The 72,089-nt window shown below is 42.7% G+C and overlaps 2 protein-coding genes across 3 annotated transcripts; both read left to right on the top strand.

Annotated features, from left to right (window-relative positions):
• Window positions 1–12,972: 12,972 nt before the first annotated feature.
• On the top strand, window positions 12,973–16,776 carry mycn (MYCN proto-oncogene, bHLH transcription factor). Of its 2 annotated transcripts, none has more exons than XM_015947386.3 (3): window positions 12,973–13,105; window positions 13,438–14,084; window positions 15,851–16,776. In XM_015947386.3, the coding sequence occupies exons 2-3, from the start codon at window positions 13,460–13,462 to the stop codon at window positions 16,594–16,596; spliced, it is 1,371 nt and encodes a 456-aa protein (XP_015802872.1). In that variant the 5' UTR covers window positions 12,973–13,105; window positions 13,438–13,459; the 3' UTR covers window positions 16,597–16,776. The 2 variants fall into 2 exon arrangements, with proteins under 2 accessions (XP_015802872.1, XP_015802871.1); XM_015947385.3 differs by having other exon boundaries at window positions 15,848–16,776.
• A 34,344-nt stretch (window positions 16,777–51,120) lies between these two features.
• On the top strand, window positions 51,121–53,179 carry LOC129165444 (piggyBac transposable element-derived protein 4). Its single transcript, XM_054748624.2, has 2 exons — window positions 51,121–52,281; window positions 52,424–53,179. Exons 1-2 carry the CDS (start codon window positions 51,136–51,138, stop codon window positions 52,985–52,987), a joined length of 1,710 nt encoding a protein of 569 aa, XP_054604599.2. The 5' UTR covers window positions 51,121–51,135; the 3' UTR covers window positions 52,988–53,179.
• The last annotated feature ends 18,910 nt before the right edge of the window (window positions 53,180–72,089 follow it).

Here is a 72,089-nt window from a genome sequence, read left to right as displayed (position 1 = left end):
AGGCGACTCTTGAAGACTGGCAGAGATGGGGACAGCCTAACTGAGGGTGGCAACTGGTTCCATAGTGACGGTGCTAGGAGTGAGAAAGCCCGGTCCCCGCGAGTACGACATCTAGAACGAGGGACAAGAATGTTACTTGTTACTTTGCTAAAGTTTGCAAACTTTAGCAAAGTAACAAGCACATCAGATTCGCTTTCATCAGGAGCAACGCGTGACGAGGTAAATGTGTAAAGCAACATTTAAGAATGCTGAAAGTTTTGTAACCATTTGTTACAAATCACTAAATGCATTTTGTCCTCACGGGCTCCCATAGAGGAAATATGGCATCTAATATGGCGTCGCCCTGAGACTTAGACCCACTCGCATGTATTTTAGACCTGAATTTTTATGGTTATATGTTATGAAGCCGCCAATATTTTTCAAAACCTGTGCTTCTTTTAAATCATTTTCAACAACGTTTTGATGAATGTCTCTTTAAGCTCATACTGCGTTGTTTGTTTGTTTGTTTGAAGGAGGTCAAATTAGTTCTTTTCACCTTCTGGTTGTTTTTCCTAATTACCACCTGTAAGATGCTGCAGCCGGTTCATGCTTGACGCATTCACTTTCCGCTTGGTGATGCAGCTCGCGGATGGAATGCGCTTCACAACTTGCAGCGTTTATGGTTCATGTGGCTTGTCTCTGCGGTGAGCCAATATTCTCCCAAACTGTAGGGGGCAGCATGGAGCTCTACGGCAAGCATCCAACACTACACCATAGTAGAAGTAAAAATTACTGTTGTTTACAACATGGCATTCCAGCATTTTTTAACAGCATCCTCGTCTTTTCCGACAGTGCGAGCTATTTCTCTCCAAGAATTATTTACAACATGTTGATCACGGTGATCTCTGAGAGCTGAATCATACAAATGTCTGTATTTACGAACCTCTGCCATACTAGTTCTTGCCGGTCCGCCATGTTTTTCCGTGACCGACCATCCGCGTGGTTAGAAAATTTCCTAGGTGTGCGGTGCGGAAAGTCTGGGCCGTGCGGAGGCGCGGTGGAGGGGCGTGGTTGTTAAAATGACGCAATTTTGCTGCGCGGAGCCGTGCGAACCTCGCGGACGCGTCAAGCATAAACAAAGCTTTACTCATGTTCTCATGCTCTTGCTTTTAGCTCTTTTATGGGCTTTTTGCATATCAAGTTGTCCACTCTTCAAAATTCTTCATTAAAGGTTGAACATGGAACACGACATCTAGTGTGTGGTGGCTGTAGTTGCATCAACAGAACAAGGTTTCCAGATATCGCGATCCCAGGTTTTCTGCCGATGATGTGAAACTTTTTTTTGTGTGTCCATCTGTTTTATGCTTCATCTAAACTCTGTTTTAAGATCTTTAATGGTCGCTCCTCTTCTGAAAAGGATAACAACATCTCCTGGGCTCAGAAGCAGCTGCTTCACTTGCTGAGTCCGCCATCTTTCCACAGTGCCAGCCTAAATCCCTTCCAGTCCTTGTCAAAATAAATAATTGATTATTTTTTAACTAGAATAGAGCTTTTAAATGAAACGCTGTACTGTCATTCTGCACACCTCTAAACAAAAACATGGCTATTAAGTAAAAAGTTCCATATTCAACCCCTGTGTGTGTATACATTTTGACAGAATAAATGGACGTGATGAAATGTTTTGCAAAAAGATTAACGTTTTGTCATTTTGGAAAACACCAAGATGTCTTAGGAATAAATTAGCAATAAATACATTCCAGTCAGCTAATTTTTCTACATGTCAGACACTTAGCTTAATGTATTTATAATTTTTTACATTTTATAATTTTTTAGGCTTGAATGATTACAGATTTTTAGAATTTGACAAACTGGGAAACCAGAATCTGGGATTATTCCAAAATTATTCAACAATTAAACATCAAAAATGTTTTGTGACATCTATAATATTTAAAGGACCCCTCCCCCCCTCCACTTTCATTACAGTGGCAGATTTGTCCTGCAGCTTTCCAACAACAGTGTGTTTATGTGGCAAGTTGATGCAGTTTAGACCACATAAAGCCTCGTTTTTAACCAGAAACTGATTATTACAGCTGTGGTTCCAACAGACTGGGAAGGAAGCAGCTAGAGACAAAAATCCAAGCTTGTTAATGAAATACTGCATGTTGGTGCTGGAAGGGGAGGGGGGGGGGGGGGGGGGGGCAGACATTTTGGCATGAAGAGGAAGAGGGAGGAGGCAGCAGTCATTGAAGAAAGAGCGCCCCGGAGGAAACGTTAGCATGACCGCACACTGCAGGAATGTAAGATGGGCTTTAATTGATCAGAGGACGGCATGATGGAGGTCTCGAGAGAAGATGGACATTTTTCTTAGCGAGGGGCGGGGGAAGAAGTGTTGACCTTGTGTAGGGCAGGCCAGGGACCTGTGGGCTCCTGCTGCCTATCAGGAATTGATCCTAGAAGATGATACGTCCGCATTAACTGACAACTGGCCGACGGTGGCTGGAGGAATAAAATGCTACAGAGCAGTGAGCGTTCCTCTGACTTGTTCTAATTTTAATGTCTTTGCTGTTTATTGTTTTATTTTTCATTGTTTGCATGTTTATGAATGACAGATTAACCAAACCAATCCTTTGAATATGAAATAAAGGATCTGCACAAGTGTTTTTAAATTTCAAACCACAAGGAGTCGATTTTTCTCGCCTCGCAATGCAGGCGGTTTGGTTTTGTGATGGAAAGCTGAAGGCTGCCACATGCCTGTCAATACCCCCGTCACAACTGATCCTCCAGAGATAGTCGTGATGGGAGGTGAGAGGGGGGTGCCAAGGGAGCATCACCATGACAACCCCTAGACCCCTAAACTCAGCACTTCAAAGGTGGAGAGGTGTCCCGCAGAGACGGAGGGAGACCACCTCCTGCAGTCATTTACATCTCATTAGGATGAACTGCCTTTTAACAACCTGCACACAAAAGCACACGCCCACGTTGTCCCCAACAGGCTTCTGTAGTTTCTGCTGCTGCTTATTTTTATTTTTACACAACAGACTTGTTAACTGCGGCCACCGTGGACGCAGCTTTGTTATTAAGAGTTTAAATTTTGAACATCAACTCAACACTTTATCCTGGTTTTATTTTGCATTTGAGTCAATGGTGAATTTTCTCTGATATAATTAAATGGGAATGAAAAGTCAAGGAGTGCCAGCTTAAATCAGCACAATTTAACATGAAGGTGGAGGTTTTTTTGTTGGTTCTAGTTGGTTTTGGTAACACTTTAAAGGACCCCTTTATTAATGTTTCTTAGTGCATTATTAAGCATTAATAAACAAAGGGTCCCTTTATTACCATTACCATTATTGTTAAGTGTCCTTAAAGCTTGGTTTATGCTTGACGCATTCACTTTCTGCGCGGTGATGTGGCTCGCGGATGGAACGCGCTTCACAACTTGCAGCGTTTATGGTTCATGCGGCTTGTCTCTGCGGTGAGCCAATATTCTCCCAAACTGTAGGGGGCAGCATGGAGCTCTACGGCATGCATCCAACACTACACCATAGTAGAAGTAGAAATGACTGTTTACAACATGGCATTTCAGCATTTTTAACAGCGTTCTCGTCTCTTCCGACAGTGCGAGCTATTTCTCTCCAAGAATTATTAACAACATGTTGATCACGGTGATCTTTGAGAGCTGAATCATACAAATGTCTGTATTTACGAACCTCTGCCGTACTAATTCTTGCCGGTCCGCCATGTTTTTTCGCGTCCGTCCGCGTGGTTAGAAATTTTCCGAGGTGCGCGTTGTGGAAATTCTGGGCCGTGCGGAGGCGCGATGGAGGGGCGTGGTTGTTAAAATGACGCAAAATGACGCAACTTTTCCGCGCGGAGCCGTGCGGACCTCGCGGACGCATCAAGCATAAACCAACCTTGAGGGGGGCGAGTGTCTGCATAATATGGTTAAGCAGTAAATACTTTATGTAACAGTTTATTAATGCCTATTAATGCACTAAGTAATGTTAAAGGTGTGGGAAATTCTTTTAATCGATACATTTTCAGTGGTCTCTGGTAGGAATTAATGCCTTGCAAGCCGTACTCGGGGCATAAAAAACTCAGAAACGCCTACTTCAGCATGGATGAGTCAGAGCTTAACACAGCCGGATTTGGAGTCATGTTTCCCGATATTAGGATATCTCGCCTCGGACTGGATAACAGCAACGCGACTCTACCGCTGACTCTGTTTGCTCTGCGACATTGAAGGTTTCATCTCCACAAATGACACAAGCCTGGAGGAGCTTCTGCCGTGTGGCACAATTGCTACTGCTAGCCAAAACATTCTCTGCCTTTTCTGGATGCTAAAACGACAACAGCCTTCCCCGTCATGAATCAATATCTGTGAGTCTATGCGACCACTTGACGTGGATCTGTCAGGCTTTTCAAATCCTAGCGTTTCACCGTCAGAAGTTTACGCAGGAAGCGGGTGTCTTAATTTTGGTAACTTTGGTGTTTACATGGTTATAGAGCATAATATTCTGTGACTCCAAAAACAGTAAAAATGCTCAAAAACGCTGGCATTCAGGAGCTTTCTTGAGTAAAAAATTACCCTAATTGTAAAGTGTTATCTTGGTTTTTGTGTTCCTTGACTGCTGTTGTTTGTCACCGAACTACTGCGACTGCTGAGCTGTACTTGCGGCTCCTTTGGGTTCCACCACGCTGATATCAACACGTTCTCACCCCCGAAGCGTCGAAAAATGACGCAGGGTGACCGAGTGTTTGTTTCCGACGTGTTGGCCGTCCAGGGAGTCGCTTTCGAAACTCTGTTTCTAGTTTTAACGTCTCCAACACGGTTAACGGGAAGTTTAGAACGAGCAAAAGAGTTAAGGTTGGGATGGGGGTGAGGGGAAGGGAAAAGGTCAGAATTCGGTGAATTCTCCGTTTTATCCCGGGCAGTTGGAAAACAACACTCTGGCACGCTCCTGACGCGTTGGAAACCAACACTTGGTCACACCGCGTCACTTTTCGATGCTTCGGGTGTGAGAAAGTGATGCTTAAACCAACTGCTGCTGTCCAAGCTACATGTTTCTGTAATTACTCTTAAATCCAGAACCTCACCGAGCAATAGATGTTTGAAAAAAATCTGAGTTCTGGTGCCACTTTTACCAACTTTTTAACGTTTATGTTCGAACTTCAGCTGCAACAGACGTTTCCTATTCCTGCAGTAGAGATACAACACACACTTACAACAACTATCCAGGTCATGTATGTTGAGTTGGCATACGTGAAAACTAGAATTATGAGCTCTGAACACCACATGAGGGTCCGGCACAGGAGGAAAAAATCACTCATCGCAAAGACAAATGGATCCTTTTTCCAACTGATAGCCAAACGCTGTTAGGGCGGCCATTTTTCTGGAACAGCGACTTCCTGTTTAAGCCAGAGTTCAACAAATCACCAGTGCTATCATTAAAACAGCGCTAACTACCCCACTTCCCGTCAACACAAACATTCACCTAAAATTTATGACATTGGTTTCCTTCGTCTGGCTTTACAAGCAAATAATCATTCTCCTTTCTTCTTCTTCTCTTCTTCTTCTTCTTCTTCTTCTTCTTCTTCTTCTTCTTCTTTCTTCTTTCTTCTTTCTTCTTCTTTCTTCTTCTTCTTCTTCTTCTTCTTCTTCTTCTTCTTCTTCTTTCTTCTTCTTCTTCTTCTTCTTCTTCTTCTTCTTCTTCTTCTTCTTCTTCTTCTTCTTCTTTCTTCTTTCTTCTTCTCCTCAACTCCTTCTCATTTCTCATAAATCACGCTAATCTGACTGGAGCAGACTGACAGGACCGAGCATGTTTGCAGGAAGTTAAATGTTCCTTTTTTTTCTGTTTTGCAAACTGCACATTGATGATCTCAGGGTTGATATATTGACCAGGAGGCTGGGAACCAAACCCTGGAGGAGGAATGCATTTACACACACACACACACACACACACACACACACACACACACACACACACACACACACACACACACATGCACGTGTGCGAACACACAAGAAGGCCTCTCCTGCCAGAGGTGTTGAAATGCTTGTAAGTCTTGAAATGCCAGTTGAGACGTGGAGCTTTCTTTTCACACACTGTGCAGCCTCAGAGACAGGCGAGCTGACAAATGGATGCGTTGAAACATATTAACCATCTCCTTTTGTGCACGGACAAACATTTAGTCTGGCTAATGACCCCTGAGGATCAAAACAAATGCAAAGAGATAAAGACGGGCGGAGGGAGGAGGAGGGGGCGAGCTAAAAAGAGCTCATTGACCTCCACAAGGGCTAAACAGGGTTCACCAGGGCCAGCGGCTTGTTTGGTTTGGTGGGTTATCTGTATATGAAGTCATACGAAGAGGAAGTGAAAGAATACCAGTTCTGAGGCTCATGAGGGCACTGCGGAGGATCAGCGCACAGTGAGGTGAAGACAAATCCAAACAAGGACTTTGAGTATCACCGTCGCCATCAGTGTTCATCAATAAACAAGTCACTTAGTGTACGCTATCTTGTTCCTTTTTGGCCCCCGCAAACCAACATTCACTGTTTATATCAAGCCCCGTGATCGCGATTGTGCTGTTATGATACACAACACGAAGCTTACGTCAGCTGTTATCAGCCGTGCTATCAAAGCGCTCCGACAGCTGCACTCAGCAACACCATGAATGAAGCCGTTACTTATCAGCAGATCATCTATTTACATGGTTTGTGTTGAACTACTCTGCAGCACAGAGGTGGGCGGCTTTTATTACTGATGGAAAAACCAGAAACTTTTGCTTTAAAGAAGGAAAATCAAGCATTAATTTGCATGGATTCATCTGTATAAGAGTCAAAACAGCCTTTATTAATATAACTGAGCCTGTGATTATTCCTCCTAATGAACCAATAGTGCCGTTGCACCTAAATAAATACTCTTCTGAGAAATCTCTGTTTTAAGCTTTTTTTAGGAGCTAATTATAGCTTGATTGAGAATAAAATTGTTAATTACCAAAAAAAAAAGTCTAAATATCTAAAAGAAGAACATTTGCACAAAAAAGTGAGAAATAAACCTGTAGTGGAATTTGCTTTTATAAAAATCCTTCTTTCACATAAAAGCATTGATGATATTAAAGGTGTGGGACACTGAAAGTCACTGTGAGTTTTTCATGCATGCTGAACATGAGAATAGTCTCTTACACATATCTCCTACATTAGCTTCTTATTGAAAATAGACGTGAAACTCTAGGATTTGAAAATCCTGACAGATCTACGTCACACTGTCACTTAACAATCATGGATTCACCGATCTTGACCCATGACGGGGAAGGCTGGTTTTGTTTTACCAACCAGGAAACACAGAACGTCTTGGCTGGTAGAAGCTAACCGTTAGCGTTAGCAACTCCACCACACAGCAGAACTCCTTAATGCAAGTGTTATTTGTGGAGATGAAACATCGGTGCTGCGAAGCAAACAGAGTCATTGGTAGAGTTGCGTTTCTGTTGTCCAATCCGAGGCGAGATGTTCAAATATCAGGAAGTAAGACTTAAACTCCTGCCATGTTAAGCTTCCTGATGCATCATCATCCAATTAGTTGCTGACAACTGCAGCTGATTGACATAAGACAATTTAGCATTGTGCAGTTTTACTTATGTATATTAAGTACACTTTCATATTAGTGTTAAGGCATACTCATGATAAATAGAATTTTAAGTTTAGGACTTGAGCTTGTAAAAAAATCAGTTTTATTTTTTGTACCAACAAAAATCTCAGTGCTGTAGATGTAAAGCTGCAGTGACAACTTGTTACTGAAAACACTAACAGCTTCCTGTCCTGAAATGTCTCTATGGAAAGCAAATTGTGTTTAAATAGCACATTTGTTGCCATCAGGTGACAGCTTGCTCTACATCCTGGTATTTCAACATGTATTTTCAGGCACTGGAATCTTTAAAGTGTATTTAGTGCAGCCAAACCTTTAACTGCATCAAAGTGTGGGAAAATCCATAACTAAATCCAACGATGTCTTACATGGCCCATATACGGACCTGCAGGATTCAGGCTGTGCAAACCCCAAACTTCTTTAATCATGTCGAGTCAGATTCAACCGTGGCAGCTTCTCCTCAAACAAAGCGGCTCCGTGAAGGGGCCGTGTTTGCCCACGATCCACACCATTACATCTCGGCTGCAGGGAAACCCTCCACCCTTCGGGCCACGCCCGGCAAAAACCCACCTCACCTTCATCTCACCCCAAACTTAGCAGAGCATCGCTTTTATCCCTAAAGCCCCCCATTAGTCCTCTAGTCAAGCATGAGCTTTGATGCTGCTTTAAAGGAGTTTTTGGGACGTTTCTCGTGTATTTTTCTTTGTATAAACTCATAAACCGCAACTCTTCCATTTTACCTGATGTGGGAATCGTTTATGTCCAACAGCACTGATAAGCTAACGGCTAGTCAAGGCAAATTCAAGACCAAAGCTGCTGATCATGAATTTTATAGAATTTAACTCGACCCTGTTTTAACGCACATTTAGACAGCTGTGAGTTTTATATTCATGGTAATCACATAGTGTTTAATGAATAATAAGTCACCTATCCGAATGATTTGAATGGACCCAACTGATTGCAACCCTGGGGGTGTGCACACCACACTTAGGGAATCCCAGGCATAAACCACTCTGACATCTTGGACAGAGGAGACAGAGGAGACAGAGTAGAAGACAGCAGTAACTGCAACAAAGATGTAGGAGATAAGCCATTTCTCCTAACTGAGGCTGTTCAGTAGCAATTCTTTAGAACGTTTCCACAGAAAAACGCAAAAACAAATTTCCATAAGTAGACTTTCTGTCTGGGGAACATTACTGTGACGTTTTAAAGCTTTTAAAGGTGTCACTTACAAAAATCAAACCAGCCTTACATCCCAGGCGATGAGTCAGCAAAAAAACAGCTCTTATAATTATCACTGATACCAGATCTGACTTAATCGGAATTTGCAACAGATCGAGAAAGAGAGAGAGAGAGAGAGAGAGAGAGAGAGAGAGAGAGAGAGAGAGAGAGAGAGAGAGAGAGAGGAAGAGAGAGAGAGAGAGAGAGAGAGAGAGAGAGAGAGCAAGTTGCAACAAAGCCCTGAGGAATGAGCTCTCTAGCAATTCCTTGATGATTTGATATTAAAGAAAATTATAACAAAACTAGCTCATATCTTTTTTTATCTGCACGTTTTCTCATGTTTCTTTCAAATAATTTTCCCATTAAGCTTATTATGACTTGGGTTTTTCAGATTTGGGATTTTCGGAGAGGCAGAAGCGTGCCTGCGAGAAGAAAGGAGCCATCTTGTTAGATCTTGCCCTCAAACAGTTTCTAGTTCTACCTGTACAATTTAGGAGCCACATAAGATGATTAATGGAGCACATAAACATCACTTTTTCCACTTGAGCAACGCTTTGGTATACGATTGCCAGCTTTACGTGTCCGTGCTTCATCACAATACCCAGATGAACATTCTCATAAAATGTAAATTCCTCCCCCCTGGGAATGCTTTGGATTGGAATTTGTTGCAGTTGCTCGGAAGGAGAAGCTGTTGTGCCACCCTTAGATTACATCTGCTGTGAATTTGTTTGGCTGATTTTAATAATAATAATAATAAACTGTTGAAGGAAGTGCAGCACACTTACAGTAAGGGCTGCTTTTACATAAGAATGCATTCAGAGACTCCATGCAAATGATAACCAGGAATCCATCCGGTGGGGGTGCTTCATTAGAGATAAATAAGGTTTGCTTACATTTATGCAAAAGTGAAAGAGCTTATTTTTATTCATTTTTTTAATTTATTGATGATTTTACGCCCTGAGCAGCTCCCAGCAGAGCGTGAAGTCAGATGTAATCGTGCATCCCTGTTGCTGTATGGATCACATTACAGGTTCTGGATGTGAGTCATTACCATTTGTCGATAAGCTCGGCCCTGAAGGTGAGTATGATTAAAAGGCCTTACGGTTATCCGAAAAATCAATGATCGGGTTTGATCCGATCGTCCCGTTTCACAGCGAAGCAGAAAATCTCCTCTGTCATTGATCCTCAGCAGGCTGGACGCCGTCGTCATGGAAAACGTGCTCCGCTTCAGCCATTTTTCTTTCTTTTCTTTCTGACAGCCTCTCCAGACTTGTCCTGGGAGAAACGTTTGGATGTATAAAGTGTTTAAAGCGTAAATCCAGTTTTGGCTTGACAGCTTTATGGGTTCATTGTTGCTCTTTGGAAAAAGGAAGAAGAAGGAGAAAAGAGACGCTTTGGTGAATTTGTTGAGATGTGAAACAAGAGAAGGAAGCATTTCTAACTGATGATGTTTGCGTCACTAACACAGGACCAAAGGCTGCTAGACAAGCCAGATGAGATGTTTTTATACATTAAAGGATGACATAAAAACAGTCTTACTCTGCTGTTCATCTCAGCAACATCAATTGCATCAATGTGTTGTAACTTATTAAAAAATACTAAAAAAACACGTTTTATGATTTATTTCAATTATTTTAACCTTTAAATCATTATTTGAATAAAAACATTGTTATTTCTCAAATTATATTCTACTGTTTGCTTTGTTTTAAATGGTCTGATGCTTTTTTCCTCTTTGATTTCATTGTTTTGCTTACTGTTTTACATCTGCTGAACTTTTTTTTCATCATAGCCTAAGTTTATTTTAACCTACTGCATTCTACTTTTGTATTGACATTTATGTTGAGTTACTGGAAAATGTGAATATTTATATATTAGAGAAGAAATAATGGATTTTACTAAGCACATCTCTAGATAAAAACCATGAGGCACATCGCAAGAACAAAAAAAAACCATTTTTTTTAAATATACTAATTATCTTGAAATTTTGATAATAAAAAATGGCGGAAATGGAAAAATATAAATAAAAAATTAGAAGGAAGAAAGAAAACAAATAAGAAAAGGTACTACAAGATCCCGAGAAAGGCAGAATTGGTAGAAAGGCATTAAAAACATTTCAGATTAAGATTTAAAACACAAGAATAAAAGTTTTGGTGACACGTCTAATAAAAAGGTTAAAGCTGATTATTTAAACCAACCTCTTCCTTTAACCACCATGTCAGTGAACTGGCAAGCGTTGATGCTTCTGCACCACTCTGCACATCCAGGATCTCAGACCCAACTCGCTGTATGACCGAACCCAGACGGTCACCGCTGCAGATTTCACTCATGTTTGCACTGCGACTTATGAATCTTTTATCAAAACTGACCTAATTGCTTAACCATCCATGTCCAGATCCAGAGGTTGGGCATGACTTTCCCAAAAACAACACGGACAGAGGCCGGCACACATCTCTGTGGACTTGGCTCTTTGTAATTAGCCAAATGTAAAGGAAAGTGAATTGAAAGATGGGGATTTATAACAAAACCACCAAACATGAGGGGAGTATTGGTCTATTTCAACATGTTCTCAGATGTTTTTGGAACAAAAAGAGCAATTTAGGGCATCCAGTTTCCTGTGCAAACCAGATTTTCTGTGAACAGAAACAAAAAAACAACTTTCCCTTGTGTTCTCACTCCCACTCTCTGCCTGGTTTCACAGCTGAGGAAGCTGCTGCTGTAGCTGAAGGGTCAGAGTTAAACCAGTTTGTGAACCAGTAAAAGAAGCGAACATGCAAGAGCCTGTGGGGAGTTTCTGACTCCACTTCTCATCCCTTCCTGGGAGCTGCCTCCAAAGAAAGTCCGAGGAAAATCCCTATTATCCCAAACAGCTGCAGATTCTCACTTTGAAAAAAAAAAACTCAAATTCCAATTTCAAACATTCTGTAGTGTCCAACCTAATTTATTTTTGCTACATTGAGTCATATTTTCTGTTCTTTTCTTTAAAATGATGTTTTATTATCTTCTATTGTTTGCCAGAAAATAGCTGGAAGCTGTCACTCTTCCTGCTCCCAGCTGGCGCTCTGCAGAAGTCCGTTTTGTTTTCACTGAATGAGCCAATATCAGAACTGTGTGCACGCTTGTGCGTAATTACAGATGCGAGGTTCCTCCTAAAGCTCTCATTAGAAAAAGGGAATGGGAATAACTCCAGGCTACAACCACCAGCGCTCGCGGTTACGTAACACGCTCTCCACGGTTCGTGCCTGCAAAGCCCGTTTCTTTCCTTTTCATGAAGCCTGTTCCTTACAGCACAGCAGATGCTCTTTTTTTATTCCTGCGCCTTTTGTCTCACACTATAAAAAAAACGAAAAAAAATCTCTTTATATTCTGGTCTTTGTGTGACGCGCGCTGCTCCAGAGGTGGTCAGTTTTTGCTTTGTCCGTCAGAGGGCGCAGCTGAGCCCTAATTCTTTCATCCTGAGATGCTGGTGGTCCTCAGACAAAAGAGAGAAGTAGAGATCTGAGGAGAGAGAGAGAGAGAGAGAGAGAGAGAGAGAGAGAGAGAGAGAGAGAGAGAGAGAGAGAGAGAGAGAGAGAGAGAGAGAGAGAGAGAGAGAGAGGAGGAATGCCTATAAACACGAGTTTAAATACATGCCTAACTTAAATAAATGACTTAAGTGAATGTTTATTATAAGAAAATGTATTCTGCATTTTATTTTTTATTTATTTATAAACTTTCTTCATGGGTCATAAATTACACCTGCCAGTATTTCTATGTAATATTTCACGATAGATGATTAAGAACAACTTTTGTTAGCGCATAAGTTTGCTGTAGTGTCCTTTAGCAATTTGAAAAAATCCAGATATTCCACTAATTTCCTTTGATAAAGCTAAACTGATTAGCTAAATAAATGATTTTTAAAGAACGCTCGTATCTCCTTCAAACCGCGACTCTTCTTCAGTCTTAAAAAACACTTTCTCACTTTTCCTCTTGCTTTTCATTTTTATGCTTCTTTCAGCTTGAAAGAAAAGATCCCAGCCAGATTGTCTCCCGCGCCGAATCAAGTCCGTCTATAGGTACGCCCCCCCCCCCCCCCCAGCCCTGATGGGAGGAGCCTGCTTTCTTCCCTCAAAACTAAGAGTGTATAACACTTCGCAGCTAGCCACAATGTGTGTCAGAGGACCGTCTGTGCTCCCGAAGTAGATGACTGCTCCAAATCTGGTGTCTGAATCAGTGACTGAGAGATAGGAGGAGAAATTGGTTCAGAGGTTATCATCCAGGACGAGGTGAGCATCCTCTCATTTCAGCACTCCTCTTGTTGTCTCACGTCCTCTTCACTTAACGTGACTATGTGTTTGGTGTAATTATGTCATTGTGAGGGTTTTTTTTTCCTGAAAAAAATTGCATTTGTGTCGGGTTTGAAGAAAGACGCGGCTGTGGTTAGTGTTGCGCCTCTTGTGCGTCACGGACACTTTTACGCACACGCTGCTGTAAGGTGTGTGTGAGTTTTAAACGCCACAAAGGAAGGAGTTTGGGTTGCAGTGTGTCGAGGGGTGTGTGGGCGCAGTTTGAAGGTGAGACTGTGGACACTGGTGTGATGGATGCTGTCTCTTCACAGGATTGTCTGATTGTTGGGGAGAATGCCGGCGATTTTAAGTAAAAACTCCGATTTGGAGTTTGACTCCGTGCAGCCGTGTTTTTATCCAGATGAGGACGACTTCTACTTCTGTGGTCCCGACTCTGCGCCACCGGGGGAGGACATCTGGAAGAAATTCGAGTTGTTACCCACTCCGCCCCTCTCTCCAAGCCGCGCTGCGCTACCAGGAGAGCCGACGACTGTCTCCCCGGAGGTAGATCTCCTTGGCTTCGGCTTGGGAGACCCGATGGACTGGGCTTCCGAGCTGCTGCTCCTGCCCGAGGACGATATTTGGGGAGCGTCCGACGATGGCGACCTGTTCGGTTCCGCTTTGGATACAAACCCCGACAGCATCATTATACACGACTGCATGTGGAGCAGCTTCTCCGCCAGGGAAAAGCTGGAACGGGCCGTAACGGAGAAACTTGGCAAGGCCATTTCTACGGCCACGACCAGCGGCAGGAGCACGTATGTGAAAGCGCCGGAGGTGGTGAGCCGCAGCTCGGTGTCAGAGTGCGTGGACCCCACGGTGGTGTTCCCCTTCCCGGTGAACAAGAAGAGCGTCAGCACGGAAGCGTCCGGGACCGCTGACGCACCGGCTGCTCACGAGAGTGCAGCCAGTGATTCAGGTGAGAATTTCATTTAGGAATATAATAATAACAACAATAATAATAATAATAATAATAATAATAATAATAATAATAATAAACTTTAGTAAATCTTGATTAAGGACAGAAAATCTCTTTAGACTTTTATTTTAAGATCTGCGTCTATGATTGGCTCAGAATCGGATTACACGCACGCACGCACACGCACGCACACACACACGCACGCACGCACGCACACACACACACACACACACACACACACACACACACACAGTAGTGACACAGTGAACTGTGGGTTTATGTAATCAGCAGGCTTTTCATCCGGCAGATGGCAGTAAAATAGGGAATTGTATGCCTTAGTGAACTCGGTTGGCATCCACGCCAAAAAAAAAATAAAAAATACAGAGACACACACCGACCAGGTTGTAGGGGGAGGAGATGAAAGGGTGTTCAATAATGCGATGAACTGATAAAGTGTCCAGTTCACGGTGCCGTGGAGGCTTTCATTACGCATGGATTAGAGGCCAATTTACGCACAGCGGGTGAGAAATTGGCACTCGTTTTAGACAGCCTGTCCTGAACTGAGCTTATATTTCAAGACATAAAAGAATCTAGAACTACTCATATCACACTGGAACACGGAGCAGACCTATACTAGTTCCCATTTTTATAAGGTAATCGTGCGATTCCATTGGAAAATGACCTTGTTCTGAGTCATCATTTGCCACATTACTGCCCACGAGTTCTCAAACAAATACAAGTCCTTATCAGTGTGTTTTCACTGTGAAACGGTGCAAAGACCTTCAACAGCGAGGCAAAGAGGGAGAGTCCTGACTTCTTTTCCCCTTCTTTGTGTGTGTGTGCGGGGGTGGAAGGCTTGTCAAAGGGTGACAGCCTTGAGCAAGCACTCCATCTCGACAGCTGTCTTCCTGGCGCCGCTCCAGTTTTGGGGGGCTTAAATCACGGTGATCCGATCGCCTGAGTCCTGCGCACTTTGCCCTCCAGTGCGCTTCCGCTGCCTGCAGCAGCAGCGTCCAGACGCGCCGCGTTTGGTGTCGCAAGAACCGTTTCTTCAGACAGATGTGCTGACAATCCAAAAAAAAAGAGATCCAAATCCAAGCCTCACATGTGGCGGCCACGCCCCCTCTCCCTCCCCTCCTGCAGCCAGCTGTGACCAGCTTTGTTTTGATGTCAGCAGCAGACTATGTGTGATCAGCGTGTGTGTGTGTGCGTGTGTGCATGTGTGTGTGTTGAGGCAGCATCCTGTCTGAAGTGGGTTCCCATAAGCTGTAAAATGCCACACTCTTCAGCTTCTCCTGAGCTGATAATGAGAGCCATTATCACAAAGGCATTTTAACTGTGCCTCACACTCTCTCATGCCTCCTAACTTCCTCTCACCCCTTTAAAAAAACAACTCTCAGCAAATGATAAGACTCGAGTTCGGGTATTTTGATGAGATTTAATACAATCTTCAAAGAGTTAACAAAAAAATTAATTAAAGCTGCAGACTAACTGAAAAGCATCAAACTGAAGATTAGAAGACATTTGAAGGAGGGCGTCAGAATAAAACGCATAAATCCAGCCTGTCTGCTGTCTGAGAACGAACATGCCAATGCCTGCAGAGTAGATTAGCTGAGAAGTGACTGACACCAAACTTCTCTTGCAAACGGCGTTGAGCAACATTCTCTCCCACACACTCATTTCTGTACCTGTCAGCGGCTGTCCCACAGACAGATCATGACAGGAGTTTTATCCCAGTCCTAAATGTGTTTTTTTTCTTCCAGAAGAAGATGATGAGGATGAAGAAGAGGAAGATGAGGAGGAAGATGAGGAGGAGGAAGAAGAGGAGGAAGAGGAGGAGGAGGAGATTGATGTGGTCACGGTAGAGAAGAGGCGCTCCACAGTCAGCAAGACGTTGCCCATGGTTGCTGGCCTCTGTACATCTGTACATCCCAAGAGCCAGGATGTAAAAGGAAGTGTGTCGGGATGCGGAGTGATGAGCCGGTTCATCAGCCGCGCCCCTCAGGAGCTCATCCTGAAGAGGAGCTCGGTCCACCAGCAGCAACACAACTACGCAGCTCCTTCACCGTACGCCTCAGATGACGACCTGATCCCACCTCCAAAGAAGCAGAAGACAGCAGACGCACCACGCCCTCCCACCAGAACCATCTCTTCATCCTCTTCCTCCTCGTCCTGCATCTCGGTCGCTGGGACACGCAGCAAGCGCAGCACCAGCGGGGACAGCAGCCCGCGCGGCAGCTCAGACTCCGAGGACAGCGAGCGCAGACGCAACCACAACATCCTGGAGCGCCAGCGCCGCAACGACCTGCGCTCCAGCTTCCTGATGCTGCGTGACCACGTACCAGAACTGGCACACAACGAGAAGGCGGCGAAGGTCCTAATCCTGAAGAAAGCAACTGATTACGTGAGCTCGCTGGAAGCAGAGGAGATGAGGCTCCAGCAGGAGAAGGACCGGCTCCAGGCTCGCAGGCATCAGCTGATGCGCAGGCTGGAGCATGCTAGGACTCGCTAACAGACAACTGCTACAACACAGAAACCCTCATAGTACCCTGGATGACCCTGCCGCCCCCAAACCCTCTGGCTGAACTCGCTCTGAGACACCGTGAGCTGCACGCACGGGCCTAGACGCTTAAGCACAGGCACATGAAGCCTGCATCTCGGATCAGGTTTATCCTCAGACACACTCCTGGAGACGAGGACAAGGGTGGGCTGAGAGGGGGGGCTTCCTGGATGGACGCTTGGACTTTCACTGCCGCCACTTTTTTTGCACATTTGTTGACGTTAAGAATGTTTAGGGTTTACTTTTTCAATCCAGTCACAACTGAGGAAAGTTAAAAAGAGAACGAAAGAGGATGGAGATGGGAGACTGTTTTTTATATATATAAATATATATACACATATATATATATATTTTGGTCTACAATTCCTCTCTTTTTTATATCATTTCTATCTGTATAACGTTATTTGTATTTTTTAAATTTGTACTCACTGTGACACCAGCCTGGAATCCGCCGATTCTTCACAGGGACCGGTGTTGGAGGGCACTTTGCTTGGAGAGCTCACACACGTACTTTTTTTTGCCTTCACCACTGCAGAACCGATTCAAGAACAGACTGATGACTGAAGGTTGGTTTAAGGATGGTTTATGCTTGACGCGTCCGCGAGGTCCGCACGGCTCCATGCGGAAAAGTTGCGTCATTTTAACAACCTCCACCGAGTCTCCGCACGGCCCAAAATTTCCGCAACGCGCACCTAGGAGATTTTGTAACCACGCGGACGGTTGGGCGCGGAAAAACATGGTGGACTGGCAAGAACTAGTATGGCAGAGGTTCGTAAATACAGACATTTGTATGATTCAGCTCTCAGAGATCACCGTGATCAACATTTTGTTAATAATTCTTGGAGATAAATAGCTCGCACTGTCGGAAAAGACGAGGAAGCTGTTAAAAATGCTGGAATGCCATGTTGTAAACAGTCATTTTTACTTCTACTATGGTGTAGTGTTAGATGCATGCCGTACAGCTCCATGCTGCCCCCTACAGTTTGGGAGAATATTGGCTCACCGCAGAGACAAGCCGCATGAACCATAAACGCTGCAAGTTGTGAAGCGCGTTCCATCCGCGAGCCGCATCACCAAGCGGAAAGTAAATGCGTCAAGCATAAACCAAGCTTTAGGCGTGATGGGTCACATAAACAAAGCCACTACAGGTTCACTTTCCTCTCACACTGGTGATCAAACCAAGTCAGTGGACGTATATCTGTGCACCTTGCTGGGCGACACTTTTGTATATAACACAAGTGTACAGACAAAATACACTCAGATCTGCCTTGTTTTGTAAAACTTTGTCGTTGTTTTATACATGAGTCAGGAAGCTGCCAACAACTAGACTGGAAGTTTATAGACATTTTTTTAAAGTACTGTAACGGCCTCAGTTTATGAGAGTCATAATACTTTGTAACATGACAAAATATTGTTTTTCTCTACTTTTTCTTTGTTTTGTATCCTATTACTAATTCTCCACTCTTTTTTTTGCTTTTAGTGTGATACATACTAAATTTAATACTTATATTTTCGTATGAAAATGAGTTCTCAGTAGATATCACTTTATGTCACTGGTTTTCTCTTCTATCTCAATTAAAATGGTTTTGTACAGAAAATATGTCCTATCCACACGTACCTGGTTGTTTTTTTTCTTTTGTTTATATTTTATCGGGTGCATAGAATTGGGTAAACCGATGTTTGTTTCTTTAATTTTCTTTTTTTATGTACATTTAGTGCTGCAACTCATAGCACTTTGAAATACCTCATTTTGAAAAAATAAATAGACGTAAAATCCTGATTTTCTTTCTCTCTGGAGCTTTTGTTGCATACTTCTTTTGGAATATTATCTCTTTCAATGCTTCCATTTTTTTTCCTTATTTGTTTTTGCTCCGGTAAAAAGACTCATCCTGACAAAGAAGAGAGTCTTCTGGATCCTGTGTCTAAGCGCCCTGCGGTAGCCTCCCCCTCACTAGCCTCTCACACCCTCCCACACACACACCTACACACTTCCAAGTGCACACATTTCCACATCCCCTCTATTTCCCTCTCAAACCAGAACAGCTCTTCCCGCTACATTGTTCAGGCTGTTGCCATGGAAACTGGAGCAGCTGCTGAGTGGCAGACACGAGAGTGAGTCTTTTATTTGTCTGTTGGTAGAGAGTGTGTATTCCTGTCCGTGTGTGTGTGTGTGTGAGGTTATGAATGCAAATGTCTACTCTGTGTGTCTACCTTTTGTCGCCGTCTGTGTGTGGCCCGGGTGCCTGATATCTCTCCGGCGTTGTGCACAGCCTGCCACGACGCCAGGACAAGGCTGGATACTGTTTACCAACATCAGCCACATGGCTCAGCCCTACCTCCCTCCCTCCCTCCTCCCAGCCTCCCCATGCCTCCCTTCTCTGCTCCATCACCTCCCCCTGTGACTTCAGCGCTGGGCCTCAGCTCAAATATGTGTCTTTCGCCTAGCGAGGCGTTCTCTGGAGATGGCTGAAAGAGAAATCTGTTGCTGAGGTCTGTGCGGCCATTCAGCGTGTGTTCACAGAAGGAAAGAGAGTCAGAAACACGGGGAGAGGGAATTAACGCGGCATCAAACATACCTCGCTGGTGATGGGGAATGCCTTTTTTTAAATCCGATCTTCTTTGTTCTGAGCAGAAATAAAATAAAAGACTTTAACTGAATTTGGAGTGGCTGCCATGTGAGGATCAAACTCCTCTCATGAAGACCGATGATTTTGTTTTTCTAGCTGAGTCGGCCCGAGATTGAGCCTCTCGGAGGGGGGAGAGGAGCTGGTGGATTACATAACAGGGGTCTGGTGTCTTTGTGCACACTTACAGTGCGTGTGCACGTATAGAGCAGGAGGCTGGTGTCTTTATCTGTGTGTGAGTGCATGTTGCGTCCTCTCATGGGACTTCCCCTCACCATCTGCCTAATGGCTTATCCCGCTTGGTTACAGAAGAAAACAAGTTGGACAATAACACTGAGGAGGAGGGAAAACAATGGCGGTTTTCATATTAACACTAAATAAATATAGTTAAACGTGTCAGATATCACGCTTTTTTGTCCCTCTGGGCTACAAAACATAAAGTTGTTTACTTTTCAACTGTAGCGTCTTCATTCTCTCCTCAACGAGCCTAATTGGTTTAGGATGGAGCTGATGCTGTAGAGGGGTTGTCTCCTACGTTCATCAGACATATGGCCCAAGCTTTTCTTTCTGCTCAGTGACCACCAGGCAGGCTGGAGCTGCTCACACACACACACACACACACACACACACACACACACACACACACACACACACACACACACACACACACACGACACAGATCTAATGGGCTTACACCCCACCGAAGAGAAGGGCATTAAAGCTGCACACAAGACAATGTGGTGTGTTTGTGTTGTTCGAGTGTGTCGGCGCCATCCCTTTGGAGATCTTCATTACCGTTGAGATTAATCAACAAACACTTGTCACAACATTTCTATTGTCAGATCTGGATTCGGCGTGTTAACCTTCCCGTGTGGAGGGAAACAAAGCTTCCTGTGTGTGCCCAACCTCTGCACAATGACATCACCCATGTTCCACACTGGGCTCTGTTTGCCAAGAGCTCGGCCATCTGAAGGTTGGGGGTGTCACGGGTGTGTGTCAGGGGTGGGTCACCATCTGTTGTGGAGTCTAGCACCGTCGCAGGTGCTCAGAAACTGTGTGTGTTAAGGTTACGGTAGGTAGAAGGGCGAAGATGTTTGCAGGGAGGATACTGGGGCAGAAAACGATTATGTGTGGAAGAACGGGGCAATTCCTCCAGGGAGCACCTCATCCCCGTCGCCTTGTTGAGTAACATGCAGCCGTAACAAAGAGCTGCGGTTCTACTGTAATTGCAGAACACATGGGGGACAGTGAAGCAGGCGAGGATGGGAGGGAGGGAGCGCAGGGAGAGAAAAGGAGGCCGGAGTGTTTGATCAAAGTTTACCAAAGTCGGAGCAAATTTGCATACAGATGGTACTGTAGCACAGCCCCCGTATACCTTTCCTTGTCTTTACTTTTCTTTATTCGTCTCTCTTTCATTTCCACACGCACACGCTCGCATGCAAATGTAATCGGGTTTTATTGAAAAATCAATGAATGGCCTTTCAGGAGTGCATTCTTTGGAAGAAACAGCCTTGGCTCCACAACACAGCACCTAGAAAAGAGAAGCAAAAACGGAGGAAAAACTCAGAAAGAAGGGATTAAAAAAGGAAGATAGATAAAAAGGAAGAAAGGCATTGACTGAGACAGAAGATTAGAGGAGAAAAAGGAGTAATAGTGGGAAGAAATTAAGAGGAAAAACCTCCCCGCAGCACTAATTAAAATTATTTCGAGCACTCCTTACTTTTTCGGAGTCGTGAAAGGCCTTAACAATGAATCTGATAGGCCAAAGCCGGAGTTCCTTCTTCACACAACGTGATATCTAACTGTGAAAACCACGGGCACGTCCTAAACTGGCCTGAACCTGCTGGCAGCAGCTGGCAGCAAAGAAATACATCAGTTTCTGAGATCACGTTTGAAAATCAGGAGCTCACCGTGTTACACAACACAAGTTTAGAGGCCCTCATCTGTCAGTGAACAATTACAGACACGCTTTCAAAAGCAGGATCTAAAGGTGTTTTACAGTAGCAGGAGAAGAAGTACGAGAAGTGATGAAACAGAAAAACAAACCACAAATACAGCCGTTAAAGGAAAATGGTGTCTAAGGTCAACTTCAATTTAAAAAGTAGATTTTTGTTTTTGTCACTGACTGGATTTAGCACTAATAATGCATAATAATCTAAATGTAGTTTTAGATGCAGTAATGGATGGAGAGGCATGGCGACATATCAAACAAAGGTCTAATAGTATATTAATATGTATACAATATATACAATATATTGTTTACTGAGATTACACGGACTCACTCAAACTGAGTTTGAAATGTTTATTGAACAAATTGGAAAAATGGACATTTTAGTTGTACTTCATAGTTTCTAATAAAGTAAAGCAGGCATTTTTTGCTCTCACACATATTGAGATAACTGGATGGCTGGATAGATGGATGGATGGATGGATGGGTACAGAGAAAGATGAAAGGATGGATGGATGAATGGATAGAGGGATAAAGGGATAATGGGATGGATGGATGAAATAATAGAGACAGAGATTGATCGATGGTATAGATGGATGGACGGACGAACAAATGGCTGATGGATGGATGGATGAACAAATGGCTGAAGGATGGATGGATGGATGAACAAATGGCTGAAGGATGGATGGATGGATGGATGAACAAATGGCTGAAGGATGGATGGATTGATGGATGAACAAATGGCTGAAGGATGGATGGATGGATGGATGAAGAAATGGCTGAAGGATGGATGGATTGATGGATGAACAAATGGCTGAAGGATGGATGGATGGATGAACAAATGGCTGAAGGATGGATGGATGGATGGATGGATGGATGGATGGATGGATGGGCGAACAAATGGTTGAAGAGATGGATGGACAAATGAATACAGAGATAAATGGAAACCAAAATCAGAGATAAATGGATGAAGGGATGGATGGATAAAAGAAAGGATGGATGAATGGATACAGAGATGGATGGATGGATGAAGGGATGAATGGATACAGAGATGGATGGATGGATGGACGAATTGATACAGAGATGGATGGATGGATGGATGGATGGACGAATGGATACAGAGATGGATGGATGGATGAAGGGATGAATGGATAGAAGAACAAATGGATGATGGATGGATGCATGGATGGAGATAGATAGATGGATGAATGGATACAGAGATGAATGGATGGATGAAGGGATGGATGATGGATGGACGAATGGAAAGAGACATGGATGGAAGGATGAATGGATGGAAATTTAGACAAATAGATGGATAGACAAGTGGATGAAGGGTTGTATGTATAGATCAGGGGTGTCAAATATGCAGCCTGCGGGCCGGATCCGGCCCGCAACCAGATTAAATCCGGCCCGCGAGATGGTTGTGTAAACTTTATTTTAATACTTTACAATGTAGAGTGAAAATAAACTTATCATTGTGAGCAAGTTTTCTCTGTAATGAGTATAAATAAAACAAAGCTGCGCTCAAGGCTCACACAAGAACTTGAATCACATCCTGAAGTTGGCCGCCACTCAGGATGTGACTTCTGATGTTGATGTGCTGGTGAAAGCTAAAAGATGTAAAGTAAAATGAGTCAAATATACTTTAAGTGCTGCATAAAACTGATCTTGCCATGTGATCTGTAAGCTCTGAATCACTAAGGAATGTTTTTTTTATTTGTTAATTTTTTTAATTGTTTTCAAATTTTCAAGTACACTTCAGGTGTTGTACTTGTACTACACTGTCCTCAGGCTCCAGCCTTGCTTTATATTGAAAGTATTAAAACAAAGAAAACAATCTGAAGGTTTGTTTTTTTTAATTTACCGGTCCAGCCCACTTGGGACTAGATTTCCCTCAATGTGGCCCCTGAGCTAAAATGAGTTTGACACCCCTGGTATAGATGGATGAAGGGATGGTTGAAGGGATGAATGGGTAAAGGAATGGATGGATGGATGGATGGATGGATACATTAATTACTCCTTTACTGAGTATAACGTCACCTTCTCATCCACATGTTTTGTATTAGATGTGTGTATGAGTGTGTGTACTCCTTTTCCATTCTGTATCACTGGGAAGCTACTGCGTTTGTTGGATTGTACCCACATTTATTCATGACTGCTCCTCAGTGGAAATAATTAACAAAAGGTTTTCTGGACCAATAAACACAGTCTGCTTGTACACCAAGTTATACTGAAGTAGACATTTATTTGCATGCATCATCATCATCAGCAGCAGCAGCAGAGGGCTGAACTGAGAGCCAATTGGGTAACCATCCCACACTGAGGTAAAACTGAGAGACTAAAATGATTCAGGGCAAGTTGAGGAATGGCAGTGCCACCTCAGAGCTGGGAAGACCATCTGGACACCCCAGTGGTTTATGGGACCAGTCAGTCAATTTGTCTTTCACCAAGAACATTGTTGGCAACTGTGGTGTCAGAAAACCCCACAACAAGGACTCCTACTGAGATAGCTGTCTAGACTAAAATTCAAAAAGGCAACCTCAATTAGAAAATCAATTAATCTGAAAATGGATTATTGAAATACATTCAACAGTAATTCTCAACATAATCTGGCTATATACACTCAACAAAAATTAAAATGCAACACCTTTGTTTCTGCTCCGGTTTTTCATGAGATGGACTTAAAGATCTAAAATTCATTCCAAATACACAATATTACCATTTCTCTCAAACATTGTTGACAAATCAGTCTACTTGTGTGATAGTGAGCACCTGTGCTTTGCTGAGATGATCCATCCCACCTCACAAGTGTGCCACATCAAGATGCTGATCTGACATCATGAGTAGTGCACAGATGTACCTTATACTGCCCACAATAAAAGGCCACCCTGGAATGTGCAGCTTTTTTACTTTATTGGGGGTCTGGGGACTCAGAACCAGTCAGTATCTGGTGTGACCACCATTTGGCTCATGCAGTGCAACACATCTTCTTCGCACAGTTTATCTGATTGTCAATTGTGGCCTGTGGAATGTTGGTCCACTCCTCTTCAATGGCTGTGCGAAGTTCTTGGATATTAGTGGAAACTGGTACACACTGTCATATACGCCGGTCAAGCACATCCCAAACATGCTCAATGGGTGACATGTCCGGTGAGTATGCTGGCCATGCAAGAACTGGGACATTTTAAGCTTCCAAGAATTGTGTACAGATCCTTGCAACATGGGGTCGTGCATTATCTTGCTGAAACATGAGGTGATGTTCATGGATGTACGGCACAACAATGGGCCTCAGGATCTCATCACGGTATCTCTGTGCATTCAAAATGCCATCAATAAAATGCACCAGTGTTCTTTGTCCATAACAGATGCGTGCCCATACCATAACCCCACCACCATGGGCCACTCGATCCACAACATTGACATCAGCAAAGCACTCACCCACATGACGCCACACACACTGTCTGCCATCTGCCCTGAACGATGTAAACCGAGATTCATCTGTGAAGAGAACACCTCTCTAACATGCCAGACGCCATCGAATGTGAGCATTTGCCCACTCAAGTCTGTTACGGCGACAAGCTGGAGTCAGGTCAAGACCCCGATGAGGACGACAAGCATGCAGTTGAGCTTCCCTGAGACAGTTTCTGACAGTTTGTGCAGAAATTGTTTGGTTATGCAAACCAATTGTTTCAGCAGCTGTCTGAGTGGCAGGTCTCAGATGATCTTGGAGGTGAACTTGCTGGATGTGGAGGTCCTGGGTTGGTGTGGTTACACATCGTCTGTGGTTGTGAGACCGGTTGGATGTACTGCCATATTCTCTGAAATGCCTTTAGAGACGGCTTATGGTGGAGAAATGAATATTCAATGCACGAGAAACAGATCTGGTTGACATTCCTGCTGTCAGCATGCCAATTGCACTCTCCCTCAATGCTTGTGGCGTCTGTGGCATTTTGCTGTGAGACAAAACTGCACATTCCAGGGTGGCCTTTTATTGTGGGCAGTATAAGGTACACCTGTGCACTACTCATGATGTTGGATCAGCATCTTGATGTGGCACACCTGTGAGGTAGGATGGATTGTAACGTGATGAAGGAGCTGTTCCTCTAAGGTATTTAACCTTTATCCACAGTTGCCTCTGACACGGCACCAGAGTGCATGAAACAGCCTCAAGGTCATGCATATTGCTTCTCAACTGTTTACTTTCCAGCAATGAAGACAGAAGATGAAGAGACTCTTTTCTTTTATTAAATCAAAGAACTATATTTTCAATAAAGCTAATCAAAACAACTGTTAGTCAATAATACAATGTGACCGATCTGTGAAATCACAATATTATGATTAATATTTTTCAATAAGTAATATGACTTAATCTAGTTCAGTAGACACACTGACACACTAAGGTAAATAGTCACATGACACATTGCTGTACTGATCCAATCAGAACCGTCCTAGTCTGGCATGGCAGAGTCTCTGTGGTGTTTATAAATCTGTCAGCTTTGATTCGTCCAGAATCAAAAACATCCAGATTAATAAAACAGTTCCAAAGCCATCTTAAGTTCAGTTCTCAAGATCTCAGTTCTCAAGATCCCATGAAGTTCACCACATGCTAAGTGAAGTATTGGACCGGCCATTCTGTACTTCTCTTTTTAAGCTGAGAACCATCAAGCTGGAAAATTATGTTGTTTTTTGTGAACCAAGCAACGGTACCTATCAGAATAAAAGCTGAACTCGCTGACCCAAGGAGGGTCCCCTTTTGACGCTGTGAACCACCTGTTGCTTTTTACCTGGAGACAATCCAAGGACTAGTTTGTCGTGTTGTGACCGGAAGGAAGGTCCGAGGACCTGGCATTCTGGATCCATCGTTGGAGGTTTCACTGAGGGTATGTGGATGCGACAGAATGGCGTCTCATGTGTTTATGACTACCAGTCTCAAACTCTGATAAGTTAGGAGCAAAACATCATCTCCCACTCAGACTTTGTTTCTCCGGATACGAGGGTTCAGAATAATACTCATTCACACACACCAACCATCTCACACCTCATTCAAACAGAACATCCATTATTAGTTAGTCTTGTTTAAATTGTTAAAAATTATTTAGTAACAAACCATCTTAAACGTTTGAAGGTCTCTCTCTCTCTTCTCTTGTCTCTAAGTTATTACAAGGTGTCATCTAAATCCCTGCTTTAAAAAGATCCAATCTTCTGATTAAATAAACCACTGGTCCGCAAGATGGATTTCATACTGGATATCAAATTTTAATGTCTTGTGGTCCATAATTAATTGTAATTAACACTCATTACAGGATTATCTCAGCAAAGCACAGGTGCTCACTATCACACATTTAGACTGATTTGTGAACAATGTTTGAGAGAAATGGTAATATTGTGTACCTGGAATGAATTTTAGATCTTTAAGTCCATCTCATGAAAAATCGGAGCAGAAACAAAGGTATTGCGATTATATTTTTGTTGAGTGTATGTCACTGCTTAAGAATTATTGTCAAGAAGTTCAGAAAAAAGTTTTCCTTCAGAAAAGCAGGAAATGCAAGTTTCTCAATTATTTCCTAAGAAGAACCCTAAGAAGGTGCTGAACAAATACAGACCACTTACCTAAAAAAGAGTCTCCAAAAAGTTTAAAATTGACTATGGCCGAAAATGCTGCCAGCTTGGATACCATACTAGCAGCCATTGCCAACCTCCAAACAGCCATAGAACCGTCTTGATGGGATTGAAAAGACTAATATCCAGTTCAAAATTTGTGCATCCGAGCAATGTATAGACATTATAGATGACTTGCTCGCCTCAGTGGATGCCCACGTCTGCCAGCTTGAAGCTACTTGCATGGCGCTAACAACAGCTAAGAACAATAGTGTGGCAAACTCGGCCATTTGGAGGCATGGTCATGGCAGGCCAATTTAAGGATTATTGGGGTAAAAGAAGGCACTGAGGCTGGTAATCTAACTGAACATTTTTTATTGTCATTTTCAAATATGCTTAAACCTCCAAAAACTAGATAACAAGGTATCAAAACCTGCAAGATAACTGAAAATGTTTGCTACAGTTTCAAGACAAAGTGGAAATTGTCTTGCAAACGTCATGTCAGTGTCAATCATCCAAGTCAAAAAATTGCCAAAATCCACAGACTATCATGTTGGGGTTTAAGTGCTTGACCCAAGACATGCAGAATCAACACAAGAGACAAATGTAAAATTAAACAAAGGTTTTATTAGATGGTGCACAACTAAGGAAGTCCCAAACTGGAAGATGCAGGGGATCCCGCCATCTCAGATCTATTTACTAGGTCTGAGGTGGCGAGATCCAAGTGTCCAGTCAGGTCAAAATAAGGGTTCCAGAGAGGGGCGGATGAGCGGTGGTGAACAGGACCGTGGGGAGGAAGATGCAGGCTGAAGAGAGGTCCAGGAGTATCGCTGAAGGTGTGAAGTTGAGCAGGATCTGAGGAAAAACAAAGAGCTAACATCAGGTGGGGTAATCAATAATATAACCAAACTAGAGTTTCCTAGAGACCGAGTGGCAGTAGAATATCCAACTGTAGATACCCGTGTGGAGTAATCAACCAGTGTTGAACAGTGGTCTCCCTCCTCCTTTTAAACAGGATATGGCTGATGATGAATCTGCTGCAACTGGTCCCATTCAGACACCGCTAACCTGGAATGAATACTAGAGGCTGATTAGAGGATGAGCTCACCTCAGACCAGGACACAGACAAGCTTCAAAACATCTTTAAAAAGCTGCATTATTGCTCAAGATTGCATAAGAAAGTAAAGTTTGGCTCCCTGGAAGCAAAACTTACAGAAACTGGAGATGATTCAACACAAAGTACTGGATGTGAACATCATCACATGCATAACCCTAACCCTAACCCATCCAATGCCTTCTACCCCATCAGTGGACCTTAAAGCATTTGGTTATTATCTGCCAAACTCACAGGGCAACAGAATTCTCAGAATATCCCTTCCTGACACATGTGGGACAGAGCTCAGTAGAAATTGGGTTAATGAATCGTACAGAGGGGGACGCGGTGGGGTTACTCGTCTTTCAATACCCACACCGTCATTATCAGTTGGACCAGCGCTCATCTGCACAACACGGGGAGAAGGGAGCAACAGGGAGGTCAGTAGGTGGCATATCTGGACCTGTGAAAAGGATTTCAAACAATAGATCATAGATGTGCAACACAAAGCAACCGCCACACAAGTGTCACAGTCAATTTTTATTTTAATGGAAAAGACGTTTGTTTTCTTTTTGGGAGTGTTTGTGTATATGATTCATTGTGATCGTAACCGTTAAGTACAGGGCAAATATGGGATAGTTGAGCCCCCACCACCATTTTTCCTTTATTCTTTAGTGTGCTGCCCAGTGTGCCTTTGTTTGAATGTATTATAGGATGGATCTTTGGTCCATGACCAGTTCATTACAAGCCTGTCTGCATTGGCTGACACTTCTCCCTGATGGATCAGTGAAACTCATGCAGAAACACCAGCCTTAATTTAAATAACACAATCCTGCCTCGACGCCAAAACTCGGTACAGATGCGAAACACTGAGTTCTTATTAAATCAGGATCGGCCTCATGAATCAATGCCCCTGTCTCCCTGCAGTTGTTAGTGTCCCTGAAAGGTTGGTGAAGACAATTTTAGCTTTCACTGGTGAAGGGAATTAGCAAAATTAGAACAAATAGACCAAGTGTAGTCTCTTCACACATAATTTACTTATCTAAGAGGATCAAATGTATTAGCATATTTAATAGAGAGCTTACAACCACTCATTATTTGACAGCTGTTTAGTCAGGCGACTGTATTGTACAAATATGAGTCAATGGACGCTAATCTAATCAGCAAAACCTTGGCTGGGGATTGGGTTAGCGTTTTGGACATCCATCAACAGGCTTTCCAGATTACAGACAAGGTTAATTACAGACGATTCAGAGGGACATCAGCTTTACTGCTTGTAAGGCATCAATATTCACTAACCACAAGCTGGTATAAATGAGGACATCTACAAACCATGATATGGGGGCTAACCCAGGCATGACATTGATTCGTCTAATCAGTGAACGGGTAGGCGATAACATTATTAGATTTGATTTAGAAACCCCCAACACACACACACACACACACACACACACACACACACACACACACACACACACACACACACACACACACACACACACACACACACACACACACACACACACACTTCACTCAACCCTCAGATGAGAGATTCCTCAGACACAATCCACCAGTTCATCAACCATTTTGGTGCCATCTTTAGAAAATATTTTGCAACTTTACCTCAGATATGGTTTTCCACTTTATTTCTCAATTAGTCTCAAAAAGTCACTCAATCCAAAGACAGACTTTCTCAGTATAAATGAACATCAGGAATCAAGAAAAAAAATGTACAATGACATTTAATTAAATAAAAAAATAACAAAAGTAGTTCCTGTAAAGGTTTAATTGTTGTATTTTCTTTGAGTTTTGTTCTCAGTAACATCTCGCCCACCAACAGAGTTCTGTGGTTGGTCCACCAAACCAGTGGACCACTTTGAAGATGCGCCATCTTAATTTCACTCAGTCACACTAACATCCCGTCCACCTGACTGATAGAGCACTGTGCACTGAGCATTGGTCCACCAAACCAAGAGAGTGGTGTGATTGGACCACTACAGATGTTAATCAACGACTCAGTCTACTATACCTCATGGAAGATTCAGGGAAGAAGATAAAAATAAATTGTTTTTCTAAATAAACTTCCTGTGATTGGCCAGCCACAATACTGGCTGGGGCTGCAGCGGTTCCAATGGAGCGTTGCTAGACCGACATGCTATTTTGCTTCGGCAAATGGCGGTTCAGATTCTCGGCTAGCATCAATGTGTTTCCTTTTCTTTTAAAACACACCCAAAAAAAAAATGATGCAATATAAGAGAACTATTTATTAAAACGTGTCCAGCGTCAGAAATGACTAAACAAACCACCGGTGATGGACACTTTGGAAAGCTGACATGCATGTTAATGAATGTTATCTATTCAAGGTTAAACCACCCGTTCTTAAATATGTAACTGAAACTCCTGCTGGGGAATTTTCCTAAGCCCCAAAGCACTTCCCTCTGGTGTAAAACTGGGATTTAGTGTCACACCTTGAGCAGGTGGAGCAGCGAGAGGAAACTAAATGAGCTTGGCAGTTGGAACAGCTGCACTGATAAGACCTCACCCACTCAAAATCCAACAGAACAGAAGATTCAACATACGAAATCTACCAAGAACATATTTCCTCTTTTGTTCCTCTCAATATGCTGTTGGAAAACACAAGAGGAGATTAATTTGCATTTTGGGGTATTTCCGGCGCTCCGCCTCATTGTCTCCCTTCATCATTCCTCTGTCTCCTCGGTTAAGTTCAACACAACACAAAGGAACGACTGGACGATGCGACACAACGCTGATAATCTGCTCAGGTTGCATCCATCACTGATAAAGGCTGAGGACAGCTGTGCGTTCAGCCCCCATCTCTGTCTTACACAGAGATTGAGATGGAGCTATATGTTGGTGGGGGGTTTATTTATTTTCATCTGTCTCCTGATCCCCCTTCTCCTATCCATCTCAATACCCACAGTAGTTCCATTACCCCCACACTCTGCAGAAACCCTGCCTCAGGCGTGGTCCAGATGGTCCAGAATGGCCTTGCATTCTGCTACTGTCTGACCACTGATCCACAGCAAGACTGAAATAGGAATCACTGCTGCAAATCCAAGATAAACACGACACACAATGACAAAAACTAATGTCCTAATATAATCACTTATATAGGTGTCCCCTCGCCCGACTGCAGCTTGTCTTATACATTGATATTAATACAATTATGTTTTAATATGGACTAATAAAGAGATAACAGCTGAGGTGATTTATTCCTACTGGAATGAAAACTGTCAGAGCTCATTACTGGTGGATGTTTCCAGATTTACACACTGATATGGAAGGAAGCTGTTGAAGAAAAAACACCTTTAAATTACTGTAATATAGGTTTCAGTGGGAGCACGGGCAGAATATCTTACCCTCCAGTCAGAACCTAAAAACAGCACCAGTAGGCAGCAGTTTATCAAAAATATCCTTTATTAACACAACCAACAATGAAACATTACGGCCGACTTCCTTCACGATACAACCAGCTGTTCAGCATAAGTAAAATCAGGCAAGCAGGTACTTGGCTGGCCCAGTCTATGCGACCCCCTCCCCGGAGTCTGAGCTTCCGACACCGTCCAACGCCCCGGGGTTCAGCTTGCGAGGACAGCGGGTGGGTCCACGGCTCAGGTCCGGGTGCCAGAGTCTGCGGCGGCAGATGTCGGCGTGGTCTCAGCACCCAACTACTCCTAGCCCTCACTACCTAAAGAAGGCGTCAAGCCTCCCCTCCTAGCGCTGGAACACTGCCCACCTACTCAGCTGTCTTCATCGCCGGCTGTCCTAACCAACTGCGAACGATCCCATCCCCCAGAACCGGGTGCCACAATGACAGGTCGACCACACACACACCTTGGTAGATCTGCCACCCTTTTTCCCCTCGCCGGCCTCATCACGCCTGACAAGCAACAGCCAGCGTCCAGTCGTCACGCCTCCAGAATCTGGCAACTCCCGTCTTCTGTCTTCCACATTACCAAAATATTTGGGTTAATTTTATGTGACAAAATTCTACTATATTAACCATGAAGCCACAATGCTAAAAGAAACTAGGTGTGTGTGTTTTAAAGGTATGGAACACTGAAAAAAAAAACTTTTTAGTGATTATTTCTGATTATAATCAGTAACTCTGAGTTTTTCATGCAGACTGAACATGAAAACAGTCTCCTACAGCTACCTTCTGCATTAGATTCTGATAGAAAATAGACGGCGAAACTCTGGGATTTTTAAAAGCCTGACAGATCTATGTCACACTGTCACTTATCATTCATGGACTCACCCATCTTGGCTTGCAGCGGGGAAGGCTGTTGTTGTTTTAGCGTCCAGTAAACAGCAGAGATCATCTTGGCTAGTGGAAGCTAACTGTTAGCATTAGCAACTCCACAAAACAGCTGAACTCCTTCTGGTTTGTGTTATTTGTGGAGATAAAACATTAACATTCCAAAGCAAACTGAGTCAGTGGTAGAGTTTCGTTGTTGTTGACCAGTCAGAGGCAAGATGTCCAAATATCAGGAAATAAGTCTCTAATTTCTACCGTCTGAAGCTAATGGGTGTTTCTCAATGTCAAGGCCTTGCTCACAAGGACACTGTCCTTCCTTGGTCAAATAAAGTGATTAACAGACTTGTGTCACGTGGCCGTGGCTTCAGCGGTGGCCACGTAACATCACGTGACACGGGAGATAATTTCATATTTTATAAGTATAAGGTTCATTTTAATATATAACAAGCCTTTTACTTTTTAAATTGTATAAATATTTGTTCAATTAAATATGTAAGCGAGTTACTACCCGCTAGCCACTGAAGCTGCAACTACTAAGCAACTAACGAACCATAGATAACTTCTTTTTCATTCTAAAAAAACATTTCAGTTTGAGATACTCTATTTTTCCACAGAAAAACATATTTGTCCCGTAAATACAAATTTTGACTAATTCCAAAGGAAATTTAAATTTCCCAGCTTCCACCCAGCATTCAAATGCATCATATATGCACAAATCAGTCAGGTGGGAAAATAGTCTCAAAAGGATTTTTGTGATTGTAAACTGATCTGTGTTTAATGTATGTGTAAGAACTGAAGTTACACCCAGGGGAGGTCCATCACAAACCATGAAGAATTGAGACACACACACATAGAATCACCTATTATTGTTGTTTGTAGAATTACAGTGTGTGAGGCACTACAATCTGCCTCATCGTCCATAAACGTCGATATATTGTGATAACCCGGTCACCTTCTTGGTATACAGTGTTTACTAACTCAAGCTACGACCACTAAGAGATATATTTGTACTAAAAATTTGAGGTTTTCTCCAGGACAGCATCAGCAGATGCAAAACAATCTAAGAAATTATCAGAGTAGTATATTGTAAACTGTTTGTTTGGCCACGTAAGTATCCAATTAATAAAATATTGAAATTGCATTATTATTGCAAATTATTACAGTAAAGTACATAATTGTTCATCTGACGGACCCCCACTCCTCTAAATACCCACAGCCAGTTCCTGAGGAGTTCTGTGGTCTCATTGTGTCTAATTATATATCTGTATCTGATATTCACCGGTTTTCATAGCATTGCAAAGTCCCATTTATGCAGCGATACATTTGGAGGCAACACTGCATGGTTCAATCAATCAATCAATCAATCAATCAATCAATCAATCAAAGCTTTATTCATAAAGCGCCTTCCGCAACCCTGTCAGGAAGCCCAAAGCGCTGAACATGGTTCAGTTGAAGGTACTAAATATATTGAATAAATCAAAAATAAAAGCAATTCAAATTACAAAATACAAATTACAAAATAGGTGCAACATTCTGGTACAGGACAAATGTGTAAAACAATGGATTGAGTGAACCAATGAAAATTGTGAAATAAATTCAACATAAAAGAGGGCCAAAATCAAACATGTTCTGGAAACGCCAAGCGGAGGAGGTGTGTTTTTAGGCGACTCTTAGGCGGCTGGCAGAGATGGTTACCATAACTATTTAACTAGCAGGTCAACAATTTGGTGGCTTACTGTAGTCCCCAGGGTTTATTGAAGCATAACATGAACTTAAATTGATTTTTTAAAAACACAAAACATTTTGTGCAAAAACAGCTTTAAAATATGAACAATAACTTTACATCCCTTTTATTTTTACATCATAGTTACCTTAACCCCAAGTGGGGCTAAATGAAATGAGAAGAAATCTTAAAACAAAGCGTTACCACTCGTCAAATCAAAAATGAGGAAAGGCCTGTGGAGAATTCTGATTTGTGTTTTGAAAGTTTAACTTTTTTAAATAATTAATGGAGAGTGTCTCAACATGTGCTGCTCTGCATCTGAATGACTTTGAGCTTTCAGAGTCGTGAACTGTCACCGCATAATCTGTCTCACACATGCTGAGAGGAACAACTGGCTTTATCTACCGCACACGTTTTCTCCCATTCTCACCTAATCTGTGATCTAAACACTACACTGAGGTCAGTTCCAGTAAATCTCCACAGATGGTAAGCTAATGTTATTCAATTAGCAGGTGATGTGGAAGGCTGGAACCGGATCCCCAACAAAACACCAGTCCAGCACACTCCCTTCTATAAAAGACACCTGTCAGAAACAAGAGCCTCCTTTACCCTGGCTGTTAAAGAAAAGCACTCTCCTTGTCTCATCATCATTTAGGACTTAGGCACTTCAAAGCCAGCCAAGTACAATAGCGGTGAGCAGGTTGCCTTCAAAAGAACAGCACCAGTTATGGTGGGGTAGCAGGAGAGAAGAATGGACCTGTAAATCATAAGAGAGGAGAAAAGTATAAAGGACGAGGCGGAGAGACGCAGTTCACCTGTTCTCTGTAACACAATCACTTAACGATCCTCCAGGCGCATTGTGAGGGAGGGCGCTCCTGAAGCTCGTGCCCTTGCTTTGTGCCCCGCTGGAGCGCAGAGATCATCTTCCCCTCTCGCCACAGACCCCTGACCCTGTGTTCCACCTACACACACATCAAAATTACCCTCACCACTCAAAGATTAAGATCAATGTCATTCATCGCGTTTAGAGTATCAGTCTTTGATTTGGACCAATGAAAGGGAAGGGAGCTGTGCAAGAAAAGGGAAAAATGTGACCTTTTTTTACTAGTCCCCAGATTTTGAGTGTGCTGTATGCAAAAAGGTAGTTAGTCTTTGAAGCTGACAGAGGTTAACTCAAAGCTCAAGGATGGTGTATACAATGCACATGTTGCAAGGCCTCAATTGAAAAGGGTCACCCCCAAAGCAATGCTTATATACTCATTGAAAAGACTATTTAAAATGTGCTAAGCAGCATTTGTGAGGTTGCTTGCTTACATCCATCTGAAAAAAATATCCCACAGTACCACCCAAACCTTGTCAGCTCTTACTTTTAGAGTCCAACCCCTAATTTCCTCATTCACTGGGAAGGGCATTGATTTCTTTAATCATGTGAAGGGGTGGGGCTTTCTAGCACTCATAAATGATTTTTTTTTTCAGGAACATACTTATTGCATTCCAGTACACTGGGTTTGGTATCATAGACATTCTAGCACTGTTATCTTACAGCAGGAACATCATAGCTTCAGCACCTGGCTATACCCATTCTGGAAGGAGTTTGCCTTTTCTTCAAATGCATTAGTAGATTCTCCTTAAAACATGCACATTAGGCTAATTACCAACTTGAAATTGTCTAATTTTGTGTGGCTCTGTGATAGATGGCTACCTGTCCAGGGTGTACCAGGCATCTTGCCCAGTGACTCCTGACCCTACTAAGGATTAAGTGCTTAAGATGACGAGTACATATGTAATACTTCTAAAACTATAACTCATTGTCTAGCTAATTAATTTCAATTCTCAGAATGCACCACATTTGTAGTGCCTTTTGCTTTGTGGCAGAGAGGAACCGGTGCTACGTCACAAAGGTTAATTTGATCAACTTAAGCAGTGCTGTTAAATGAGCCAATGTGGATTTGCAATAGTCCCATGAAAACATATAGAAAATTGCATTTTTAAACATCTATGCTGTCTGTCGCTAAGACATTGATGCTAACCCCCCATTACCTCTGCTTCTCTCAGCGTTACCACAGCGTTCTCTCTGTATATCTAGTCCCAGACCTTTGACCTGGCCTACAAGTAGGCTTAGCTTTTGGACATCACTGACCCTTTTCTATAGATAGCAGTTTCCCATTGATGTTCCGAACTCTCCTGTCTCCCCTCTCTCTGCTTTCCTACCACCCCCAACTTCCCCACCCTTGGAGCCACCATGGTTTGTGACGGTCTAAATGCCCCCTTTTGTTGGCAGAATGGATCTTTTGTCTGCACCCCCTGCATGTGCTGACTAAGGGACATCCAGTGAGCCTACTTTTGAGGCTATACACATGAGAAGGGTGGAAACAGAGGGTCAGCTTAAGCCTTGCAATTACCCTTCCATCCACCTCCCCTTCCAAGTGTGTTAAAAGAATTTCCTGATTGAAAAAAAAAATCTTTAAATAGCCGGTCCCCTTGCCTTTATATACCTACAATACACCTTCAAAAGCAGTCACTCTCATCCTCACCTTCAATCAAGTAGACAACCGGGCCATTAACATATACGACTCAAATTCACAGCAACACGTGAAGCATACATTTTGATTCAGACAAGACGCTTTTATTTATTTAATGCCTACTACTAAGTTTTGCAGCGGGTATGTTATTGCTTTAACAAAATATCCTTTCAATGGGGCTCAGACTTTTCCTACATATCATTATCCAAGAAATGATGTAGAGCCATCAAGACATTTTGACAACAATTTAAAGTAACAACATGTAGGGTTTTTTATTTTATTTTAAGCAAGAACTTTGACAATAATCTCATTGTTGGGTTAGAAAACTGACCAGTTTCACATTTGACACCACAGACCTTTGCTGTGCTGACCAAAAACTGAACTAGATAGTTTAGAGTGGGTGGGTGTCCTAAGAGAGTGCTATTTACCTGCTTTACGACTGTTAGCTGTAATGCTAGCGGTTAGTATTTTAAGTTCACTGCTTGTCAATAAAGCACAAGAAGAAAAAGAAGTACTTTGCTTTTTCTGTTAGCATCACATTGGAGGCTGGAAGTAAAAGTAAGAGAGTAATGTCTTTGAAGGTGAAGCAAAGAGTTAAAATCGAAGTAAACATCGGTGCAGCTTATAGTTTGAGGGAGCTAAAGGAGGCTACAACATCCCAGACTGACCTGGCTTTGCTGCTAATGGACTTGTAAGTAATAATATTTGTTGTCCAACAGTGTGGTTTGTTTTAGCATTAATTGGTTCATGTTAGCGATAGCTTGTTGTTAGCGCTAGCTACAGCAGGCTACTGCAGGGTTGTTTACGACAGCTGTAATTCCATTTTCAACCAGTAGGAGGGAGGAGCACAAAACTCCTCTGTGTTACTTAAAGTGACAGTGTCCATTTTTCCTGGCATGGGGGCAGTAAATACCTAAATTGTTGCAAGCAAGCAGTAGTTTTGTGTTGGAGTAAGACCTTATAACTGATGCCCATTAGAGTCAAAAAGTCCTGGGGAGTGCTAACTTTAGCCAACTAACAAGCACATCAGACTCCCTTTCATCAGTGACTACAAGAGAAGAGGTAAATGTGTAAAACAACAACATTCAAGAATGATGAAAGTTTTGTAACTGTTTGTTACAAATCAGTAAATGCATTTTGTCCTCATCGGCTCCTGTAGAAACATGGCATCTAGTATGGTGTCGCGCAGAGACTTTGACCCGTTCCCATGTATTTTAAACCTGATTTTTATGGTTATATTTTACGAAGCTGGCAATATTTTTCAACAACTGGGCATAATTTCATTCATTTTCAACAGCATTTTGATGGATATTTCCAGAAATTAACACCAGAACTCCTAGAGAGCCGCCTTTTGGCACCGTTGTTTTCACCTAGCATTCTTAATCACTTGTGAACTTTCGCCTTTGTTCTGTAAATCGCTTCAGGAGATGCTGGTGCTCCCCTCACCTCCCCCTCGTGCCTATTTTTTTTTCTAGTAGTCAGGTAAAGAGGCAGCTAGAGAAAAACCAGAGACACAAGGCTACTCAACAAGTGTCTTCAGTCAGAGGCTACATGCAGGATATAATGACAGAGCACATAGGCATCTTTAAAACAACATTTTTTTTAATTACTTTGTTTGTAGCCTTTATAGCTTATGTTGCACAACTTGTGTGCTTATCTGAAGTCTTCACAAAGTCAGCCATAAAATATTTTGGGTGGGCAAGTTCAGTTGACCAGTTGACCAGATTTTGTGGCCCTTTTTTACAAAAGGGCCACAAAATGCCCAGTTAATCCAAGAAAGCATCATGGTGTTATTAGAACAATAAACCTTCAAATGCACAAGCCTTTGTGAATGTTTTGTATTGCAACTCAAACAATTTTGGGGGAATAATGCAGGTTAACTGCAATGCAGGCTTCGATTGTCCAGGTCCCAAAAGAAGGTTCATAACAGCTGTGATGAAGCTGCTTTTCAGGTGTTGAAAACAAGCCAGACTCTTGAAAAGGCTTCAGGTGATCAGCTAAATCTGAATGGGACTTATTTTTCAGGTTACCTGGCTGCAACTGCATGTAAAAAGAAACCGTGAAAAAAGAAACTTCTTCAATCTTTGAGTTTGGACGTGATCTGTTCTCTGTCTCGGCTGAAGCCACGCACCATGAGTTTTTTTTTAGGCAAACGCTCAGAGGTGGCTGTCCGTCACAGTTCCTGAGAATGGTCTGGCTACTTCTGCCTCTGCTCGTAAAGACAGAAGTTCACAGATCTCGTTGTCACTCCAAGTAGCCATGCCCGCTGGTTGTTTACTAACTTTCCCATGTTTACGTGGTTTATATACTCTTTCCGGTCGGGGGTCACCGCACATTTGCTACGTTATTTGACATCTTCCTCTGTTGTGCCAAGGCGCAATCACTGTTTATAGGACAGACAGTTACAGCAATATTACTACCAAGCGATGTGCAACAAATGCAGCAAAATTCGCACAACGCCGTGTTTATAAAACACACTGTTGCGGTAATGTTACGCTGATTTGCCGGCACAATGTGTCTTGTAAAAAGGGCTTGTGAGTCATTTTCTACCAGGGCTAAAGAGGCAAACAAAATGAGGCCAACCTAAATAACTGAAAATTTTCAAGTTCCCCAACATTCCTCCACATTCCAATGGGCCATTGTCTGTGCTCTGCACAGATAATGACTACATTTACAAATGAAAGGAAGCTAGTGACTATGTTAACATGCAGCCATTATCCGGGTTATGATCGGGTTAAGGTCAGTATTCGGGTTTCTGAGTTGATCAGAATAACCCGTTTACAAGCATAAATAGAAAGAGTTACCCCAACTTGCATAACCCGATTTAAATGCGGACGTTGGGGTAGCATCAGGACGTATGGACTACGTCCAGACGCAATATGCGTCATTTCCGGTTCTTCTAGTTCTGGTATCCGTGAAAACAACAACAGATTTCCCAGTTCGGAAGAGATAGGGACCGCGTTTGTTTGCGCTTTAGTTTCCTCGTCACTCTAGAGCCCTTTTCAGATAGACATTCTGGAACATTTGCGGACAATTCAATCCGGTTTTTAACCGGAACTGTGTTTTCAGACACACCACTTTTGTACCGGAACTTGTCCTTTCGGCTGTGTTCACACAGCAGGGAAAAGTTCCAGATGTCTGATGGCGGCGGGGGGTGGGGGGGGGGGAGGGGGGGAGAATCGGACTCATGTTAAGAAGAAGAAGAAGAAGAAAATATTGTTTCTATAGCGCCTCTCAAGATAAAAATCACGAGGCGCTTAAGCATAATTCTGCGCACACGAAGACGCATAAGAGACCTGGATGATGAAGCTCAATGGTTAAAGGAATCACTGAAGCGGTGTGAAGCGCTCCGTCGCGCGTCTAGGCGGTACCGTAGGAGGCGAGCTGCCGTGGTTCGCCGCATGCTACAGCAGCGAGCTGCGCACAGCGTCCCCCGGTCCCCTCCTCCTCCCCCTCCCCCTTGTCCGGAACTTTACCTCACCAGTCTGAAGCAGCCACCCTGTCCGTAACAAGTCCGGACCTGTTACTAGGGGCTTCGTCCGGTAAAATTCCGGAACACGTTATCCGGATGTTTGTATTCAGACACAAAGGTCTTACGGACAGAGTCCGGAACATTTGCGTTTTTCATGGCCTGTCTGAAGGGGGCTCAAAAGTGTGGAGCTGTGCCGCGACTCACCATGTTGCTCCCAACTTGTTGTTTACTTCCGGTGTTCTGGCGCATACAAGACGTCTCGCTACTCAAAAGACCAAGATTCCTTGCGAACAAAGCATGCGCAGAACACACGCTTTGATGGGGATATCCCGATATGCGTTTACACGACCAAACATTCGGGTTAGCAAAGGGTTACCCCAGGTGTAGTAACTGGGTTTTTAAAAACCCGGTTATGAGCATATCCGGGTTTTTGGCGGTGTTTACATGGACCTGCGGAACAGGGTTATTGTGAATATTCAGGTTTTAAAGGGTTACTGGCTGCATGTAAACGCACTCAGTGATTGAGTTGTGATTTTCAAACCAATGAGCCATTTGGCTTCCTCTGGTAGAGCTGAGGGGGTCAGAAAATCCTGGTAGTTCTAGTGTCAATGGTAAAAACTACACACTGTCTCTTTAAATAAACTATCTCTAAATGTTCTGTTTGGAATCTTCAAAATGCTTCTTTTCATTTTTGTACTTTTAGATTGAAATAAAGTTAATTTACCAATAGTGCAAACTGCTTTGACATAAAATCAAATCAGTGATGTTTTCCAACTTTGAGTTTGTAGCAGAGTTAGCCACAGATGCTAAGCATACACTTAAGTGGTAAAATGACGTTTCTGTTACTGCAAAGGAAAATGGTGGGGGTTAATTAGGATGTCTAAATGAGAAACCACTATGTGAAAGGAGCTACAGTTTTGCTTCGCCTTTTTTTTTGAGTAATTGGGTAAACCAGGTGACAAGTTGCAGACATTTATTTTCTTATGTCCTCCTTCTAAAAGACCTCTGAACAATTTTTGCATGATACAACTCAGAGAAAGCTTCCTTTAGAATACTACTTCTACTAAATCTACATTTAAACCATCTTTACCAGGAGCAAAGAAACCTGTGACATCCAAAGAATAAACGTTAATAACTTTTATGTTTGACGTAAAGTGTTCAGGCAATACAACCCCATGAATGTTAGTCTTTTGAAGTGGCTTATGTGGTTAAAGTTACTTTTACTTTTGATCCACTGCCTGTAGGCTGTGTCTGTGTTGGAATCTGGATGGACAGTCATGGTGAAAGATTGATAAATGTGATTTCTATGAGCTCTGTAGTTTGTATCTTGAGTTCACAGTTAAATTAGAGAATAAAAAAAAATCTTATACTTCCAAAACGTTTATTTGCAATTCAGGTGCTTATGTAAAGGGAAGCTAGGAGGGATAGTAGAGGAAACTGTGACTGAAACGATCTGGAATTTGTGCTTTTTCCCTGTGATGAGGACTGCTTAGATGGCAATTTGTGGACAGTTTGTAGACTCCTAATTAATCGCGTTCACATCCTTTTTTATTAGTTTTCCATCAACATGCTGTAAAAAATGATGTTTGAAGACACTTACGTTGCATTTGCAAAAGCCGGTTGGACAACATTTACTGGCCATCCTTTAAAATCTAATCTGCTAATGTATCCAAATCCCATTTTCACTGGGCCGTATATCTTTAATAGTACGTCAGTCCACTTTAACAAGAGTCTTCTGCTAAAAACTCCTCCATACGTCAAAAATGCTGCTGCCCAGCACCTAATACGCTCTGCCATTACGAGGCTTCTGTTTCACCACCCATGTTTATAAAACGTAGTCCTCCCCTCCCCATATCCCCTACCCTCTCCTTTCACTTTGATTGGGCTAATTGTGTTTCCTGCTGAATGCAGTAAACTTAAAGGAAGCGAGGAAGTGCATATGTACGTACCCCGGAGCGGGCATACAAACTCAAATTCACACCGTAGGCAGCTTTTCTAACAAGAGGCCATTACAGACAATAGGCTGGCTCGCTCACTTTGCAAGGGTCCAATTTACACAGTAGTGGCAGGTACTAAAGCCTCTTGAGCCCTTTGGAGTACAAACTCCTCTTCTGACGCCTCTCACTTGGTCAACTGTTAGAAATAGCTCATTATGTCTCTGTAGTTTAAATCATGGAGATCTGTTTGCCTAGCTAAAAATAATTTTAAAGATTCTGCAATATAGGCTCCCACTAAGAAACTCTCACTGATGCAATTAGTACCACGCCATTTCCTGAATGACCTTAAAGGGAGACACTTCCTTTGGCATTTTGATTTGGAAGGGTTAAAAGGTTTTGGTGTGAGCAAAGAAAACAACACATAACTGGGTCAATAATCAAAACTTGGAGGGTTAGGAGCAAAACTGTGGCTGATAAAAGGTGATTTTTAAATGCAAGAATCTTCATTATGGAGCTAATTAGAGAATAAATTGTTGCTGATACAAGCATCAAGAAAAGATTCAGGGGCAGAAAGATCGGGACATCTGAGCCTCTTGGATTTAACGCCATTAAAATGTGATAGTCGCATTAAAATAAAACCAGTTTCTCACTAGGCTGCATCTGTTGATAACTAGTTGGAGGCACAAAATGACAAAAAAAGGTGCAAATTTAAATTTGGGATGACACTGAAGTGGTACCTACGACACTTTTGTAACAAAGTTTGTACAATGCCAAGGAGAACGGCTAAATTTAACGATGGCAGTTCTATTTACAACTTCTCTTACAACAAATCTCTTAATTTCATCCTGATTTGCAGTTTGATTTCATTTTATTCACAATTTGCTTACCAGTTCTTCTCAAATGTGTTTGACATTTCTCACATTTTCCGACGCACAAAGTCTGAATGAAGAGCTCCAGATTGGTTCTAGCTGTTTTTCTATTTTGGGAGAACATTCACCAAGCCAAAATTCAAGTTGTGTTAAAGTTATGCCTTGCAGCTCAGGCAACAAAGTTAAGAATCCTCCAAAGATGTGAGAAATTTTACAAACTTTTTTGCAAACATGTCACAGTCCAGTGATAAAAACAGACTGACATGATCATCTGGTAAGGTATCCGTTCATGTAAACATGGATTCTTCCTATTTGGCATTTGGTATAAGCTACTCAAAGATGACACAACTGAGAAATGACTGACTTTTTGTAGTGGCCGTCATCTGTGTGAGTCTTAAAGGGAGCATGAATCATAAAGCTGAAGTTGGTTATGGACTTTATGGCCAAGTGTTGCAGAATCCGTTATCCTGACCGGCAGGAAATAAAAAAAAAGTTTTTCTAAACGTTTGAACTGAGGGGAAATATTTATTCTTAACGGAGATCACTGTTTTGATGATTAGATGTCTCTACGAGAGGTTCTCTGCCGTATAAATGCAACACGTGGCCCAGTCCGATCTGACAACTCATCGGTTTTTCACCCAGGGAGACATCACAAAACCACACTGCGGTCGCCTTTGTTATCACAGCCTGTCATTCTTTCTCTCTTCATCTCTTCTCTTTCTCTTTGTAAAGAGAGAGCTCCTGTTGACCCAGGGGCCTCTCTGGTGGGAGTGGGCAGCACCAGAACCACTTCAGAGCCCTTCCCCACAACCGCACCAAGCCTCCTGTGCCATCTAGGGGTGCATCACTCTGGTTCTCTTCGCTCTTCTGCCTTTGTGGATGTGAAACCTTGCCCCTCTCTGAGCTGCGTGTTGCGGCCTTGGCAGTGGCACACAGCGTGCTGCAGAACCGGAGGGAAGTCATATGTTAGCAGTTTGAACCTACTGCCTCAATTAGAGGCAGCTGTTGCTGCGCTATCACACCACATCGGAGACGAGGGGCGGGGGGAACAGAATTTATGGTCTGCGTCTCTGTGGCGACCACTGTTTGATGTGCAGATAATTAGGAAGTGAATGACTTCCTGTGGGCTGCTGCTGGAAGGGGCAGCTCTATGCAATCATAAAAAATTACAAAAAGAAAGGGAGAACCAGCTAGAAATTAGGATACCATGCTAACAGGGTCAGGTGGTGTGTTAACAGGAGCTGAAGGTCGTCTGCACCCATCCCTCCTGAGCGGAGGTCCACCTCCTCACACAAGACTCCCAATGGTGACACGGCTGACCCCTGGGCTTTGCCCACGTTTAGATTCAGGCCAACTCAATGACTGATGGTTGTTGGAATTACTCCTTTGTTCCTTCTCAGCTAATCCTTTCGACTCCCACGAGAACACGCCTGTGCAAGTCAGCTGGTCGGAACATGTTTACAAACTCTACAACGTTAACAATCCGAGAAAAGAGCAGATCAAAGAATGCAACCAAATCCACGCAGATTTAGAAAAAGATAATCACACAATTGTCCAGACTTGCTATTTCAACCCTTTATGACTAATATTCTGTCAAATTAAACCCCACACAAGTTTCTGTTGAGACTACGACCGAAGCTTTTTTAAAAGCTGGGTCTTAACTTAAATACCACCAGCTTGTTCCATAGCAACCCTTTTATTTTTCCACTTATGTCGCCGTTACCTTTCATGCCATTTCAACTTTGACCTCCTCAGCCATGGGTCACAACCTTTGCTCTTTGTGTTCCCTATTTTTCTGGATCTAAATCCTAAAATTCACTAAAAGTAGATGATGCTCAACCTTCTTTTAAATCAAGTGTTTAAGTCACTTAATGAAGGTTGCTTAAAGACTCTGCCGGTCACTGTATGCGGAACAATGGGGCCAGATTGGGATGCTCAGCCTCTTTTGTTTCTCTGCAGCTTTTCTGGTGAATGAAACACAATAGGAAGGAAAGCGTTGCTTTTGGGTTGGGTGGTAATCCCAATCAGGATGATAACAATGTGCTTCAAAGAAGTGGGAAAGTCTTTAAGTATCCTCCATAGTGTCAGATTAACTTGGTACAATCGAACCCCTCTGGTGAGCATGCATTCATATGTAATGTAAAAAAAACAACACGTACAAACACACCCTTCTTTACACTGAATGCAAACACTAACAGTCAGCTAGATGAGCACAAAAAAGGACACGTTTACCTGAAAACGTTATTGTGTTTTTAATTTCCTTTTAAATAAATTACGTTAAAATGTCCTTTTTAAAGGTGTGGTTCACAAAAAAATATACATTTTTAATGATTATTTCTGATTCTCATCAGTCACTAAGTTTTCCATGCAGACTGAACATAAAACGGGTCTCATTTCTATTATCTTCTGATAGAAAATAGACAATGAAACTCTAGGATTAGAGACTCCTGACAGATCTACGTCACTCTGTCATTTAACATTCATGGAATCACCCATCTTGACTCATGACGGGGAAAGATGTTGTTGGTTTAGCATCCAGGAAGCGTCATTTGGAATTCTAGGATGTCCAAGGAAGATCCCACCTTTCTCGTCTCTGAGTGGATAAAAAGGCTCTACTACTATTGGCTATTTCATTTAACAGCAAACTGGCTGTCCTCGCTGACTCTGCCACCAGCAGAAAGCTGTTTTGGGGAGTTTAGTAAAGAAAATGTGAAGTTAGTGTGATAATAAACATTCTGTCCTGGTTTGCAAAATATTTTATGTTTCATAAAAAAACTGAAAAACATAAAATGTGAATTTTAAATCTTGTTGCATCAATCTAACTGTTGGACTTACTTTATATCTCTTGGTTCTGAAGCACTAGCCTAGTGAACTAGACTAAATTCTTGCTTTGCAAAGAATGGTCTAGTCATGCTCCATTGGAACCTCAGCAGCTCCTACCAGGACTCTGGCTAGCCAATCACAGCTCTCTAGAGGGGTTTCAAACACATAAAGAGCTGTGATTGGTCCATAATGGTGGGCCAATCATAGTGCTCTATCTGCTTAGTGAACAAATCACAGAGCTATATCCGCTTTGTGGGCCAATCAGGGCACTCTATATGCCTGGTGGGTGGGATGATGCAACAGAGTGAAACAAGAGTATGTCACATTCATTGTCCAGTGAAATGTGGAGATCATTTGAAAGACAACGGTAGAACCCGCCCCACAACCGAGAGCCGTCAATGGAGCGTGGCCAGACTAAATAATATATTTATTTAGTCTGGCTTGCCAGGCTACTGAAGCACTACAGTACATAGGATAAACATGCCTTACCTGGGTATGACATTTAATAAACCTGCCCTATTCTGCCAAGCTGTGTGCATCAGCTCTGTTTCTTCTCTAGAATAATGAAAAGTGGTGAAAAATAGGTCTAAATCATAATCAGCTTTAACTTAATTTTTGATGAAATGATCTACTTTTAATCTGATGATGAGAGATGTGCTCTAACTTGTTAACAGCCTTAACCTATTAAAGCAGGATAGACTAATAATGAAGTAATAAGATAACCCTAATAGAGCCAACAGATATAAAGTCAGTCTACGGTGTGATAAAATGCTACAAAAATTATTAGAAGTTCACATTTGATGTTTTTCAGGCTCTTTTATGAAAGAAACGAACCTGGTTTGTTGCTAAACATGAAAGGATGTTTATTCTAGCAATGAGTTCACATTTTCTTCAAAAAACTACAAGATCTGGCTGTAAACATGCAGCGAGGGAAAACTGTTTCCTCTTACACGAAATAGCCAATCGTAGTAGAGCCCTTCCAGCCAGTCAGAGGCGAGAAAAGCGGGACCTTCCTTGGACATCCTAGAATCCCAAATGACGTGTCCAGGAAACAGCAGAAAAAGTCTAAGCTAGTAGATGCTAACAATTAGCATTAGCAACACCACCACACAGCAAAACTCCTCCAGGCTTGTGTTATGTAAGTAGAAAAAACATCCATGTTTCAAAGCAAAGGGCGTCAGTGGTAGAGTCTTGTTGCTGTTAGCCAATCGGAGGAGAGATGTCCAAACATCAGGAAATAAGAGTCCAAAACCTGCCATCTGAACCTCAGCCGAGTACGTATTACAAGGCATTCATTCCACACCTTTAAAGAAATATCAGATAAGCAATGCCCAAAATCTTTGTTATGAGTTCATGTGTACTTTTTTGACAAAACCAGGTTTTCAAAATAATAAAATAATCAGTTACATAAGTATTAGGAGTAATGTAAACACTAATCTCCTTTTTTATTTTCCATTCACTCTGTCAATTTTTTACAATTCAGTGTACGCTTCTCTAATTGCCTCAACGACATGAATGATTGAGGTTTAATGATTTTCACAATCTTCGAACATTTTCTAATGTTATATTTTTGACCTCCCAGGATTTTCTGACCCTCTCAGCTCCACCAGAGCTCAGCCAAATGGCTGCTTGGTTTGAAAACAATGACAATTGGTTGCCTTTCATTTGTAAATGTAGGCAGTCGCAGAACTGAGTGCAAATGAGTGCGTTTACATGCAGCCAGCAAGGGCGTCAGTTTGTTTTCAGAATTGCTGGGGACAATAACCATACACTTGAGTGGGGTTTAAAAATTGCTGGGGACAATAAATTAGGCTAGCACAGGGGTCGGCGGCTCTGGAGCCGCATGCGGCTCTTCCATCCATCTGATGCGGCTCTGTGTTTGTAAAATAATGAATGGATATTTAAATAAAATGCTTTATATTTTACTGCATTAATTTTACATCTGTATGCCAATTCTAAATGTAAAGATTGTCTGCGTAAACCTGAACAGGTCCAACCCGGTCTTACTGTGAGACCGGGTTGACGCGTCACGCTTGTGCGTAATCATAGGCGCTTTATTAGCTGAAGACGATGTGAGATTCTGGGATTCTCCTCAGACAGGCTCCTGGATGTGTCGCCACATTGGAGACGGGAACAAGCGCTATTCAGCCAAAGTTTCATCATCAGGGAACATTTTCTAAGTGACAAGTCTCTCTGAGAGACCGGGTTTGGAAAACACTCGCTTCAGTGGGAGGAACCTTCCCACATGCGCTCTGGGTGGCTCTGGGGTTAATCAAGTTTGTTTCTCTTTGCAACAATCTTCACAAGAAGGCAAAACAGTTAAACGGCAGGTTACATATATTTCCATTCGACTGTTTATTTTGACAGATGAACTCAAGGATGTTGCTTGGTTTGAAAGAATTACCCCCACGCACACTGATGCACATGGATGAGCTGACATTTTAATCGTTAACGCACATCGCGGAGGTAAAAGATTCCCATCAGAACATCAGAGCTTTATACTGGACACTGTGTTCAGCGCGGCTCGGAGCGCCCATGGTGGACAGTGAGCTGAAGATCTAAGGGGTTCGCAGCGCAGCGCAGAACCATGGTGCATGCAATGATTTCCTCCCACTGAAGCGGTCTGGAAACCCGGTCTCTCTGAGGGATGTGTCACTTGGAAAAATGTTCTTTTTATGAAATTATGAAACTGGCTGAACAGCGCTTGTTCCCGTCTCTAATATGGAGACGCATGATGCGTAGAGACATTTGATCACGCACAAAGTTCGTGTGGAGCAGAAGCGGTCGGGCCACGGCAGGTGGAATGTTCCTAGCCTACATGAAGGGAAACTGTTTAATTGTAACATTAATGTGTTACTGGACACGCTGGTCTGGTTGGTTAGACCAGTGTTTGAAGTGGAAAACACACACACACACACACACGCACACCAATTAAAATATATGCTGATAGCATGGACTAGAAGACAGGTGATGGTTTACGTATTTAAATGATGATCAGGCTGCTGTAAAATGTAATCTCCATCCACATCCAGACAGAATCATCCTCTATTCTGTCTCTATTTGCTCTGCTCTTGTCTGGGCTGATCAGCTGATGGTGCGCCTAACTAGCGGCTGATGCACATTTTACGCATTTGGAGAGATGGGCTGGATGCTGTGCGTTTACTGGAAGTTGGTCCACTTAACGCACGGGTGTAGACTACATATTAATGACAAATGAATGAAAATTAAATTGTGAGTTTTTACTTCATATTTTATAAATAAAAATGACGGGGGAAAACATTTATGATGTCTTTTTAAACAAAATTTTCTAGCGCGACTTGCCTGCTTCACTTAAGTCACTGCTTATTAAGGTCCGTCCAGAATTACTGTGGGAAACGGGTAATAATGGCTCTTTGATGGGAATAGGTTGCCGACCCCTGGATAAGATCTGAGCTGGTAAAACAAAAATCCTCATCAGCAGGCGTTTTTGAAAGTGGTGGTGGTGGTGGGGGGGGGGGGGGGGACACAGCTGCCAATCACAAATTTTGCCGGGGACATGTCCCCGGCGTCCCCGGTTAAAATGACGCCTATGGCAGCCAGTAACCCTTTTAAAACCTGAATATTCACAATAACCCTGTTCCGCAGGTCCGTGTAAACACCGCCAGAAACCCGGATATGCTCATAACCGGGTTTTTAAAAACCCGGTTACTACACCTGGGGTAACCCTTTTCTAACCCGAATGTTTGGTCGTGTAAACGCATATCGGGATATCCCCATCAAAGCGTGTGTTCTGCGCATGCTCTGTTCGCAATGAATCTTGGTCTTTTGAGTAGCGAGACGTCTTGTATGCGCCAGAACACCGGAAGTGAACAACAATTTGGGAGCAACATGGCGAGTCGCGGCACAGCACCACACTTTTGGAGTGACGAGGAAACTAAAGCGCAAACACACACGGTTGCTATCTCTTCTGAACTGGGAAAAATGTTGTTGTTTTCACGGATACCGGAACGAGAAGAACTGGAAATCATGCATATTGCGTCTGGACGTAGTCCATACGTCCTGACGCTACCCCAACGTCCGCATTTACATCGGGTTATGCAAGTTAGAGGTAACTCTTTCTATTTATGCTTGTAAACGGGTTATTCTGATCAACTCAGAAACCCGAATACCGACCTTAACCCGATCATAACCCAGATATTGGCTGCATGTAAACGTAGTCAATGATGGCCTAAGTGTTGGAGGTCCATGAAAAGTCAGGCTGGCCTCCACTGGTCTATGTCTTGAATCTTGTCCACTCAAAAGAATTAGTGACCGACTACCTTTTCGAAGACTTAATTGAAGCCCACAAAGAAAAAAGATTGTTTTTAAAAATAAAAACAAATCATGAGGCACAACAACAATAAAAATTGAAAAGATAAAAATGGGAAATAGTTGAAAAATTAAGATTTGAAAAATGAGAATAAAAAGAAAAAGATGTAGCATGAAAGCCTGAAAAATATGGAATTGGACATGTCCTGTGTCTCCCCAGTTCCATGTCTTTCCACTTTTCCCATGTCCTAACTTATAGTCATCCTCCTGTTGCAGCATTAGCCCAGCTATTCCCAGCCTTTTAGGGTTTTACTTGTCTTTAGTTTTCCCATTCTTCTTTTTGTGTAGTTTTGTATTTATGTGTCTTATTTATTTATTTATTTATTTATTTATTTATTTATTTATTTATTTATTTAGCTTTCCTTTCTGTCTCTTTGGCCCAGCAGTGGTTAGAGCTGTTGCCTTGCAGCGAGAAGGTCCTGGGTTTGCTTCCCGGCCTGGGATCTTTCTGCATGGAGTTTCCATGTTCTCCCTGTGCATGCGTGGGTTCTCTTCGGGTACTCCAGCTTCCTCCCACAGTCCAAAAACATGACTGTTAGGTTGATTGGTCTGTCTAAATTATTCTCAGGTGTGTGTAAATAGAGGGACAGAAAACGCAATGATGCATAGGAAAAGCAGAGACATGGAAGAAACATGGGAGACATAGGACAGAGGACATGAACAATTCAACATTTTTCAGGATCCCATCCTAACCTTTTCTTTCATTTTTATTCTCATTTTTTGAACCTTAATTCTTCATTTTATCTTCAATGTTTTTTATTATATTTTTACCTCTTTTATATTTTAATGGTTCTTTTGAAGCGACTCATGCTTTTTTTATTAAGCGTTATATAAAAATCCTTTCTTGTCCTTTGCTTCTGTGAAGTCTTTGGATGGACAAGTTCAGTTGACCAGATTCAAGACGGGAGCGAGACAAGTAGAGCCACAGGGCCAGCCTGAAAGACTGACAACCCCCAATCCCCAAGCACATTCCATTGGACATCATCTGTGGCTGGCTACATTTACATATGAAAGGAGCTAACGATCAGTGATTTAGTTGTTGTTATCAAACCAAGCAGTCATTTGACAAAGCTCTGGGAGAGCTGAGGGGGTAAGAAAATACTGGGAGTTCTAGTGTTAGCGTCTTTAGCGTCTTTTGTTATCCAGTTCTTTTATTTTATTTGCTATCCGCCCACTGGTTGTTTTCCACTGCTTCATGTGGTGTTGTGGAATGTGGGCGGGATTGTGAACTGTGATAAATAAGGATAGTTCACTACATGCAGTCACTTTCTTCAAGAAGGTTTTACTCGAACAAACGAGACACAAAGATGCCTACTGCTGCCGAGGCTTTGGCTCTGCTGCAAAATATGGACCCTTGCGACTCAGATGGAGGAGAAGAGTCCTTTCTCTTGCAAGAGAGTTTGGACTCTGACATGTCTTCGAGTGACGAGATGTCTTCCGGGTCCGAAAGTAGGCCTCCTCCAAAGAAGAAAGGTCGGATGGAGACACAGACCAGACCAAATGATCCCAACTGTGAGACGGCTAAAGATGGCACGGTATGGGTTAAAGAAGAAGTGGGGAGGCCGCTCCCTCACAGCTACCTAGAGCCATACACATGTGATGGAGAGCCAACAGAAGAAGTCCGAAGTACTGTAAAAACTCGCTTGCAGAGCTTCTGTTGTTTGGTGAGTTTGGACATCCTTGACATCATAAGAAAGTGTACAACCGAGCATGGCCGCCGGAAGGAAGCAGGTTGGGACATGTCTGTCCATGAATTGATGGCGTTCATCTCCATCCTTCTTTGGAGGGGCGTGCTCAGAATTCCGTCGCTGGCTGATGCATGGTCAACAACACTAGGGTTCTCGCAAGTCAAAACCATTATGGCCCGAAACCGCTGCCAGGACATCATGAGACACCTAAGCTTTGATGAAAAAGACACACGCCCTCAACGAGTAGAAACCGACAAGTTTGCTCTAGTCTCAAACGTTTGGCAGATGTTTGTTGCTAACTGCATCAAGTCCTACGACCCAGGCCAGTACATCACTATCGACAAGCAACTCTTTCCAACAAAGTCTCACTGTCCTTTCCTGCAGTACATCGCTTCAAAGCCCGACAAGTTTGGAATCAAGTTCTGGGTTGCATATGACTTGAAATCCAAATACATGTGTAATGCCATGCCTTATCTTGGCAAGGACCTCAGTCGTCCCTCTGAGGAGACACGTTCTGAGGATGTAGCGATGAAGCTGATGGAACCATTCATGGACAAGGGCAGAACTGTTACAACTGACAACTACTTTACCTCATTATCACTTGCTCAACAACTGCTCAGCCGGAAAACTTCACTTGTTGGCACCATAAACAAGACTCGTCGAGAGTTACCACCATCAGCCAAACAATTGGACTGCAAGAAATTCACCACCCAGGTATGTTGCAGCCTTTTTCTCTTGTAGTGCTGTTTTTTTTCCTTTTCTTTTTTGTTGCAAGAGCTCCAATTTTGTTTCACTACTATCCTGTGTATAAAGTGCAATGACATTAATGTTATCTTTTATTTGTCTTAATCATCAGGTGTTTTCAACAACCGACACGACTCTCACAGTTTATGCGCCCAAGCGGAGGAAGACCATCTGCATCCTCAGCACCATGCATAGCACAGTTGAAATCAGGGATAACCATAAGATGAAGCCAAACACGGTCACTGACTACAATACCATGAAGTGTGGCGTGGACGTTATGGACCAGAAGGTTCGACAGTACACAGTGCGAGCAGCAACCCGGCGATGGCCAGTTGCTGTGTTTTTTAACATGATAGACATGGCAGCAGTGAATGCTCACATGCTTTATCGAGCGTGCACTGGAGTGAAGGAGAGAAGGGTGGACTTCTTAGCAAATCTTGCAAAGGAACTTGCTGAGCAGTTTATGCAAGAAAAGATGGTGGAGAAGGAGAAGCTACTTTGTCAACAACCTGCCACACCATGCCCATGGAAAAGGGCCATGTGTCAGGTGACCATTCGGTGCAAAAAGAATCACGCAAATTCACGTTGTGTACACTGCCATAAGTATACTTGCGGGAAATGCAGACAGGAAACCAAGTGGCAGTGCCAGAAATGTGCCGACAAGTCAGATCATTGAAATGATACACACACGCACACACTTGTCTATTGTTTTCATTGTTTTTTTAATTCTATTTTTTGTGTACTTTTTTATTTTATTTTAGGTTTAATTGCTTTTTTATCCTATTGTATTTGTTTCTGCAGGCTGAGAACTGCCAACAAAATTTCACTGTGTGCACGCATAATGACAATAAAGCATTCCTATTCTCAAGTGATTAAGCATCCTAAATAATAACAACCCAGCCAAATGGCTGCTCTCTGAGTTCTAGTTTGTAATTTAACAGGATAAGTAAAAAATTAAAATCGAATGATATTTAAAACTGTTCAGGTACGACATGGCAAGTTAAAGTGTGAATATGACTGGCAATGACACCAAGATGGGGTCTTTTTACATTTTTACCCAAATCAACTTTTTTTTCCTGATAAGCTATATAAATACGTGTCTAATCATGCTGCAGACACGTGTAGTCAATAGTTTTGCACTTTAGTGGATTTTAGTAAAAATGTAATTTTCTGCCTAAAACTGTCAGTGTTGTGCTGTTGTCAGGTAAAAACTCTGCACTACATTTGAATTTAAATCTGCCATCGCTATTGGCTAAGAGGTACCCTAGAACGTTAGCTTGTACCATATGATGTCACAATGTCGTTGTGAGCCTGCGTGTGTGTGTATTTGTTAGCGGCTCTGCCCTCTCGGGCTGCCAGGCAGCAGCATTTGTTGCATTTTTCAAACAGGAAGTGGGAGTTGAATAAGAATCTGGTAGGGGTGACTTGCTCTTTAACCTTAGTTAAAAAGTCATGAAGGATGCCAGTTGGTTTGGGTTAGTCAACCAGGCACACACACACACACACACACACACACACACACACACACACACACACACACACACACACACACACACACACACACACACGTTTATCACAGTCAAAACAAGCCATCCAAGGCCCCTTATGACTCTGCTATGTTCACAGGATTCCAGAGAAAAGGGAAAATATTCATCCTTGATAAGAAGCTGGATTTTACGGGACAGCTATGAGCCTACGGTATCTTGTTGTGCTTTGCATTTGTTTTACTCTGAGAACATGTGATGTGGTGGAGCTGGTATCTGCTTTCCCATTACGACATGTGCTTATGTACCATGAGAACAGAATTCTCGCCTGTTGCTTGTGGAAAAAGAAAAGTACAAGGCTCAGAGATATGATGGGATGCAAAGGCCCTGATTTAATATATTAACACATCATATAATGTTAAAAACAAAAAAGGACATTAGATCAGAATCAGGAGGGTTTTATTGCCATATGTGCGAGAATCACAACATTAGGAAACAATAAAAAATAAATGACCCCTCTTTTTTACATTGTAAAACTGCTGGACTCTTGCTTTCTTGCTCATCTGTGCTGAAGGTCGCTGACAAAAGGAATTGTTCAAACGAGCCTTTAAAATCCTTAAATGGTTGTGGTCTGCTCACAATGGGCCGAAGAATGCAACGCTGGACAAAGGCCAGTCCAAGCCCCGCCATTCTGCCCTGCAGTGATAGATCCGAATGGACGCATGAACGTGGGCTGGATTTGAGGCCATGGAGGCATCACCTCGCCCCCCCACTGAGCCAACCCAAAAGGACAGGCCACAGGCATAAACTACAACCCCAGCTAAGGGCCTCAAAACAATCACGACCTGCTAACTAGCTTCACCATCCCTAGGCCTTGATTGATGTGGGAAACGCATGCTTGCTCCTCCTTACAGCGCCCTCCTTCACTCCTTATTATCCTCAAAAGCTTAAAATCATTAGCATTTTTAAAAAGTACTTTTTACAAATCAGACTTGGGCAGCCATTAAAATCTGATTTCATGAACGCAACAGGTTTGCATTAGCGACAAAAGCCGGTTTTGTGAGTGTATTACACATCTCAACATGCCCCATAGGGACGTATGCTGTAACGAATGCTGGGAAAAAAATGAACGAAGGTGTGGAGAATTTATGGAGAAGTATTTTACTGAGCTGTTCAGCCCCTTAAGGATAGAAGTGCTTAGAAACATGCTTTGATTAGTATGATTCAAAGACTACGCTAGAGCTTTAACATTGATCTCAGTGATTGCAGAGTTAGAAACTTGACCAGTTTCCTTTTTGACATCACTCTGCAACCCTCTGCTGCCCAAAAACCACGCTTGATGCAGATTTGTGGGGCGTGTAGGTGCCCCGGCTGCCCTGTTGCTGGTCGATGAGTCCGAACTTGTTGCTTTTCACTACTGTAAAATTTTCTATTTTTCATTTTGATCAGTTATATTACACAACTATGGTTAAAGGCTCCCTTGGATCGCAGCTGTAATGTGACCAAACATCACCTTCCAGAGTAGCTAGTGCGGGTGCACTGACGGACAACACAAATTCTCCTGCTACACATCTATGGGATGACAATTTTGATTGTTTCACCAGAAAAACCAGCATATGAAACGTTTACCTCTCATCCGGACATTTACATTCACTCACACCACAAGCAGGAAAGCCGATAATGTCCGTTAAGCAGAGCTGCGGCAGAAACAAGTCGTCATCGATGCTCCAGTCTTGGGTCTTTCATATGGATCAAAAAAGTTTATAATGCCGATTTGTGTCCATGTACTGGTCCCTCACGTCTTTTTTTAAATACATATCCCTTTATTCTGCTTCCTTTTTGGGATTTTGACTTGTTGTTCAATACTTTCTTTCACCCAAATCCCTCTCTGAGTCGTACTGTTTGTTTACACACGTAAGGCTGCTAACATGTCTGCGCACATCCCAGAATGCTATGTGAAAGCACGTGTGATCACAAGCCCTATAGGTGCACTCTTGACATGCTTAACAGCTGTTAGTTGTAATGCTAGCGGTTAGCATTTTCAGTTCTCCGATCATCACAAAGGGCACAAAGCAGAGCAAAGGGAATCCCAGGGTGTTTAACACCAGCAGCAGCATCGTTTCACCACCAGGCTAAAGGCCAAAGGTGACATCTGCTGCTGTGGCCCCCAGACTCTGGAACTCTCTCCCCCTGAGCCTGAGATCAGTGGACTCAGTGGTCTCCTTTAAACTCACCTGTTCAGGCTTTGGTGTGACCCTCATCACCACCCTCTCCCTATTCTGCCTTTCCTGGGATCCACTGATTTCTCTCTTTCCTATTCACTTTCTCTCTCCCATTCTTTACATTTTTTAATCACAATTTTTAACTTTTTTCTCATTTAAACCATATTTCTAATAATTTAAAAAGAAATCGTTTTTATACTTTAACATTTTAGTTCTTGTGAAGCGCCCCCTGATTTTTATCTTGAAAGGCACTGTACTGTATAAAAGTTCCTTCCTTCCTTCCTTCCTTCCTTCCTTCCTTCCTTCCTTCCTTCCTTCCTTCCTTCCTTCCTTCCTTCCTTCCTTCCTTCCTTCCTTCCTTCCTTCCTTCCTTCCTTCCTTCCTTCCTTCCTTCCTTCCTTCCTTCCTTCCTTCCTTCCTTCCTTCCTTCCTTCCTTCCTTCCTTCCTTCCTTCCTTCCTTCCTTCCTTCCTTCCTTCCTTCCTTCCTTCCTTCCTTCCTTCCTTCCTTCCTTCCTTCCTTCCTTCCTTCCTTCCTTCCTTCCTTCTTCCAAGAAAACGAAAAAGTGTGCCTTCATTACGGTGAAGACTGGAGGTAAAAGTAAGAGAGTAATGTTCTTGGAGGCAAAGCAAAGAGTTAAAACACGACATTCTAACTATCGAGGACAGAAAGTAGTCCCACAGCAGCAGCTGTCCACATTCAGTGACCCAACCTTCACACGTTTGCCTCTATTGAAGGAATGCAAATCTTTACTCTTCTTGATTCTAACAAAACAAGAACTGAACAAATGTTGGCCACTTCTTCAACAGGTGCCACTAAGCCTGTTTGTGATTGTGTCGGTTAAGTCACCGAGTTGCTCAACCAAAAATGTTTATGTTTTCAAGCTCCTGCTTCATCAAAACAATCTGTTAACTTTGCTCTAATTTTTTTGGCCAGATTTATTGTTTCCACATTTAAGACACAATGATTTTACCACTAAAGGATTCCACAAGCCTGAAGCTAGTTTCTAAGAAATGAAAAGGAGTGTGTGACTTACAGCTGCCCTGTGAAGGAGGACAAAGAGTACTGATCAGGAATGGTATTATGACTCAGTCTGTGCACAAAGATTGCTGTTTGGGTGACAAAGACACGTGACTAGTGTTTGTTTGCCTCAGAAAGCTGTGGTTTAATGAAAAATATGAGAAAATACAATTAAGGCTATACATTTTTAATGCATTTAAGAGAGTCAATGACCTCTTGATGAATAATATTGCAAAATATAGACCATTTAAACATTTCTGGTAAACATTTGCTTCAACTCTAAGCCCAAATTCCTGCAAAGCCTCTATGTGTGCCCCATCCCATTTCATTATCTTAATTTAACATATTCCAACTGGCGCGGGCACTATTTAATCTGTCTTTCTCTTTCACTTTCTATATTCAGTTTAAATAGTGGGCTGTAAATGTTAAATACACAGTAACATGTTGCTTTACTTGATGTGAAATGATAAGATAGGGAAGGAACAAAGAGAAGCTGTGGTAATAATTTAATTATGATTGCTTCAAAGTAGCAAGAGTCTGTCACTTATTAATTTTCTATATTTTTTGTGTACTGTACTGTCTGTCATCATGAAGAAAGAAATGGAGTATACCATGGATGGAATAATAAATTATCTGCACAAAACAATATAAAAACACAGTTATTAAAGCAATACACAAGTCGCTATACCACTGAAATTAGGAATGCCATTGTTTGGCTTCTTGAATAATCATACATAATAATCATATGTGTATATATATATATATGTGTGTATATGAGTCTATATATATATATATATATATATATATATATATATATATATATATATATATATAAGTAAGTATATAAGTGTGTGTATATAAAAACTAATTTTATATATATATATATATATATATATAATTTTTTTTGCACAAACCTGGAATCTTAAATGCTTCTCAGTTCATTTTTTTTCTTTATTTGAGTCAGAAATACAAGGAATTAAGGAAAACTTAGGTAGAAATTGGCAGCCAAAACACAGAATAAATGAGTGTAAACCTTGAATAACTTAAGACATTGTTGAGATACATTACAACAAGACATTTTTGTGATATTCACAATCAGTTTCCTACTGCGTTATACGCTACATGTGACCCAGCCACGAGTACGACGTCCTGGATCACTTGTACCAATTTATAATCATTCCAACTGAAAGTGTACTCGTTTTCTCAAAATTTAGCATCCCTAACAGTTGCAGTCCCTGCTAACCCAACATGCATAATCTGGAAAGCTGAGAAATAACAGAAGTACAAGGAGAAAACGCACTTAAAAGACATGGTGAGATTTGAACCTGCGACATTTAGTCCACAAGGCCCTAAAACCACCACATTGTCCCAGAATGAACATGATTTCATGAAGAATTGGACCTTGCAGCACTGCTTTATCTCTAGACTTTGTCATATATTTGGCCCAGCCCCCTGAAGAGAGTTCTTGTGTGTTCAATAAAAACTCGAAGCCTGTGTTACTCAGAATGGTGGTATTTACGAAGTCCTAACCTCATTTCCTGTGCTGGGTTTTCATCTTATTTGACATGAGGCTCTGGTTTTTTCTCAGCAGATGCACACCGATCTAAGTCAATCCCCACATACCTCTGCTCTTGCTAGAAGCTCATTGATTACTATATTATTATTATTATTATTATTATTATTATTATTATTATTATTATTATTATTATTACTACTATTACTACAGGTTGAGCAGGATAAAGCACAACCTGACTCAACATAAAACATGATCCACATCTGCTTATCCTTTAATTTCAAACTCATTTACAGAAGGACAAAAGTTGATTTGTGACCTGTTAATGGTTAATATCCTCCCTGCCACTTTCCTTTCACTTCTTATTTGACACACACACACACACACACACACACACACACACACACACACACACACACACACACACACACACACACACACACACACACACACACACACACACACACACACACACACACACACACACACACACACCATCTTACACCTTTCTTTTATTGCTTTTGAGTGGGCGGTGTTAGTGATACCTCTCTGATTCATGCTGCTGTTTGATGTGGGATCATTTTTCCAGCTGTGTACATGCCATTCACCCAGGTATCCACCCACGGACTAAGTAACGCTGCTTTCATCCCGCCTTCCACGTGGAACCGGTTGGGAATGTGGAAAAAGACTGGACTTGAACATTTTGCCACTAGGATCAAATGAAAGGGTTGTACCCAAAAGTAGAGAAAAAAGAGGCAAAGAACCACTTTCGTGGTCACGGTTGGAGCTCAGATTACAATAAATGTATATTGTGGATTGATATGGAGGGAGCGTTTATCTTTGGCAGACTGCCAAGTCTCACATGCAGGTAGTTCTCACCTGTTACCTCAGACTTGTAAAAATAATGGTGATTTTGGTTTTGAGAGCCCACAGCTATGCACTATTTTGTGAACCCCCCCCCCCCTTTTTTTTTCGGTAGGGATCTCTGTCAAAGCTTTCCAATCCACAAACGTGGTCAGAGTGAAACCCACGTTGTGATAAGCATGGCTGTGGGCAACATTACTGTAACTGAAGGATTTGAAGATTTGCACGTTGGTTGTGAGCTCATGTGGCCTAATTTATTTTAGATACACCATTTTAAGGCACGGAAAATCTCTGGAATTCTGTTCCACCATCCAGATGAACCACAGTGTCTTTTTCCACATTTAACCTCATTTGTCTAGATTTTCTCTAATAAGTTCAATACGGACATTTTTATGGCTGCTTTGTATAGATAAACATATTTTATGCATTTATAGTATTTTCCTGTTTTATTGACAGAAAGATTTGTTTTTTGTTAAAGAACCAGATTTTTAAAATCCTTTTAAAGGAGTGGGACACTCGTTTAATGGACACATGTGCAGTGGTCTCTAGTAGGAATGAATGCCTTGTATGTCGTACTTGGAGGGAAGGGAATATTCCGGTGCACCGTTTCCAGGAACGAGAAGTGACCGACATCAGAGCTGAACTTCAGACGGCAAGTTTTGGGATCTTGTTTCCTGATGTTTGGACATCTCACTTCTGACTGGATGACAGCAATGCAACTCTACCTCCGACTTGCAAAAACAACAACATTTATGAATGGTCAAAGTTTTGTAACCGCTTCTTACAAATCAGTAAATGCGTTTGGTCCTCACAGGCTCACATAGAAGGAAATCTTGTTTCCAATATGGCGTCACCAAGAGACTTGCCCGCATGAGTTTTAGACCTGATTTTTATGGTTATTTGTTGCAAAGCCACCAATGTTTTTCAACAACGGAATCATTTAATTCACTTTCAACACAATGTTGTTGGATATTTCCAGAGATTACTGGTAAAAACTACACATTGTCTCTTTAACTATGACCAAGCCTGACAGGTTGGTTGGTACACTGGTTCAGGATGTTTGAGATACCAATTATTAACTAACAATCAGCTTGATGGAGCTGTTTTTAGATCCTGAATATTTTATTTGCTTTTTTCCCATCTACACGCTTCAACACAACTACAGATGTGATCCGAACCAAATGAAACCTTTCCACGGATAAAGTCTTTCAAGCATTTAGTCAGCTGCAGGTATTGCAGTTGTCTTATTGGCATCGAGCATCTGAGAATGCAACATCGGGTTGGTTCTAAAAAGAATAAAAAGTTCCCTTCTGATGTGTTTTGTTATTTTTTATAAAGCAAGAGCTTTATCTCCATGCAAGGCTCATTGCAGCTGGATGCCTCTACACTGAGGAGCTACAGCTACACGCTAATAATGTTAGCCACACTCCCCAACAACACATGGAACAAAAGCGACACAACACCCTACTCGTTCCTTTCACAAAAGTCATGCCAGCAAGGGTGCAGTGCAATAAATTAATGTCTGATTAAAAATGGCCATCTCGCCCGCCAAATTGCCATGAAGTGGCACCATTGATATGGGCGACAAAACCAGGCACATTACCAATCACCCACTCGCCAAGAAAAGGAAGGAACTAAAAACAACATTCTTGAGTAGGTCCGTCTTTCACGAACTCGATGTGGAGGGGGGCGTTTAGGGACTAAAGTTGTGGAGTATGTAAAGCGGGCTACACAGGACCCTACAAAGGAGCAGGGAAGGAAGGGCCACCCTGACAGCTTTGGCGGAGCAGTTTTTTAAGGAGTATGGGGGGTACCAGAGGGAGGACAGAAACGGGGAGGGGGTGCTCACCCATCTTCAAAGCCTTTCTGCTGGTTCGGCTGCCCTGTGGATGGTGAATGTAGATGGTGAGGTAAAGAAGGGGAGTACTGGCAAATGAGAGAAAGGGAGAATTAGGAAGCCCTCTCTTTGTGTGATAGGATCAGGGGGGTCGGTTAGACACTGAACGCCTCTGGAAGATTAACCGGCAGGCCCCGGTCGGAAGCTGAAGGGCAGGGGAGTGGGGTGGGTAGGAGAGGAGGATAAAGGGACCCGGCTTTGTTTCTGGTCTGCAATAGGATGCTGAAGCAGAGAGATGGAATGCAAGAATTGGAAATTGATTGATTGGTACAGTGGGTAGAGATGAAGGGAGGGAGGGAGGATGTCAGTGCTAAGCTCTGAGTTGCACCCTGGTTTTCACGCAGTCAAAGAGGATAAGACCCTGTTAGAATTTTTAAAATATGGAGAAAATACAGTAAAAAGGAGAGAATGTGGGAGTTTGCAAGACTGAAGCGTTCTGAAGAAGAAAAAAAAAGGAATAGGGTGAAGAAAGAAACAGGAGAGGAAACTTTGGATGTGGTGGGGATTAGTGGAGCTCCACGGTGGGGAGAGGGGAGGACCGGGTGAGAACGAAGGGAGGTAGGATAGGATGAAAGTTAGGGTTGGATGGGGAGGGTGAGAATAAAGAATCGCCGTTCACCTCACTCACTTCACTACGCAGGAACAAAGCATGATGGGAGGTACTTGACATAACACTCTTCCAGGCCATGTTCTGTGTGTGTGTGTGTGTGTGTGTGTGTGTGTGTGTGTGTGTGTGTGTGTGTGTGTGTGTGTGTGTGGGAGAACATGTGTGGTGTGTCTAGTATCTCAAGAGGCTCTGATGAATTAAAAGTGGGATTTTACGCGTTTCTAAAGGAAATCTGGTGTCTCTGAAATGAACGAAATTCAAAAAGAAAACAGACCCTTAATGATGAGCTGCTAATCAAATATAAGGACAGCAGATTTTAATGATCACTAGATTATTTAATGCTTTAATGAACATAATAAAGAGGAGAAACTCAGCTAAATAAAAGTATAAACTGCTAGGCGCCTTACGCCGGCATCTGTTATTGAAACGTTTCAAACAGCTGAAATCAAATCAGAAATAAACAAATCTTGATGAATGTCAGATCACTTTATTAAAGGAACACTTCAGTATTTCTCTTCTGTCTTGCCAGTTGTAGTTAACTCTTTAAAAGTTAGCAGAAACAGAAATTTAGGTCATAATTACCTAAATTATTCTCGACATTTCACAGCCGCATGAGCAAATGTAATTTTATAACCTTCAATGCCACAAATATCACATTTCATGTTATTCCAGGAGATTTATTTTGAAATTCCATCCAGGAAGAAACTAGATAATATTTCCCCTCATTTGTTTAGGAAATAACTATGTGAGCTGAGATTTGAGGTAAAATTTCGCAACATTTTCTAATGAACTTGGGAATCAAAGTTGTTCCAAATTAGCAGAAACTACACGAGTTTATCTGAAATAATCCGTCCTGACTCGAGTCACAATCTGCAGATGCAAACCTATTTTCTTATTCAAATCCATCCCTCAAGGAATGTCGGCCAAAGATGTTTCACTTGTCATCCAAGACGCTCAAACACATCATTAAGCAGGCATCTGGAGGGCGAAACCCCTCCTCAGCTCTACCCGTAAGCAGATGGAAAAAATAAGAAGAGCGGCAGAAAAAGAGGAAAGAAAAGCAGGAAAAATTCTTGAACTTTTGCATCGAGGCTTTTTCCCCAAACAAAATCAAAATCTCTCCCTTATCTCCTTTCTCCTTTTCCTGGTCTTTTCCCTTTCTTGTTCTGTAAAGTCAGTGGTCCGGCTTTTTGTAAAGCACCTACCCCCCCCCCCCCCACCCACCCCCCCCACCCCCCCTTTGCTCTCCCACCCTGAGTGCCCATGGCTCCTGAAGTGATGCTCTTTGTGTGGGGTTCAGAGGTTGTGCCTATTAGCGTGAAGAAAGCCCTGCTGAGTCTTATCCTGACCCGGACGAGAACGCAGAGCGCTTCACCCCAACCTCGGTCCGGCCAGCCCCCTTCCCTGAACAGGACACTTTTATCCTTTTGTCAGGAGGTCAATGAGCAGACCCCCAAAGGGGAAGGAGGGCCTCCACCAATAATGATATGCATGACAGTCATTGTGTGACCCCAATGGGGGGGTTATGGTTGGTTGAGGTGGGTGGGACGAGGGAGTGGAGTTCAGGCGGCGTAACTAAGGAAGGTTATCTTATCCAGAAGTAACTAAGATACAGAATGAATGTGACGAGGATGAGAATCCATCATTGAATCCTGACAGATCCCGACCATGGCTGTGCCTAACGAATAAAGAGGCAATATGGCAACAGCAAAGTAACAACTTTAATAACACTTATTATTTTACTCACTAAGGTCAAGTATCAGGATAAAACACCGGCGTTCTGTATTTATGCATGCTTTCTTTCAGCCACACTCAAGTCAACCCCTAACCTTTCCCCAGTCGTTGCTTGAAAAGTGGATTTGACTTGGCTCGCTTCACTCGCTGCAAGGAGAGTTAGCTTTGAAATGCAAATGGGATGTTACATAACAATCAGACAAAACCCAAACCCACATAGGTGAAATGCCAAACGTATGCTGCCTTTGAAATGCTGCTAAAAGCAGGAATAATACAAAGTACATTATTTTAAAATGCTGTCTGTCTGAAATGTGACATCGGTAAGAAGAGTAAGACTAAAACAATATTGCAAAACATTGGGCTCAATATCTCTAAAAATTTGTTGGAAATTTCAGAATTTTGTTTAAGATTGCATTAGATCTGATAGAACAGGAATCATTTGGTGGCAAAACTGTCATATTGTTAATATAAAAACAAATCAAATCAGATGATTTATTTAGTGATTTTATATTTGTGACTAGGTTATGTTGCTCTTTATAAAAAACAAACATTTTTTACTTTCTTTAAAGAGCAAGTCACCCCCAAATCAACTTTTTTTTCTGATAAACTATATAAACACGTGTCTAATCGTGCTGTAGACACGTGCAGTCAATATTTTGCAACAATCCACTTGCAGCTTCAGACTGGCAGGTCGCTCTGTTGGTACTTAAAAAATAATTGAGCTCACATAGCTGGCGCTGCAGTCTGCTTCCAGCATGCTTCCTGCTTATTTTAGATCATGAACACAGCTGATTTGTTTAATTTAGTGATGAATCACTCCTGTAGACACTAATGAAGGCTGGGAGACGTTTCAGCTGTTAGATTAAGGTGTTAAAAAGACAAATGCACAGCACAGCTTTTGCCTCTACAGACGGAAACTAGGAGTTCCAAAAGCAAGCCAAAACTGCCCAGTTCCCCTTTAAGATGCTGAGGTGTCTACAACATTATTGATTGTATTAGAACATCTTAAATTAACCACAATTCTGTTCGTTTGATGTTTTTTTTTTCCATCAAATCTTAAACTGAGACAATGTGTTTCAACCATTAATCTCTGGAATTATCCATCAAAATGTTGTTGAAAAGTAAATTAAATTATTCCCAGTTATAACCATAAAAATCAGGTCTAAAATACATGGGAGTGGGTCTAAGTCTCTGGGCGACTCCATAATAGACGCCATGTTTCCTTCAATGGGAGCCCATGAGGACAAAATGCATTTACTGAAACGGTTATAGAACTTTTGCCGTTCACGAACATTGTTGTTTTACACATTTTCCTTTTCACTCGTTGCCAGGGATGAAAGGGAGTCCGATGTGCTCTTCATGTTGCTGGAGGTGGTGCTCCCCAGGGGCGGCGTTAGGCCCGGCTACTTGGGCTGAAGCCCCGGATGTTTCATAGAAAGCCCCGGATCTAAATCGCAGAAGTAACATGCAGTACCAAAGTCCAACAGAGAGGGAGCAGCTGGCAGTAGTTTGTATACAGCCTGCCTGAGCCTCCACCACTGAAGAAGAAGCCCTTCAGCAGCCGGCTTCTTCTGCAGTCTCTGCCTGAAACGCATGTGTGAAGATGGACAAAAGGACGTTTTTTAGACAAAAAGTACAACGACAGAACCCCAGCTTTGATGAGACTGGTGTTGACTCAGGTTTGTGAGTCTTATTTGAAAATATTTGTTGTGCTGCTGGTTTGCCTAAAGTTAGCTTACTATCAGGTAAAGTTGTTGGAGAAAGAAAGGGAATATTTACTATCATCTCACACTAAACACTAACAGGAACAATACTCTGCCCTGAAAATGCTTAATATGTAGCTTCAGATTAAAAATTATGTGGTACAAGACATATATATACATGATGTTGACTAGTGCGTGTCACGTGTGCGCGTGTGTGCGCGCGTGCGTGTGTGTGTTAAGCCCCGGATCTTCTTCAGTCCTAAATCCGCCCCTGGTGCTCCCAGAGGTTTTTGACCCTAATGGCCATCCGTTGGTAAGGTCTTACTCGAACCCAAAAATACCGCTTGCTTGCAACGATTTAAGTATGTGCTGCCACCTATTGCCAATGAATAAACACATCTTCACTTTAATTCTCCTCTGTCAGTGCAGCCCAGGGCAGCTGTGGCTACATCGTAGCTCATCCCCACTGGCGTGTGATTGGGTGGATGACTGAAGCGCCTTGGGTTGTAAAACCTTACAGGGGCTAACACTGTCCATTTCCCATTTTTTCTGACCTAAGACGCCGAGATCAAATCTCGGTAGCTACCATCTGTTGCAGGACTTTTTGTTCCTCCTGCTTGCGAAGAGTTTTACTTAACAGTGTTTATTTCCAGAACATCAGCATTTTCTATCAGTATCTTTTTCTTATAATGTGAAATATGCATCATTTAAAATGCAGCAACAGCAGATTACACACTGTTCCACACCTAATACTGTTATTTTTTATGTTTCTGATGTTACAGTTAATTCACAAATGCTGCAAAACCACACATATCTAAATGTGGCCTTAATAAAATCAGTGTAACCCATATCTTTCAGCTGCTAAACACATTCTTGGCTGTGTCAGTGTTTTAATTAGACGAGCTGCACTTGGTGGCAGCAAGAACCCAGCAGACAGGAGGGGACAGCCACCAGAGTAGGTCTTCTGCCAGGAAAATTATTTTCTTCTTCATTCTGGATATGTGTCAAAGACCACACTGTCAACTCTGTCTGTCCCCTCGCCGTGTGTCACCATCACCAGACAGGTCCAAGACCAGTGTCTGAGAGTGTGTGTGTGTGAGGAGGATGAAGAGTATTAGCCAGTTCCCTGCTGCTATGGCTGTGAGTGTGAGCTGCCAGAAGAGAGGGGGTAATTATGGGACCTGTTGTGTTGAAGGAAAGCCAGGCCACCGAGGAGGGATTATGGCCGTCAATCTCCTCTGGTTCCTCTCGCTTGACTCCTCCTTTCACCCCATTAATGTTCATTGTACCTCAAATTTACTCTCTTGACTCAGGGACATGATATTTTTAACACAGTAAATAAACACGGTTATTACTTTAAAAGGTTTAGAAGACAAAAAAAAATGTTTTAATTATTGTTTCTGATTTTAATTGGTCACTCTGTGATTTTCTTGCAGGCTGAACATGAAAATAGTCTCCTACACATATCTTCTGCTTTAGCTTCCAATAGAAAATGGTGAAACTGTAGGATTTAAAAATCCTGACAAATCTTCATCAAACTGTCTCTTAACATTCATGGACTCGCCCATCCTGAAGGGAAAGGCTGATGTTGTTTGGCGTCCAGGAAACAGCAGACATCTGTGCTAGTAGAAGCTAAATGTTAGCAGTAGCAACTTCACCACATGGCAGAACTGCTTCAAACGTGTGTTATTTGTGAATATAAAACATCAACGTTGCAAGTCAGTGGTAGAGTTCTGTTGCTCTTATCCAATCAGAGGAGAGATGTCCAAATGACAGGAAACACATCTCCAAAACCTGCCGTCTGAAGCTCAGCAGTGATGTGGCTCACTTCTAGTTCCTGGAAATGGTGCACCAGAAATCTAAGTCAATGTACCCTGGCAAGCCAGACTACATAAATATATTATTTAGTCTGGGAATGTTCCATTGATGGCTTTCGGTCTTGTGGCGGGTTCTACCGTTGTTTTTCAAATGATCTCAGCCTGCTACTGGACAACGAACAACAAGACGTACTCACCGCAACGGATGTCGGTCAACGAGGCAGTCCGTATTTTGTTAAATTTACGGGCCTGCCTCTTCTGCTTTGGTTTGACTTCCTGCCAGAATTGACGCGGCTCACTCATGGCTCAGGAAAAACTTTGAGCTCACGCCGAAACGATCGCTGCACGGCGCGAGCCTTCGTGGCGCTTCGCAGCTGATGTGACTGAGAGCGTAGGTTAACAAGGGCGCCAATTAGAAGCGCTCGTCGTTCCATGGCGCTTTGCAGCGTATCGTCGTGCTTCCGCATCCGGTGTGTTCCGGGCATCATTTGTTTTAATATGTGTACTGCATGCACCTTTAAGGTCAAAATAGTTTAAAAAGTCAACATATTTTCAATTATGATTAAAAAACAGGAGTTTGCCTCTACCCTACACTTTCTATAACAGAAGACAGAAACGTATGGAGCTCTGGCACAAGCTCTGCCCATTTCTGTAAACTTTACTTTTCTGTCAATCATTTCTCTTTCTGTTTTAACTAAACTTACTCAAAAGGCACATAGAGACCCCAACACCAGCCTTATGTGTAGACACACACAAACACACAAACACACACACACACACACACACACACACACACACACACACACACACACACACACACACACACACACACACACACACACACAAACACACAAACACACACACACACACACACACACACACACACACACACACACACACACACACAAACACACACAAACACACACACACAAACACACACACACACACACACACACACACACACACACACACACACACACACACACACACAAACACACACAAACACACACACACACACACACACACACACACACACAAACACACACAAACACACACACACAAACACACACAAACACACACACACAAACACACACACACACACACACACACACACACACACACACACACACACACACACACACACACAAACACACACAAACACACACACACAAACACACACACACACACACACACACACACACACACACACACACACACACACACACACACACAAATGCCATTGTGCTGAAAAAAGAGAGCCCTTTTACAGCTCCATTACAAACCACACACCGGCCAATTATCTGTTTCAGGCTGATTGTCTGCCCTCCTCTAACCAGCACACCGCCTTTGATCCCACTCATCTCTCCTTGTGTCACTCTAGATCTCTGCACAGGTATAATATTTCCACCTGGGAGCCTGAAAGCTCCTTTTAAAGTTCCACTTGAATCATTCTTGCTGCTTTTAAAGACTGGGAATAAAGTGCTTCCTCTTTCTCTTTAGATCCTGATGAATCACGGATCGTTTCTCCTCTCATCATCTCCTCTCTTTCTTTTCCATCTCCCCGACTGGCTGCGTTTGACACTGAAAATTGGGTGCATCTGAATTAGGCTGATTGCAAGTGGCAGATGGCAACTAAATAGGAGTTAGGAAGTGAACATGGGGAAAAGGGCAGAAACTGGGGAAAAAATGTTTTTAAAAGGTTGGACAAAAGAAATAAAAAGAGTTGGACTAAGAGTAATTTAAAAAAATGGGATATTAGAGTGAGAGAAAGCATGACGAGGTCCCTGCTGGTGGTTTGTTTGATCAGAAAAGAGCAGTAGTTGTCTGAAGGCCTCCAGTCTCTTTGTACGGTTCACTCATCAGTGTTGATTCATCCAAATGGATACCAGAACACCTCAGTAGTCCATAATACAGTAACCGTCTTATGTCTTCGACTAAGCCCTAATACAAACCAGACCCACGTAATCACTCACACACACCACACTTCACTACTTATATAATCAATCGTCTGGTTTGGCCATAATTTCCCAAACTTTTGTGATTAGGCCATCATAAAAATGACTTAATAGAAGCAATTGTCAGAGATTGGCGAAAGTGCTGAACTTGTGCTGTGATCTGTGAGTGTGTCCAATGGTATCACGGGTGTTTTTTTTCTTTCTGTGTGTATTGTGTTTTACTTTTTTTTTAATCCTGTTGGTCTTCATGGATTGGAGCTCAATGCATTGCCTTGGTTTGGGTTTCATATCTGCTTTTTGCAGACAACTGTTGGTGTCGTGAAGCCACAACAGCTGATACAAAGTTCTGCTCTTCCCAGGTGTGGAGCTTGTTGTAGTCAACAGACAAAAGGATGAATGCTTACTACGAGCTGGGTTTGAGTGTTGGCTCAGATATTTCTTGTTCAGAAATTATGCCACAAAACATCTTGCTGCAGCAGGAGCTTCCATCCATTCATCCATTTTCTTCCACCTATCCATGGTTGGGTCAAGGAGGAAGTAGCTTAAACAGAGAGGCCCAGACTTCCCTCTTCTCAGCCACTTGGGCCAGCTCCTCCGAGGGAATCCCAAACGCAATCCTCGGCCAGGTGAGAGACATAGTCCCTCCAGCGTGTCCTGGGTCTCCCTTTGGTCTCCTCACAGTTGTACGTGCCTAGCAAACCTCACCAGGGAGGCGTCCAGGAGGCATCCTTACCAGATGCCCGAGCCACCTCAACTGGCTCCTCTCGATGTGGAGGAGCAGCAGATCTACTCTGAGCCCCTCACGGAAGACCAAGCTTCTCACCTTATCTCTAAATCTTGGTTAATGCTTGATGCATTCACTTTCCGCTTGGTGATGCGGCTCGCGGATGGAACGCGCTTCACAACTTGCAGCGTTTATGGTTCATGCGGGCTTGTCTCTGCGGTGAGCCAATATTCTCCCAAATTGTAGGGGGCAGCATGGAGCTCTACGGCATGCATCCAACACTACACCATAGTAGAAGTAGAAATTACTGTTTACAACAGTTGTTAATGAAAGTTGAGAGCCAACTCAGCTCTTTTAGAATTGGTGGAGCGTTCTTGTTTCCACCAGGATCAATGCTTTTCCGTTTGTTCCCCTTCCTTGCCTTCATATATCGGTCCGTCATGTTTTTCCAGCATTTTTAACAGCGTCCTCGTCTTTTCCAGCAGTGCGAGCTATTTCTCTCCAAGAATTATTAACAACATGTTGATCACGGTGATCTATGAGAGCTGAATCATACAAATGTCTGTATTTACCAACTCTGCCATAACTGGTTCATGCCAGTCCGCCATGTTTTTCCGTGTTCGACCATCCACGTGGTTAGAAAATTTCCTAGGTGCGCGGTGCAGAAAGTTTGGGCCGTGCGGAGGCAGTGGGAGGGGCGTGATTGTTAAAATGACGCAGTTTTGCCGCACGGAGCCGTGCGAACCTCACGGACTCGTCAAGCATAAACCAACCTTAAGGGACAGCCCAGACATCCTGCGGAGAAAACTAATCCTGACTGCTTGTACCCGCAATCTCATTCTTTTGGTCACTACCCAAAAGTTGTGACCACAGGTAGGGTAGGAATGTAGATCGACTTGGAAATTGAGAGCTTCACATCTGGCTCAGCTCTCTCTTCACCACGATAGACCGGTACAACGCAGATGCAGCACCGATCTGCTCATTAATCTCGGACTCCATCATTCCCTCACTCGTGAACAAGACCCCGAGATACTTAAACTCCTCCACTTGGGGCAGAATAAGGCATTCTACCCTTTTCAGGCTCGTAGCAGGAGCTTGACCAGCTGATTTAAACTCTTCTCATGAGATATGGATGGCGATCTTACCAGATACAGGTGGCTGATAGCTTCAAATGACCTAATGAGCTAGGCGGAATAAAGAACATCTAGCCGTCTCTGTGGATGGTGCCAGGTTACACCTTAGGTATAAAGCAAGGAGCTCTGTTGCTGCTATAGCGACCAAGCTCCCATAAACAAGGAATACTAACTTCTGTCTATCTTTGTTGAGCTCCCAAGAGATAGGGTGTTGAGCTCCATCATCGGGAAAGAGTTCAGAGTAGAGATGCTTCTCCTGTGCAGCTAACCGAGTTGGTTCAGACATCTGATTAGGATGCCCTCTGGTCCACTGAAGGTTTTTCAGGCGTGCCCATTGGGAGAAGACCCCGGGAAGGGCTGGTACTCAGGAAACATCTCATCAAACCCCACAAAAAGTTCAAGAGGAGGAATCCCAGATCTCCCTCAGCGTTCTCCTCTTCTGCATCTGCTGCCTCTGCACCCCGATCTTATGCTAGATGAGTGGAGGACAAAGAACAGAAGGCTGAATGAGAAGGAGATTTTAACTCCCACCTCTCAAGCCTGCAAGCTAAAGAATGTGTGTGTTCATTGACCATCAAAGAGCAGCGGAGAAGACACTTGGGCGGCAGAGATGTGAGCGTCCCTACTGAGGGGCAGCGACATGCAACCAGACAGCAATGCGTTGCAGGAGAATATCATGCCTTTTCTGTCTGCCTGTAACCCAGGAAACCCTGGCACCAAGAGTTGCTTCGTCTCTACCACCCTTACCAGCTCTGCCCCACCCGCAGGGTCCTTTAGACTTCATCCAGCAGCATGTCAGCTTCACCCCTCCTTGTGCCCTGGTTCACAGCGGGCTCTTGACTCCAAGGAGGCCAAAAGGAGGTGTTTGTGCAGCAGATCCACCCCAACATGGGGCTGACCTGTGTGGGGTACATCTTAATCAGCAGGGGCATGGACCGGACCGGAGAGGCCCCTTGTTTTATTCCTGCGCCACCTCTCACTGGCATGGAAGTCTGCATACTCTCCCCACTGGTGTGCATGAAGAAGGAGGTGCCTCCCCCCAGTGGTCCTCCCCTCTACCCCTGAAACCTCTTTTCATTTTCAGCTGCTCCCACTGTCTTCAAGTG

The sequence above is a fragment of the Nothobranchius furzeri genome, chromosome 2, assembly GCF_043380555.1.
Source record: "Nothobranchius furzeri strain GRZ-AD chromosome 2, NfurGRZ-RIMD1, whole genome shotgun sequence".
Classification (NCBI taxonomy): Eukaryota; Metazoa; Chordata; class Actinopteri; order Cyprinodontiformes; family Nothobranchiidae; genus Nothobranchius; species Nothobranchius furzeri.
The sequence above is the reverse complement of the archived record's forward strand: the minus strand, read 5'-3'. Positions and strand labels throughout refer to the sequence as shown.

Bases quoted from the DNA above. Each gene is read 5' to 3' on its own strand.
- LOC129165444 (XM_054748624.2), top strand. From the start codon at position 51,136: ATGCAGTCACTTTCTTCAAGAAGGTTTTACTCGAACAAACGAGACACA. The intron at 52,282-52,423 runs GTATGTTGCAGC...CTTAATCATCAG, and splicing joins GCAAGAAATTCACCACCCAG to GTGTTTTCAACAACCGACAC.
- mycn (XM_015947385.3), top strand. From the start codon at position 13,460: ATGCCGGCGATTTTAAGTAAAAACTCCGATTTGGAGTTTGACTCCGTG. The intron at 14,085-15,847 runs GTGAGAATTTCA...TTTTTCTTCCAG, and splicing joins GAGTGCAGCCAGTGATTCAG to AAGAAGATGATGAGGATGAA.